At 41.8% G+C, this 72,089-nt stretch overlaps 1 long non-coding RNA gene across 1 annotated transcript; it reads right to left on the reverse strand.

Annotated features, from left to right (window-relative positions):
* Window positions 1–5,829: 5,829 nt before the first annotated feature.
* On the reverse strand, window positions 5,830–36,025 carry LOC141414084 (uncharacterized). The gene is made up of 3 exons (XR_012439178.1): window positions 35,892–36,025; window positions 6,140–6,225; window positions 5,830–5,968 (listed from the first exon to the last, which is right to left on the reverse strand). It is a non-coding gene; the product is annotated as an uncharacterized lncRNA (long non-coding RNA).
* Window positions 36,026–72,089: the final 36,064 nt, after the last annotated feature.

Raw genomic sequence — 72,089 nt, forward strand, 5'->3', positions numbered from 1 at the left:
TGAATCTGAACACCAGATTTTCTTTCTGTCTCATGGGGCTGTTATTTGGTCAGAAAGAGTCCAAGGTCCTCTTGGAACATCGTCAGAGATTATAAAATAGGGGAGGGAGTATATGTAGTATATGTCTCCAAGATCTGAGAATTCAAACCCATTCTTAAGAAATCCCATGAGTTGAGTAAAGGAGTAATAGTTTACTTACAAATGGAGAACAAACAGAAGAACAGAGTTAAACTAAATAAAAAACAAACCAACTAGTGACTGATTGTTTAGGAAGTAAACTTGTACCGTAGTGTGGTAAAGCCCCTTCTAAAGCCCTCAGTCATCTCTAATTAGACTAGACTTGGGCCTTTAACCTTGTAGGAAAAACAAACCTACAGTCACTCTTCCTGGTCAGGAGGGGATATCTGCTGTATCCTTAAACCAGGAATGACAGATACATTTTATTTACAGTGGTTTCCTGGAGAAGGATTTGAAACCCAGTCCAGGGCAATTGAAGAATACTGGGGTACACGGGTTGCTGCCCTGGGCACCCACCTTTAGGCCCGAAACTTATCATGGGGGAGAAGGCACATTTCTCAAGAAAACAAGTGAGTAATCTAGTCATGGTTGGCTTTTGGAACCTGGCTGGATTTTGTTACCCTCATCATTGTAGTTTCCACTTATTGAGGCCCAGTTATGTGTCACGTACTTAACACTGATCACCTCATTAATCCTTACAACTTTATAAGGTAGACATAATTTTCATCAGAGTGTGGAATCTCATAGCTGGTGGAAGGACCTAGTTTTCAAATATGGGCTTGCTTGATTCTAGAGTCCCGTAATACAATAATTTGGGGTTCAACATGGTCTCAGACCACCCTCCAAAGTGCTAATGCACTTATCCTGCATCCACATTCTTTGGATTCTTGCTAACATGGCATGAGATTCAACAAAGATCTACAGATGGGCTTTTTGTACACATTCATCTGTACACATTTCTCAGCATTTCAACATGATTTTCTGGTTTAGATCCTGTCCATGAGTTTAAATGGAAAAAAATATATACATTCTGATTTATAAAAATTTCAAGCTTTGTATTATTCATTATTGTAAATCTAAAATGTTCATTTTCCTGTCTCAATCCACTGTAGTAAAGGGAATTCAATTCTTTGCCATAATCTGACACCTAGAAGGGGGCTGGCACATAAAGTCCAGTAAAAATTTAGAATAATCAATGTAACTGACATTTTAATTTTGATGATGTCCAGTTGATTTTTTTTTCCTTTTATGATCCATCCTTTTCATGTTGAATCTGGGAAATCTTAGCCTAACTCGAGGTCACAAAGATTTTCTCCAGTATTTTCTTCTAGAATTTTGTAATATTAGCTCTTACATTTAGGTCTATGAGTTATTTAATTGACATTGTTTTTGATAAGAATCTTGTAGACTCAGGGCTGGCTTTCTAAAGATATGTTCATCTGTTCTGCAGACCCATGTCAAGCAGTTTAAGAGTATAAATATGATATTTCCTATCTTACAATATGGTCTAAGAGTTGTTTTTCTAATGGTTGGAGATGTGGCTTCAGTGGTAGAGTGCCTGTTTAGCAAGTGCAAGGCCCTGAACTCAAATCTCAGTACTGCCAAAAAACAAAAAAGAAAAAAAAAAAAGTTTTTCCAGGCAAAAATCCCTCATGCCATTGTCATCTTTACCATTCAACTTTTTCTCGTAAGAGGAAGTATGTCTCTCCTTTTGTTTCCCCTAAACCCCCCTTTCCCCTTCCAAAACCTCAAGAAACAGAAGGTTCTAGTCTGGCTAGTGGTGTCATCTGACATTTTCTGTTTCAGAATAACCCCATCCAAAAAAGGAGGTATTGCTCAATGCTTTCTACTCTGCACCCACTTAACCAGATAGCAGAGCCTGGTCACTACTCTGGAAAGTAATCCCTATATTGTCTGCAAAATAATCTTCAACCTGGGTCTCGAGGAACAGACCACCAGCAGGAAGGCAAGGCCTGCAGGTGGTTACAGAGGCCAAAGAGCATTCTGGTTAGAGTCTAGCTATTCCCACCTCATGCTGGGGCCACCCTCACAGGAAGACTTCCCTGAGGAAGACTTTGCTGTTTAATAACTTCTGCAGGGAGTTGGAGGAGGAACACAGGATGGGAAGAATTCAAAGATAACCTCTGAGAAGACTTGGCTTCAGAGGTGAAATTAAAACCAAAGTCTCTGTCTGCTCATAATTCTAATGACAAATTTATACCATATTCCTATCCCTTTGACATCGTGAGAAGGATGAAGAAACAGAAGGTGGACTTTGTGTGATCTTTATTAGATACTTAGAAGAATATCTAATTCTTCTTTTGTCTCTCACAGTTGAGGTCGTGTCATTTACTGTTTGTTTCACATATTCTTTTTATTGTTGTTGCTATTCCTTTTTTAATTTTTGTTGTGACATTTACAAACGTTCTTACGATATATCATAGTTGAATTCACCTCCTCCATCATTCTCCTTTATCCCCCCCCCCATTTGTTTCAGATACTCTTGCTGTCTTGGTGGCAAGGACCCCACCCCTGTCTCTCCAAGTCCTCCTTACTCACTGACTAAGACCCAACCCAGATCTTTTTCTATGACTCCAACTGCTTAGGCATTCTCTGTGATTTTCTTTTCCCTGGTCTTAAAAAACAGCACCAATATACTAAAAGGGCCAGGAGGTAGGAAAGATGCTGGGGTACACAGAAAAATAAGATACAACACATGTCCGTTTAAGAAACCTCCAGTCTAGTAAAGGGGTCAGGTGCTTAGCAGAGTGTTCTTACCAAGAACCTGCCCTCATGTTCACTCCCCATTCTGCTCATTTACTGAGCAATAACCCCCCAAAAGCATTTATACCTCCACCTTCTTTGCATGCTTTGTGATCATCATTTGGCTTCTTTGGGCATGTTGTTTTCAGGCTGTGAACTTTGGTCTGTTTGTATGGCCTGTTAAAAGTTTTCCTTCAGGACCCCATAAACTCAAATTATGTACAAAAAAAAAAAATCTTTTGTTTTGGTACTGGGATTTGAATTAGGGGCCTCATACTTCCCAGGCAGGCACTCTACCACTTGGGCCACACCCTCCTTTTTTTGTTGAGTTTTGAGATTAACTTGGTTTAGAATATTAGTGGGGTGACCTCAGGAACAGCACAGAGGTATGAGAGCACATAAGGATCCCACAGCCAGCCTTCTCTGGGCTGGCTCATAATTGGATGCTCCATTTAACAGCTTTTCTCTCGTTTTGGTTGTGGAGAAACTGGGTATTATGACTGTAGGTAAGGTGCTCTCCCCTTTTCCCAGCGTGCTACTACCTCCTTGGTTTAGTCAAGTGAGGCTATACAGTTAGTTGGATCCATTCTCCTTAGAAAGAATTTAGAAGTGTTGCTGTTTCTTAAGCATCTCCATGGGGATATTCCTCCTTGTCCTCTCCCTTAGGAGTTCTGACAGTTCTGTCCTCTCTGCCTTGCTATGTATCTAGTGATGTCTTAGAACGTCTTAAGAGCTTGGATCCTTGGAGGACCTGCCTTTAAGTCAAGTCTAGTCATGATTGAAACACAAAACGTCACAGAGGAACAGTAACAAATGTGGCTAGGCAGGTATGAATGGGAAACCAGGTTGAGCTTGCTTCTGTGGGCAGAAGATTCTGAAAAATTTCGCTTTGACATATTGACTGAGCCATACAAAGACTTGCTGGGCTTTAAGCTACAAACTGTTTTTTCCTGCTGAATTATACGTCATATTCTGAGAGCAAAACTCCTGCCTACTATTTCCTTAGCATCTTCTGTGATTCCAGATACATGTTTGAGCCCATAAGAAATTATCAGAAATATGTTGGCTGGTAGGTTTGAATGGTCTACCAAGGGAGGATTTATAGACCTTTCTAAAGAGATGTTGTGTGTGCCTTATATAGAGCCACTTCTCTAAAAAGCAGGAGAGCAAAGTTTGGATTTTCATCTAGGGTCAGAGGGCTTCTCCAGTTTCTAAATGGCTTGTCTCTTGTCTTTCCCACTAGGAGGCAGTATATTATTCCCTTTGTCCTCAGGGAAAGGAATCCTCTAAAGAAACAAATACACAAAACTTGCATAAGTATTCATCCCCACTATGAACAAACACCTTAAGCTTTGGCCTTGATTGATTGGGAAATTGTTGCCTGGTGTCTTAGCTGATCAGCCTGGAACATACGTTCCTCTGACCTCTAACCATCCCTGAAGGAGCTGTTCCACATACCAATAAAAACTTCTTTCTGTGAAGAATGTTCCTGGTTGATTGATTTCGCAAGCAGCAATTGGCAAGTTCAAAGATTTCAGAACCCTGTTGTGGGGAAAGAATGATTAGAAGGTGTTGGGCTGTCTTTTCCTGTTGGATTTTATGCAACCTTGGGTCCCTAGGGAGTTTCCACAGAAAGTTCAGGGTGTGCTGGCTCTGGTGTCATAGCTTGCTGTTTATTTCACAGTGGTTGCAGTGTGGTGGCCCTTGTGCTTATATTAGCGCTTAAAGCCTCTTAGAGCACTAGAAATGTAATATCCCAGAAAGCCACCAAAGATTGTTCCAGGCATATTTTTCTCAAGATCCAGGTTTCCCTATTGCCTTTACCAGTGGTGATAGGAAAACCTCAAAGGTATTACATTTGATCAACATTGTCAATATGTTTATCATACATTGTTTGGTCATCTCAGGCTGTCTCGGGGAAGATTTGTCAATCATTTCGGCATAACTTCCCAAAGCTTATTACGTCAGAGGAGTTCAGGTTATTTATGAGTCATTAGAGAGGACAATCAAGGCCAAGGACACGATCAGCCTCACTTAGACATACAGCTTCCGTCAGAATAAAGCCTTGAGCTGGCCTCCTGCTTAAGTCTCTTTAAGAGATTTGTTTTGACAGGTGACTGGTGCCAAGTTGAAGGTTAGAAACATCTACATGCATGCAGAGGGCAGAGACCATGCAATGGTTTAGGAGGAAATTCAGCTTTTCCTTCAGCTTTGCTGAAGTCTCTTCAAGGCTTTCAAAGAAGAAATCAGTCCTATTCCTTCAGAAAACATGCATTGAGCTTGAACTCTCTCCAGGCTGAGGACACAAGGGGGAGAAAGACTTGGAGGGTAGCTCTGACCATCACACCTGTGACTTACAAAGGGCTGTAGTCTTGCTAAGCAGCACAGGACCTGGATTGATTAGGAAAAGTCCCAGCTCTCTATGTGACATGGTCCTGAGACGAAAAAACAAGAAAGGAAATGCTGCTTTTAAAAAGGAAATAAACATTACAACAAAAAGCACTTACCCTGATTTCTAGGGAGTCCTATTAGAGTGGAGCCACTCATATATATAATAGATGATTATAACAGAGATACTTACCACTTTTATAATATAGGTATTTTTGTAAATTATTGTAAGAATGCAGAGGAGTTATTAAGAGGAAATTAACTTTTTTCTTATGAAGAATTTATAATACTAATGACAGAGAAAGCCTGGTGGGATTACCTACTAGGACGACTGTGGTTAAGCTTTGGAAAAACTTTATTTACTCAATAAATATGATGCATCTATTACGTGTTGCTCAGTTCTTGAGGTACATCAATGAATAAAAGGGAAGAAATCCCTGTGTTCTTGTATTCTAGTAAGAACAATAATAGGGGGAGGGAGGATAAAGGAGAATGATGGAGGACATGAATTCAACTAGGATATATTGTAAGGACTTTCGTAAGTGTCACAATGTACCCTTAGTACAACAATAATATGTTAATAAAAAAGGAGGAAAAACAAACAAACAAGAATAACAAACAGGCAATGACTAATAAAAGCACTTCTTTAATAGCAGGTAGAAATGAATAGGTTTTGTTGTCAGGACACTAAAAGCTGCAGGACATCACAGCTCCTGATCCTGAAGACTCTGTAAATAGTGGCATCAAGTAGTTTGTTAGAAGAACACTCCAATGCACAGGCATACCTCAGGCCAGACCACTGCAGTAAAACAAATGCAATGACAAGATGAACCATAGGATTTTCTTGGCTTTCAAGCGCATGTAAATGTTACATTTACATTATACTGTGTCTACCGAGTGTGTGATAGCATTACATATAGAGAAACTATGTACATATCTTAATTAAAATACTTTACTACAAAATGCTTACACTCATCTGAACCATTGGAAAACTGATGACACAGACTCACTCCACCCAGCCTTGCCACAATCTTCAATTTGAAGATAAAGCAGTATCTGTAAAACACAATAAAGCAAAGCATAACACATTATGCCTGTGTATACTGAAAATGGTTTTAATGTCAGCACAGGTCAGTGTTGTGCTGGTCAATGCTTAACAACTGGCTCTCAAAAAAAAAAGTGAAAACTGAAAAATAGAGCACCGGCTTGAAGCGTTTGTGTTTGCTAGTCTCTTTGATATACATACTCTTCCCATGGTCATCTCAAGCTACTACTGAAATATCACTGAAATCACTGAACACAAAGTAGTGAAGGCATGTTCACAGTGGCTCTGAAGACTAGCACAAGCAAGCTGCAGCACACCACTGGTAATGGGTCCACAGAATAGTGAAACATTGTAGGTAGAAGGGACCCCAGTAATCTGGGGGTCAAGTGTTCTTTCTGTGATGTGTTGAGGTCAACTTCTTTATGTCACCTTACTGATTGGACAAACATATGCAGAAAATTATTTTATTTACCATTAGAGAAAAATATGTGTTTCTTCACATTCAATACTCAAAGATTCTTAGCATTTGTTTGGGCCATGGACAGCTCTGTGGAGTACTATGGGGAGGCGCTGCTCTTCTAGGGAGCTTTAGTGTTTTGGCATGCTTAATATAAGGCATATAAATTCCTGGGCTTTGTCTGCATTTCCTATTTGATTAAACAGAGCTTTTTCTCATTAGTTAAATTATATATTGAGGATTGCTAAATAGTTTCTCTTGAAAAATCAGTCAGAGTTTGGCAGAGACTTGGGGTCTGAAACTCAATCCTTCATGATGTATGAGTCAGTAAATCCAGGTTTCCCTACCTGGAACTTTTCTGCCTCTAAGTTTGCTGTGTGTCTCTCAACAACAAATTAAAACCTTTGTTAGGCTCTGAAGGATGCTTAACTGTTGCTTCACAAAAAAAAAAAAAAAAAAAAAAAAGTAGAAAGCTGCTCCCTCCTCTCCTGACAGACTGATTTCTTCTGCTAGTTGTATTTGCCTGATCATTGTGTACAGGGAATTTTTCATTTCAATGCTGAGACATGAGCAATACTTTGGTGATGTTTTAAATGATATTTAAGGGCCAAACTTAATAAAATTCATTCCTGCTTGGTGCTACCAATGAAAATAATTCAATAAGGCATCAGTAAAATTAGAGAGAATCCCTCATTGCTAGCTCAGTCTGCCCAGCTGTGGGCAACCAGCTTTCAGCATGGCCTGGAAGCTAGTGGGTTTTCTTTTCCTATCAATTGTGGACATATTGCCTGATTTTTAAAATGTGAAATGTTTCACATAGTGAAACAACCACAGAAATTCAAAACCCTGATTCTTAGAATCAAAGCAATATCTGGTACGTAAGTTATTTATTTACATTTATGCAGGGGTAATTTTGCTGGCTGTATAGAAAGAGGAAGAGGTTGACAAACCAAGGAGTTTGAGGAGTTTCTAAAAGTTGGAAAACACACAGAAGCAGATTTCAGCAGCTTTTCTATATACCAATGACAAGCTGAGAAAGAAATCAGGAAAGCAATCCTAGTCACAGTAGCCTCACAAAAGGTGCCTATGAACAAACTAAGGAAGTGAAAGACCTCTGCAATGAAAATTATAAAGTGCTGAAGAAATAGAAGACCCTAGAAGATGGGAAGACCTCCCATGTTCATGGATCAGCAGAATTAATATTGTGAAACTGGCCATCCTCCAGAAGCAGTACTGTCCTGGTAACACCTTGATTTAATCAGTGAAATCCATGTTGCACTGTTCATCTGCAGAGCTATAAGAGGATGAACGTGTGCTGTGTAAGTTGCTGTGTTTGTGGTGACTTGTTACAGCAGCAATAAGAAACTAATACACATATTCTCCTCTGTGTTTCTCAGCCTCCCTATAGTATGGGGATGACAGTTAACATAACATGGGTGGGCATGAGGTATCCCCATCTAGGCTTAGTTTCTGAACTCTCTGTGCAATCTGCCATAATCTATGTGCTGTTTGCACAGGTAAATGCAGAGCTCAGTGAATGAGCCCATGAGGTTCTGGTAGATGGCAGAACCAATGGACACAAGGAGCCTAAAACCCTGTGTTGCCTTTTGGAGAGCTGCCCAGAAATGCTACCCCAACCAAACACGTGGATGTTAAACTACTGAGTGTGCAGAGTTCTTTTTTTTTCTCTCCTGCAGCAGACTTCTCCTTGTATAATTGCTCAAATCAGAAACTCTAAAATAAATTTTTTAAAAGCATTTAATGTTTGCATTTCTAAAAAAGATCAAGCTATATTGAATGCATGAAATGAAAAGTCTGTAATTTAGTACTTCACAATTTTCAAATGACATGAGTGGTACTGGGATAATTTCTACATTTATGGCTTACCAAGTTCTTTAAGTAGCCCTGCTTTTCTGACCACTGAGACACACACCGCTTCAGAGAGAAGACAGAAGGCTCACTGGTGTCTTTAAAGGGTCTTGGAGCCTTTAAAAACAAGTTCCTCCTCCCACAGCTTTCTACTTTTGCTCAGGGATTCCCTTTTCTTGAAAGCTTTGCCCTATTTTCTCCTTCAAGCTCAGCTCAATTCCGTTTCTTCCTCCCCCAAAGTCTTTTTACTATCTCCAAGAAATAATTTATTTTCTTCTTGTATGAATCCATGCATTCTTTCATACTACATATCGCATTTTCTGCTGACCCCTACCTACCTTTGCTACCCCAACATGCACATTAAGCTGTAGCTTCTAGAAAACAGGTGTTAGTCATCACTGACAATGTCCCCACCATAGCTTGTGCTCTGAATGCAATAAATGTCCACACATTTGGCTGGGCACCAGAGGCTCATGCCTGTAATCCTGGCTTCTTGGGAGGCTGAGATTAGGAGGATTTCCATTCAAGGTTAATGTGGGCAAATGATTCTTGAGATCCCATCTCCAAAATAACCAGAACAAAATGAACAAGAGGTGTGGCTTAAGCAGTAGAGCACCTGCTTTGTGAGCGCAAAGCTCTGAGTTAATCCCCAGTTCCACAAAAAAATAAAGAAAAAAGAAAAAAAAATCCACATATTTGCATATCTTAGTAAAATCCACCTTTTCCCCCCACACAGGACCATGTGGTGCCTTTTAAATGGTCACGCAGTGGAGCAAAGATTTCTACAACATATCTTTTTTCATTCATTAAGAACAAATTTGTAATGCCTGCCCTACACGAGGAATCATTCTGAATGCAGGGGCACAGTGTACCTGCATAATTATTGCTTACCATCAAGTAGGACCGTTGCAAAAGCCCAGAGTGTGCTACTGAGTGCGAGGCTCAGTGCAAACGACTCTCCATCAGCCCAAACCTGAGCCAAGGGTCTCCTTTCCAGGACAGCTTCCCTTTCAGGGAAATATAGCCTCTCAACACCTGGGGAGCCTGACACTCCTGTGTTCATATTCACTCACACACAGAATTTTCCAGAACAGGCTGTTCATGTTTCTTTGGCTCCATGTCTATGTCCTCATACCATTACTGATGATGCAACTTGAATGTATTTTATACAACCGAACTCAATTCTACTTTGAAATTGTGAAAGAAGTCTACTCCTCCCATTTTCTTTCCATTAAAAGTCAAGAGCAGTGCATAGGAACAATTTATTAAGGGTCCCTGGGGTGAATCAATCCCAGCCCATTATTTCACCATTTCCTTATAACTCACTGAGAATCATGGGGGAATAACAGGAAAGGGGAGACTTGTTACTTCCTGAATGGTTGTTTGGCCAACACACAGGGACCTCCTCACCCCATGTCAAAAGAACCATCTTCCTCCAACCCCCGCTCCCATCATGGAAGCAGTACTCAACTCAGAGTCATCCCAGGGCCAGGCTGGCTGTGTCAGGCTGTGATTAATGGTTCATATTGGGAGGTAGAATCTGGCCAAGGACAGGGGAAGGCATGATAGGAGGCGATAATTACTAGAACACAATACTTTGAGAATAGGATCTACTACATCCCCAGCACCAACACAATGACTTGGTTCAGTAACTGCTCTGTAATGTTGAAGTGAATGTTAAATGAGCAAGTGAAGAAATGGGTGAATGCATGTCATGTTCTTGCTTCCTCCTCCAAGAATTCTCTGCAAGAGCGTCTCATTAATGTTTCCACCATAAACCAGGAATCAGAAACTTTGTGAGGCATGCAGCCCATCATTCTTAAAACATGCTGCTAATCTCAAAGGCCCAGGTTTCTTGGATGGAAAAAGCACAGGTTAGAGAGAGAACGGTATATTGGGGTCTTTCTAGAGCCCTTTAAAATAGGTGTGAGCCCTGCTTCCCATATGGTTAGTGTCCCAGCATGTTGAACATAGGGATCAGCAGTATACAACAATGGTTTATGGGGCTCTGCAGTCACACAACTCTGGGTTCTATGGCAATGGGGAAACCACTTGACCAGCCTGACCTTCAATTCATCATCCATAGAATGGAGATATTGATATGATGACTAATTTATATGAAATGTGCCTAAAGTATTTGACCCAGCCTCTGGGATGCAGTAACGCTGAACAAATGAGAGCTATTAGTGTGATTAGCTCCAGGCGTGGACGTGCCCTTCATCATTGTGTGACTGATGCAGCAGGCTTGGAGAAAGTAGAAGGAATGAGAATGAGCCTGGCCATCGACTCCTTCCGGATCTGTGATCAGCAGCCCAAGCCTTTTCTTTGGCCCAAGCATCGCTTCAGGTGAAGGCAATACAGGATTTCACAGGAAGGAGAATGGGTGTGTTGGCAGGGATGGTTCACCGTTTGGGAAACCTCTATAGGATATTTTTAGGGACTAAATCCTGGCTAAGTGTCTTAAAGAGCTGTTCTTTTTCCCCCAGATTTATTGAGGAAAATTGACACAAATGTTATATTCTTATGGTATATAGCATGATGTCTTGGTACATGTATATTTAATGAAATGACTAAAGATAATTAATATCTTTATTGCCTCACATACTTTTCATTTTGTGTGGGGTGTGTGTGGGGTGTGTGTGTGTGTAGTGAGAACACTTGAGATCTCCCTTCTTAGTAATTTTCAAGTATTCAGCATATTATTGATAATTACGGTCACCGTCTTATACAATAGGTCGCCAGAGCTTATTCATTGTGTCTAACTGAAAGTTTGTAATCTGTGGTCACTATCTCCCTATTCCTCCCACTCCCAGCCCCTGGTAACCACCATTCTACTCTCTGCTTCTGTAAGTTTGATGTTTTTAGATCCCACATATGCCTTTCTATGCCTGGCTTATTCTACCTAACAGTGATTTCCCATTCCATCCATGTTGTTGTAAATAACAGAATCTCATTCTTTTTTGTGGCTAAGTAGTATTCCATCATGTATACACATCACACTTTCCTTGATGCTGCAATGAACATGAAGTACCTCTTTCAGATAAGATTTCATAGAGCTATTCATTATCTCAACTGAGGGAAAGATAAGAGGAAATAGTGTCCAATGGCTACTAGAGTACTTCTTGCTAGACAGGAAGAAATTCTGGAAGCAAATTAGCCTTCCTAAACAAGGTAGGTGATACACTTCACAGAAAAAGCTTAATGGACTTCATTGAGGAATAATTTATATGCAAGAGTACTCATTCATTCATGGAGTTCAGTGAATTCTGACAAATGAATATGCTCAAGTAACTATTGCCACAGTCAAGTTGTTATACATTTTAATCACCTCAAAAGTTTCCTGGCATCTTTTTATTGCAGTCAACCAACCTCTCCCCATCTCAGTTCCCAAACAATCACTAATCAGTTTTCTGTCATTATAGGCTAATTTTGTCTACTGTAGAATTTATATGAATGAAATTGCCTAATAGGAACTCTTCTGTTTGGCATTTTTGCCTTCCATGTTGTTGCATGTACCCACTGTTTGTTCTTTTTTTTTTTTTTTTGGCAGCACTGGGGTTTGAACTCAGGGCCTCATACTTGGTAGGCGGGTGCTGTACCACTTGAGCCACTCCATCCACCGGCTCTCATTTTTATTACTGAGTATATCTACTGTAGATGATAGTGTCTTCTATAAATTCACATGGACATTCGGGCTGTTTCTAGGTTGTGGTCATGATAAATAAACTGGAGTTTGTGTAAAATTCTTTATGTGGACATATGTTTTGACTTCTCTTGGGTAAATATCTAGGAGAGATATTGCTGGATGATTAGGTAAGCAACTTTTGACAAACTGCCAAATAATTCTTTTTCTTTAATGGCCATAATTTTACAACCCCACCAGCAATTTGAGTGAGTTCCAGGTGTTCCACCTGTGTATTAGAGTTCTCCACAGGAACAGCCAGTAGGAGATTTCAAACACACACACACACACACACACACACACACACAGTCATGTGGTGTGGCTTAATGTGAGGAAATTCTGAGAAATGCAGTCAAGGGCATGGTAAACAAGATGAATAATGAGGCTATTGCCGTATAACGCAGCGTACTGTGTGTGTGTGTGTGTGAGTGTGAGTGTGAGTGTGTGTGTGAGTGGTGCTAGGGATGGAACCCGGGACCTTGCACACATTAGGCACATGCTCTACCATTGAGCTATGTACCCCATCCTTAGCTTTATGTAGCTCAGGCTGACCTGGAACTCACACTCGTCCTGCCACAGTCGGGATCACAAGCACGTGGCCCAGTCAGCATGCTGTCTCAGCAAACTTAAAAAAGAAAAAAGTAGGAGTGCACTCTAAAGTAATGGCAAAAAGTATAGTATAATACATATACAGCCGGTGTGGTGACACATGGCTATAATCCCAGTACTTGGGAGGCTGAGGCAGGAGTTTAAGGCCAGCCAGGGCAACATAGTGTGTTTGAGGCCAGTCTGGGCTACAATAGTGACAGGCTGGCTCAAAAAGGCAAAAGTAAATAAATAAATAAATAAAAACCAGTAGTAGTCCTTCATTATCAAGTATTATGTACTGTACATAATTGTGAGGGACTTTTCTACACCTGGCAGCAGGGTGGTGGTGTTACACCCAGCATCACCACAAACATGGCGCCACTCTCACTAGGTGACAGGAACTTGTCAGCTCTATTGTGATCTATGGCATCTCCATCATACTTGCTATTCTTTGCCAACTAAAAACATCATTCTGTGTCATGTGAGCGTGGCTCTGTGTGTGAGTGTGTGTAGGTTATAGATTAATGGTGAGAATCGAGTGCGTGTGATCATAGATGCTGAGAAGTCACCTGGAGGCTGGAGGACAAGAAGCCGAATGGTGAGATTCAATTTCAAGCTGAAGTCTTGAGAATGGGATGGCGGGGAGGGGCCAGTGCAAGTCTCTGCCACACAAGTCAAGCCAGAAGGCTTAAGAACCAGAAGTGCTGGTGTCAAGGATAGAGGATGATAGCTACCCCTGCTCACACAAAAAGACAGAATTTTTTCTTCCTCTACCTTTTAGTTCTATTTGGGCCCTCAACAGATTGTGTGATGCCTGCCCACAGTGATGAAAGTGGTCTTCTGGTCTTCTTTTCTCAGTCTACCAACTCAAATGTGTTTTTTTGGTGGGGGTGTTGTATTGGGGCTTGAACTCAGGGTTTACACCTTGAGCCACTTCCCCAGCCCCTTTTTTGTGATTGTTTTTTCAAGATAGGTGCTCATGAACTATTTTGCCCAGACTGGCTTCAAACCATGAGGATTACAAGCGTGAGCCACTGGCGCATGGCTGCCAATTCAAATGTTAATTTCTTCTGGAAACACCCTCACAGGCATATCCAGAAATAATATTCTACCAGCTATCTGGGTATCCCTTAGCCCAGTCAAGTTCACATATAAAAGTAACCATCTCATTTTCACCAACAGCTGGTATTTGTGGTAAGCAGAATAGCAGCCCCCAAAGGTGTCCATGTCTTAATTCCCCAAACCTGTGAATGTGTTACCTTATAGATGAGGTTAAGGATCTCGGGATTGGGAAGGTTATCCTGCATTGTCCGGGTATGTGTGTGGAGGCGGGGCAATGCAATACTAAGAGTCCTTAAAAGATGGAAGAAAACAGAAGAGTCAGAGAAGATGACTTGAGGCTGGAAACAGAGGTTGGTGTGATGAAGTCACCAGCTAAGAAATGAAGGCAGCCTCTAAGGAACTGGAAAAGTCAAAGAATAGATCTTCCTTTAGATCTTCCAGAAGGAACACAGCTCCAGACACCTTGATTTGAGCCCTGCCAGACCTATTTCAGATTTCTGACCTCAAAGTCTGTAAGATGATACTTTTGTTTTTTCAAGACACTAAGTTTGTAGCAATTTGTTATAGTACTAACAAGAAACTAATAATGGATTTGAAAAGTTAGTCATCCAATGAATATCTATGTAACTCAGAATGGTTTTAATTCATGTTTGTTTGTCTAATAATATTAGATGTCTTTTAGGAGCTATTCTTCTGTCTTCATCTGTTCAATGTTTTTGTCCATTTTTAATTATATTCTCTTATTGTTTAGTTGTGGTTCTTTTTTAGTTTTTTGGCAGTACTGGAATTTGAACTGGTGTCCTTGTGTTTCTTAGGCTAGTGCAAATCCATTTTTAATTCGTGCACTGTGACTATTCTCTCCAAGTATTTGCTTGCCTCAGGGCCTTGTGATTGCTACAGGCAGGAGCTCTACCACTTGAGCTATGTCCCAGCCCTTTTTGCTTTGGTTTATTTTCCTGGTAGGTTCCCCCACTTTTGCCAAAGGCTAGCAATTAGACAGTGATTCTCCTACCTTTTCCTCCCATGCAGCTGGGATGACAGTCAAGCACTACTATACCTTTTATTGGTTGAAATGGCATCCTGTGAACTTTTTCCTGGACTGGCTTCAAGTCACAATCTTCCTGATCACCGCCATCTGAGAAGCTAGGATTACAGGTTGGCCCACCACACTTGGCCATTTTTATTTTCTTAATGGTGCCTTTTGAAGGGCAGAAGTTTTTATTTTGATAAAATCCAATTTATCGAGTTTTTTATTTTTATACTTTATGGGTTTCGAGTCTTATTGCCTATCCCCAAATAGCAGGAAATTGGGCATATGCTTTCTTCCAAAAGTTCTATAATTTCAGTATTTTTTTTTTTTTGAGGTGCAGGACCTCGTGTATGCTAGCCAAGCACTCTTCATCTGAAGAGCCTCCTTGAGCCTTGTGATATGTGTTAGTTAAGATGCTGTGTTTGAAGACCGAGGCTCTGCTGACTTTGGAAGAATCTTCCCAGGCAATCTTACAACTTCATTAATCTCCATCTCTGCTTGATAGTGGCTAGAACTACTGACTTTGTGAGAGAAAGAGACCACAAGAGAAAATATCTCCTCTTGCCCATTTGTCTCTCTGATTACATGATAGGAGTTAACAAGGTGAGACATAATAATTTTACTGCATTTTGATGCCCTGCTAGACAAACTTTCACAAAGTAGGCCCACTTCACAGATGAGGAAACTGAGAGTCATGGAGTTTAATTGCTCACTATAGTCACACAAGTATAATCAGTCCTGGAATTTAAGTTCCTATCTCATGGAGATATTTTCAGCTTTTACATCTGACAGTGTGACTTCTCACTCTTCTAATACTCTACGCTTTTCTCAGTGGGAAATATTATTTCTCTAAAGCCAAAAAACATTAGCTAAGTTCTGTGAAATGATGAAGGGAACAACCCAAGGCTTCCTTGCTCTTCCCTTAGGGAAAGAGATTTGGGGCATGACTTGTGTTTCCAGTATGCTGAACCACTTTAGGGGAAAACCAAGGCAATTAACTGGGCAAGGTGTGGAGCAAAATGCAGATGATGTGTGGAGACTTTTTTGGAATTTGGGAGCTTCGAGGTTGAAGGAATGAATGACCGCGGAGAATGGCCTCTAATGATGGTGACTCTGAAAGGCATGTGTGCACACAACCACTGGGGACCAGAGACCCTTGTGCAGAACCACAACAGCCATGGCTCTAGAGGAAGGATGGCTGAGGACCATGTCTGTGGCCTCTTGGGAGCTGCAGGAATTATAGAGTCAGGCCCCCCAAACTATGACCCCTCCTAGAGCTAGTATTCTGGCTGTCTCTGACTAGTTGTAGTTTTTACCCCAACTTCTTAATTCCCAGTGCCTCAGTTTTCTATCTTGTTGACATAGAAGTATTGTTAGGTGCTAAACTCCCGTTATCCAAATTCCAACTCTCATATTTACTTACTCTGTGATTCTGGACAAGTTGCTTGATTTGTTTAATTTTTTTTTCACCTGTAAACTGGGGCAATCCTTATATGGATGAATATTCTTCCTATTTTAACTCTAGAAAAGAATGTGAAAATATAGCAAAAAGTATTATCTTCCTCAAAAATGTATTTCTATGTCCGTGGATAATGCTAACACAATTCTATAGTGTTAAGATAAGGATCTCACAGATGACACAATGTCTTTTTATTTTTCTTTCCAGATTTGATGGTTTCAGTTAAGTGGGGAGAATGAGTCATAACCAACAGGGATGGGAAGTCTAGCATCTCCAGTTGCTGTCTTAAACTCATGGGTCAGCCCCTCGTCAGCAGCTGAACTAAGCCTTTAAGCTCAGGTTGCCTCACTTGTACTTGGACAAGACTCACTCTGCTGCCCAGACTTCTTAGTGCTACATGCTGTCAGGAACCCTTTCTCAACAGTGAGAGGATTGTGGGGTTTGCTGAGTGACACTAGAGGAAGGAGAAATGACAAAAGGAGCTAGGTGGGAGGAGAGAGTTCCCAAAGCAAATACAGATGCGTCCCAGCTTGGAATGGTCCAATTTGGGATTTTTTTTTTTTTTGACTTTACGATGGTATCTAAGTACTGATGTGTTCTTTAGAAACTGTACCTCACATTTTTTTTATCTTTTATTATTCATATGTGCATACAAGGCTTGAGTCATTTCTCCCCCCTGCCCCCACCCCCTCCCTTACCACCCACTCCGCCCCCTCCCTCTCCCCCCCACCTCCTCAATAACCAACAGAAACTATTTTGCCCTTATTTCTAATTTTGTTGTAGAGAGAGTATAAGCAATAATAGGAAGGAACAAGGGTTTTTGCTGGTTGAGATAAGGATAGCTATACAGGGCATTGACTCTCATTGATTTCCTGTGCGTGTGTGTTACCTTCTGGGTTGTTTTTGATCTAACCTTTTCTCTAGTTCCTGTTCCCCTTTTCCTATTGGCCTCAGTTGCATTTAAGGTATCTGATTTAGTTTCTCTGCATTAAGGGCAACAAATGCTAGCTAATTTTTTAGGTGTCTTACCTATCCTCACCCCTCCCTTGTGTGCTCTCGCTTTTATCATGTGCTCATAGTCCAATCCCATTGTTGTGTTTGCCCTTGATCTAATGTCCACATATGAGGGAGAACATAGGATTTTTGGTCTTTTGGGCCAGGCTAACCTCACTCAGAATGATGTTCTCCAATTCCATCCATTTACCAGCAAATGCTAACATTTCGTTCTTCATGGCTGCATAAAATTCCATTGGTACCTCACATTTTGAATTTTGCTCTATTCTCAGGCTAGTGACAGGTACTGTGATGCCAATGCAATGCTAGCACAGCATCCAGTGGTGCAAGTTTGAGGGGAAAACACTAATAACTCTACAGTGTGTTGTGCTTTGAAGCTATGATGTTCTATAGGCTTGGTGTCTTAAATGTGTTTCTGGTTTTGTTTTCCCTTTGGTGGTACTGGAGGTTGAACTCAGGTCTCATGTTTGCTAGGCAGGCACTCTACCATTTGAGCCCTTTTTGCTTTGGTTATCTTTGAGATAGAGTTGGGCTTTGTACCCCTGACTGGCCTGGACTGCCATCTTCCTATCTATGCTTTCTCATGTAAATGGGATGACAATGGAGTGACACCATGCCCTGCCATTGGTCGAAATGGGGTCTTGTGAACTTTTTGCCTATGCTGGCTTGAAGCAGTGACCATCCTGATTTCTGCCTCCTGAGTAGCTAGGATTATAGGTGTGAGCCACTGTGTTGGGCCCGAATGTGTTTTTATCTTATGATATTTCTAATTTACAATGGGTTGATTAGAATGACTACTTTTTTGTTTTTACAAGATTACCAACTCTCAGAAAAAAAGACCATGAGTCTGTGGACCACAGAACTTCTCCACCTCTTCATGTGTCATAGGTCTGTCTTGTCTCATTTATTGGATGCCCCTAGGCCCCAGCCCAGAGTTGGTAAGTGGTCAGTGTTTCATAACTACTTGTTGAACTGCATTAAATACATACCATCAGACTTGGACAGAACCCAAAGGGATCTGAGTTGGAAGACTTTGCCAAGTTTTAACTAGAATTCTACCTTTTTCTTTTAAGTTTAGAGATATAAAAGTTGGGTTGCCATGTATTTGCAAATTTTTTTTTCCTGGCTTGTCATTTGCTTTTAAAGCACAGTGTCAAAGGGGTATGATGAACTCTTCAATAATGGTGTGAAAAAGACAATTAGAAAGCTTGGAAGGACACGGAATTTTGCCAGGCATGTCTGGCAGAGGAACCACTTCCCTGGATGTGGTCAGTCAGTCAGTGGATGTCACTTGAGATGTCTGTTTATCTGCCACTACACGAATGCGGGAAGGGTGGCCAGGTGTTTGCCTCGGTGTCACTGAAATAATCCTCAGTCTTGGTCAGTCTTGGTTATCTCACACCAGGGCTGACGATAAACCCCAGTTTATCTGGGGTTGTTCCTCTGTGCACCTGTTGTGCCCATGGGATTGCTAACGGTGCTTCCTTTCCTTCTCACAAGTGCTCTGGCTGGGACGATAAGTGATAAGGCACTCCATTCATTCCTCTTCTTTCTAGTCTTAGTCAAAACTTCATGGAGACTTGAGTTATATGGGCAGATAATTATCAATAATCAGTATTAGTTTATATCAAATTTCTATTTTAATCAAAGTAACATTTTTAAGGTGTTTTAAAAGGCAAGTAGAACTATATGACTTAAGAGCAAAAAATATCAAGTTCCTGCCTCAGTTTCCTGCTCCTGGCAACCTCTTCTAATTCCTACCTATTTCTTCTGATATTTACCATAAGTAATATAACTTCCTATTGTGAAAGGATCTTAGCTTTTCTCTACAATCTACACACCTCCCATCTCCTTGTTCTCCCCTGACATTTCTCACCTAGTGATGTTGTCTTATCTCATTTTTGTCTTTACAAATTTATGTACAATGTCTTAAAAATCTTTTTCTTGGTTTATTAGCAGAATTCAGAACAATGATCACATGTTCCTACACACCATGCCTAGCAGAGCTCTAATCATGTCCTCCCCCAGCTCTGCTCATTTACTGAGCCATCGCCCTGAGGAAGCACTTTTGCCTCCACCTTCCTTGCATGCTTTGTAATCATCATTGGGTTCTTTGGCCATGTTGTTTTCAGGCTGTGAACTTTGGTCAGTTTGTGTGTCCTGATCAAGTTTTCCTTCAGGACCCCATAAGATCAATTTCTGTACATAAAATATCCTTTTTGTGGTGCTGGGGTTTGAACTCAGGGCCTCCTGCTTGCTAGGCAGGAGCTTTACTACTTGAGCCATTCCCCCAGCCCTTTTTGCTTTGTGTATTTTTCAAATAGGGTCTCAAGTTTATGACCAGCCAGCCTAGGACCATGATCCTACTATTTTCACTTCCCGTGTAGCTGGAATGAAAATCATGCACCACTATGCCCTCTTTTATTGCTTGAGATGGGACTTTGCTAATTTTTTTGCAAGGGCTGGTCTGGAACCTCGATCCTTCCAATCTCCACCTCCCCAGTAGCTTAGATTACAAGTATAAGCTATCAAATTTACATGTAAAGTATCTTTGTAAAATGTATTCAATTCCCCTTTAATCCAACAATATTTTCAGAGAGGCATATGAAAGTGATTTTTAAAAATTGCATGAGGTACTATTCAAACAGAAACATCATTATTGTCAACAGTAACAAAGTGGAAAAATGCATGTACTCTTAAATTATGACAATAAGACACTACTCTCTGACTGACCCATCAATTCATCAGACTTCAGACTGCATTTCCAACAGTACAACATTCAGCTAAGGAAAAGCTACCAGTCTTGGTTTCCAGAATATCCTGTAGGGTAGAACTGCTCAGTATCATGTTTCTTTAAATACATAAATCAGCCAGGTCATCTGAGGTCCCTGATTCCCAGTGCTCACCCTTCTCATTCCGTAGGCCACGTAAATTCTGAGCAGCATCAGGTCATAAGTGAGGATTTACATTCGAGGGGAATGCCAGGTTTCTCAAGTGAGAACATGAAATGCCCCACAAATCCATCATAATCCCAATTTCAGAACTTCTCAGCAGGATGGCATTTCGTTTTGCTGAACTGTCAATGTTATCTGGATCTGAAAGATTTTTCCATTGAATTCATTCAGAAAATTTTTTTGAATATCTCCTACCTTTCAGACACCAGGAGTAGCTGATGAAAATACTAGTTAGCATTTATGTACTTACTATATTCTATATGTTTACATAAATTAGCTCTTTTAGTTCTCATAGTGGTCACATGAGAGTGCTATTATGATTCCTATTGTACAGATGAGAAAACTGAGGCACAGATATAAGTAACTTAATTCATGTAATATCATCAATTTCTCAATCTGAAGTGATTTTGCCCCTCCCCCAGGGAACATTTGGCAAGGTCTAGAGGCATTTTTAATTCTTGTGACTGGTGGTGGTGATGTTTTAGAGACTGGAGAGGCTATTAAACATCCTATAATACAAAGACCAGCCACTACCACAAAGAATATCCCAGGCCAAATTATCAATAGTGCCGCCATTGAGCAGCTTTGATGTATACCAGCCAGCACCTAGAATTCTTCTGACAACTGTTATTGGGCCAGTCAGTGATAGACATCTGACTTAGTGTGACCCAATCAGACTAAAGAGGAGGGCTTTGGGAATGATCACTTCCATTTGCTCTAACCTCCTTGTGATGCACAAAAAGTGCATAGCCTGGTACCTGTGGCAGCCATCGTATTACACTGAGAAGAATCAGGGCTGCCATGAAGCAGATGCTGATTTCAGCAGAACGAAAGGACAGGAATAACCTATGCCCTGGAGAACATTACTGAGCAGCACTGAACTGTATCTTTCCTGGAACCCGAGCCATCTCTGGACTTCAAGTTTTGTAAGACAACACATTCACAGTACTTCAACTGTTTGAGGGGGGAGTTTTCTGTTTCAGGTAGCTACAAGTATCATACCCAACCTGCATTGCTAATCCCAGATTTATTGGAAAAGTCAACAAAGTCTTTCACATGATGACATTCCTCTTCAGAAATGTGTATTTCATCCTCTGGCAACACTTTTTTTTCCTGGGGAGATTAGGAGACACCTTCCCCAGCTGGTTCTCCTGCTGACTGACTGGATATACACACAGTAGAGATTTTGTTATCAGGCAGTTAGAGTTCAATGCCTGTGGTGAAGATGGAGGAGGGAAGACCAAAGACGGCAGGTGCAGTATAAGTAGAAACATGGAATATTATTCATATGGGAAAAACCCCCACAGATAAATGAACTGTTGAACTCCATGGTATGAACATTCTGCTTATGGGAATGTGTAAGATGGAAAGTGTGGGCTGTAGTGATTTGGAGGAGGTGGACTTGGGAGTGAAGACCATTGCCATGTGTCCCAGGTCATTTGGGTTAGTACAGTGAGGGAATTGAAAAAGATGACCTTTGATCCTTGCTCCAGCCTGACGTTCTATCATTTGAAACTATTCACAATAGCCAAGTTATGGAAACAGCCAAGATGCCCCACCACTGACGAATGGATTAAGAAAATGTAGTATCTATACACAACAGAATTTTATGCAGCCATGAAGAAGAACGAAATGTTATCATTCGCTGGTAAATGGATGGAATTGGAGAACATCATTCTGAGTGAGGTTAGCCTGGCCCAAAAGACCAAAAATCATATGTTCTCCCTCATATGTGGACATTAGATCAAGGGCAAACACAACAAGGGGATTGGACTTTGAACACATGATAAAAGTGAGAGCACACAAGGGAGGGGTGAGGATAGGTAAGACACCTAAAAAATTAGCTAGCATTTGTTGCCCTTAACGCAGAGAAACTAAAGCAGATTCCTTAAAAGCAACTGAGGCCAATAGGAAAAGGGGACCAGGAACTAGAGAAAAGGTTAGATTAAAAAGAATTAACCTAGAAGGTAACACACACGCACAGGAAATCAATGTGAGTTAACTCCCTGTATAGCTATCCTTATCTCAACCAGCAAAAACCCTTGTTCCTTCCTATTATTGCTTATACTCTCTCTACAACAAAATTAGAAATAAGGGCAAAATAGTTTCTGTTGGGTATTGAGGGGGGGAGAGGGAGGGGGCGGAGTGGGTGGTAAGGGAGGGGGTGGGGGCAGGGGGGAGAAATGACCCAAGCCTTGTATGCACATATGAATAATAAAAGAAAAAAAAATTAAAAAAAGAAAATGGTGGCCTGAACTATTTGGCATCCACATGGCATCCTATGGACGCCAGTGGTGATAATTTCCATTATTTACTTTGGAAGCAACAATCTTGTTATTGCCCATGTACCTGGGTGAGGTATAATCAAGGGACCCACCCCTTCATCCCATCAGGCATGGCTGTGAGAAGGGAGATAGAAGCCTGGCTTAGAGAGCTTGAGAATGCATCAGATGAAGTGTGTTGAATGACTTTCTTAAGCATCTCTCTCACAGTAGGGAGTGTCCTGGAGTCTATACAGACAGCATCTTTTTGTTTTGAAAATCAATTCTGAGTTTGGTTTCTGAGCCCTGAAAGATATAATTACTCCAACATGATCTGCCAGAAATAATAGGTGTTTTTATGGTACATGACATTATATGTGCTTTCCTACATAACCTCAGGGACTGCCGATCCTTCTCATCCTGGTTTTGACCATCAGAAGTCAAACATGTACTCCCCTGTGGTACTTTTCTTCAGGTCTCAGATGTGCACAGAAAAACAGCAGGGAAATCTGCCACCCAGGGAGGGTAAACTGCTGACATCCATGCTCACCGATCCTGCCAAGGGGCAGACATACCACCTAAGCCTTGCCTGCGCACCTTCCCTGGGACTCCAGAGTTTCTCATTCGGTCCCTGCGTTGCCATATCAGGCATTTGCCTGAGACTGAAGACTGAGACTGAGACTGCCTGGAGACTCTTCTGGCTTGCAGGAGTCTCACCTGAAGTTAGTGATCTGGTCTTAACCCAGGGGCTGGGCATCAGATACAGCATAGTGTTTTTCAAACTGCATGTGAAGACTATTAAGGGTCTTAGCACAAATTTAAAACAGAACAGAACAGAGGAGAAGAGGAGGAGGTAAAATATCACAGAGGCCTGGGTGTAATTGGGGCAACTATTGCTTGGTGAAGCTTCAGTTGTGTGAATTCATGAGTTTGAATGCACAACAGGATATCTCAATGGAAAATCCATTTCTGACAATGGATGACATGTACAATAATTTGAGCCAGATGTGGTGGTGCACACCTAGAATCCCAGGAGGTGAAGGTAATGTTGTCAAGGTTTATCCATATTATAGTAGGGATTAGAATTCCTTTTTTTTTTTTTTTTTGTGGTACTGGGGTTTGAACTCAGGGCCTCATGCTTGCTAGCTAGGCACTCTACCACTTGAGCCACTCCACCAGCCCATGAATTTCATTTGTTTTTAAGGCCAAATAGTCTTCATTTGTGTATAGTCAGGTATTATTTTTAAAATACCCTTTGCAGCCAGGCACTGGTGGCTCGCACCTGTAAGTAGCTAGGGCTAATTGGGAGGCTGAGATTGGGAGGATCACAGTTTGAAGCCAGCCTGGGCAAACAGTTCCTGAGACCCTATCTCAAAATCAATCAAAGAAAAATGAACTGGCAGAGTGACTAAAGTGGTAGAGCACCTGTTTGCAAGCATGAAGTCCCTGAGTTCAAACCTTAGTCAGTCCCACCAGAAAAAAAAAAAAAGAAAAAGAAAAAGATACCCTTTGCTTAGAAAATGTGTGATGCTCATTTTGGACCAGCAGAGAAGAATGTTAGGGAGTTTTTACTGTCTGCAAAAGAACAGAAGACAGTAGACCAAAAAGCCTACAGCACCCCCTCCTCAAAAAAATCTGGTGACTGACTTCTCTGGCTTTCTTTTGCTGACTCTGGAAATATTAAAAGATTAAAGCAAGAGATTTCTTTTCCCCAGGATGCCAAACTTCAAAACCTGTTGAGAATTTTGGTCCTCATGCCCAGAAGTGGGACCTAGCTTCCCTTGAAAGTAAGCTGACTTACTCAGGGTGACATGTTAGCATTGTTAGTGGAAACAGAAAACAAGCCTGTTTTGAGAGGTTTCTCTCATTTGAACCTCCTCTTTTTTCCTTAAAGCATGTTAGCTATGATTTCTAGGGCAGATAGTTCTCAATGTGTTTTTCCCCTCTCCCCCTCACTACCCAGGTTCTAGATGACTAAGGCTTGGAAAGAAAATAAAGTAGGTATTCATACAGAATGGTTGTTAGAAATGAGACTAAAAGTGAAATGGAGCAAAGAATCCTGTTGTTTAGATATCTGATGATGTCATCCCAATGATTTAGTGACAGATTCTGGTGAAAGCTGCCTGGGTAAGCAACATGGATATAGTTCATGTTTCCAGAAGTGGAATCCCACCTGAGTGTGTCTATGGGGCTATTAGACAATCCAGTTCTAGTCTCTACTACTCACATTTATTGGGCTGGGCTATTTCCTATATATTTTACACATATTTCTCTCATTTAGTTCTCACAGTAACCTGATGGCAGGTTCTATTATGATTCCCATTTGTAGTTGAAGACAGGGTGAATAATTTATGCAAAGTCACACAGCCAGTAGCTTCAGAGCTGAGTTTCCAGTTCAGGTGGTTGGGATCTAGCACCTGTACTCCTCAGCACCCTTCCACACTGTCCTCACTCAGTTATCTTAGAAGCCAAGAGGCCCTCCCAGTGATCCAGCTCAGCCTTAAAGAGGTTTCCGAAGGGTTTTATATGGTTAGTCTCTTGAGAGTTATTACACACCACAAACTCATGGGGATATTTCAAGGGAACACTGTAGATCCCATTCTCTGTCACCTCATCAAAGGACAATATCTAGTAAATCTAGCCTGAAAAAAGCTCATTTGAAGTATTAAAACCATCAAAATTCCTTCTGAAAGTCTACTAATTAACCAGAATGCATTCTAAGTGGCTAGCACCATGCTGGAAATGGTGATGGATACAAAGAAATAGGACACGATTCCTAGCCTTCAGTAAAACCAGACCTAGGAACCCATTCCAAGTCATGTAAAAGTAAGTGCTTTATTTCTGGACACACAGGCACAGCACAGTGGATGATGGTCTATTTGGGAAACTGTTAACATTAAATGTGATGACAACACACTTTTCCCTAGAAACCACCACTCATGCTTGTCTCTAGAGCAGACATCCAATCACTTTCCACTTCCTCCTCATTGTGTCCTCTTTCCCCACCTTTTCTACCCTTTTTTCTTTTGAGACAGGCTCTCACTATGTAGCCCAGGCTAGCCTTGAACTCATAATCCTCCTTCGTCTGATTTCCAAGTACTGGGATTACTGATGTAAGCCACCATGCAAAATATTCCTTCAAAATGTCCTTAAATTTTTTTTGCCATTAATTAGGTCAACCAAGATCAGATGAGGCTGAGAGAGAAAAATATTTATCGCACACAAAAATTAACGCCGATTCAACTAATCTACACCAGAGGGGGAAGCAAGGTCAGCACAAACATTTCCTTTCCAAGATGACAGACATTCCTCCTAGCTTTTTGGGTCATTTCTGTTCATTTTCTGGTTCATTTCATGTGACTTTCCCTTGGTCTTATTCAGGTCATTAGAATCAGAAATGACATCTTGTGAACCCACTGTAAGTCAAGCCTTCAGTGAACTCCATTGTTTGTAGAGCTCCTGTAGCTGCCCTGGAAGAGGAAATGGAGCACACATTTTCCCAGGAAGAGAGCTGGGACCTCCTTTTGGACAGCTGTCATGTCAGCTGAGAGATGCTGCAGGGTACTTGACAGCTCCGAGGCAACCTGAGGACTACACACCCTTAGGGTTAGAAAAGACCCTTCCTCACACAAAAGAACCTAGTTTCCAGTATATCTGCTGCCCAGGATTGAATCCCAGCCACATACTTGCTGCTTATCCCATGGAATTGGCTACATCCCTGTCTAGGTGACCCCTGAGAGCAGTGTTTCACTGGTGTGTACAGCATCTACCAAAACCTGCATAAGCTAGGGTGCTTGTGAAAACACAGATTTTAGAACTCCACTCAAGGCTTAATGGCTCTGAATCTTGGAGGTGAGGCCAAGGATCCAGGGATCGATGTTCTTTAACATTCCAAGGGTGTCTTTCCTTTTCTTTTAATCTGTCAGCCACTGAAAGGGCAGAGGAACTCCAGCCAGCTGGGATTTGGGGGAAGGGCCATTAAATGAATTGGGAACAGGATCTGGCAGCAAGAATGCCTTCCAGCAGGGGAGAATGATGACTAGGGAAGAGTCAGGAGGGAGAAGTGACCAGTGGCCATTGGCCAGAACTGGAAGGAAAGATAGGCTCAAAAAAAGAAAAAAAAAAAATCAAACGAACAAAAACAAACCCCACAGTCTGATTATTTATCTGGGGAGCCACTGGCTTTTAATTCCCAGACAATATGAAAACTAGTTTTCTTCTTCCCACTCCTGAGTATCCCTTCAATCTCCACTCCCTCCCAGCACCCTTTACCCAACCTGTACTTTATCCAGACTGTAGGTTGGGCCCAAATGGAAAGTTTATTAGAGGAAAAGAAGGGGATGTGGAGCTGCTGGGGAAACTGTTGGTTGCCATGGGAACCCTCCCGCTGCAGGGTCTGAATGGTTTTCTGTTTGCTGACGTCCATTCTTTGGAGAAGGCTCTGGCATCAGCAGGGACTGGGCACTGCATCCTCTGTGTCTCCCATTTCCAGCATCCGGCCCTGTGGCATGCACCCCAAAAGGTCTCCTGGCCGCAGGCAGGGCATCCGGGACTGAGTGCTTCCTCCTGACCGCTCCTCCTGCTGCTGCTACCCTGCCCAGCTGGGAAATGAAGGGAAGCAGAGGGTGTTCCCCAACCGTTTGAAGAGACAGTTCCTGTTTTCCTCTTGTTTTATTCTTTCTTCCCTCATCATCCAAACATGAACCATTGGCCATTTGCCTGTCTCCTGCTGGCCAGCCGTCCTTGCCGTTCTCGGTTTTGAATTTCTATTTATGTCGTAGGAACTGCAGGATTTGTTTTCACCCAGCTCAGTACACTGGGTGAGCTGCTGTCTCCAGGAAATTTTGCTTCCAGCAGCTGATGAGCATGGTTGAGGTGAACACCATCCAAATAATCCAGGGTCACATTATTTGAAAGATTTATCAGGACAGGCTTGGAAGGATCAAGGCCCCTGGGTGTACGAACTGTCTCACCACACTTCAGATCACTCATGAAGCTCTGGGACAGAAGAGAATCTTGGCTGAGAACCTCAGTTTTCTGCTTTTCCTTAAGTACAGTCACCTCCTTTCTCACATGAAGTAGATCTTGGCTCAAAAAAGAAAAAAGAATGTGGGACAATGTTCATGAAGAGAAGGCAGACTCACCAGACACGATAGTGACTCACAGGTCAGCAAGGAGTGATGTTGATGGAGCCAGAGGCAGACATGGGTGCTTCGGAGAGCACATAAGTGTGACTGAGAGGGGGAGAGAGGATTGGAGAATGGAGAACATGTGCACTGAAGTTAAAAAGAACTAAGAGGAAGAACTATTGAAACCCACGAAGGAAGAGGTAAGAATACTAGAGAGCCAGCATTCAGAAGCCTTTGTATCTACCTCAGGCTGACCACTAACTCACCGTGAACCTATGCGGTATGTGGACATCTCTGCTCCTGTTTCTGAATCTACAAAAACAGACACAATACCTTCTCACAAAACATCACTGCTCTTCAGACAGAAATAGATTTTTAGAGGTAAGAATGCTTTAAAAGAAATTTTAAAAATGAATTTATAAGATAAGTAAATAAGGGATTCATGGCAGAAAATCAACTAGGTATGCCATATAGAGAACACTGTACACCAACAATAGCATACAAATTCTCAGGTGAATGTGGACATTTTCCAGGAGACTCTCTTTTCAGCCATCGATTAAATCTCAATATATTTAAAAAGACAGATCTCATATGGAGTATCTTCCCTGACAATAGCAGGATGGAGGGAGACATTAATAGAAATAAAACTGGACAATTCAAATGTGTGGAAATTAAACAACACGATCTTCAACAACCAGTGGATCAAATAAGAATTCAAAAGGGAAATTAGAAAATGCTTTAGAGATGAATGAAAATGAAAATACAGCATACCAAAACTTATGGGATGCAATAAAAAGTTCTCAGGGGGGAATTTGTGTATAATCTATTGCTTTAAAAAGCAAGAAAGACCAGGTGTGGCAGTACATGCATGCAATCCCATCATTTGGGAGACTGAGGCAGAATGATCATGAGTTTGAGGCCAGCCTGGGATACATAATGAGGCCCTGACTAAGGAGGAGAAGAAAAAAGGAAGAAAAGAAAATCTCAAATCAGCAACCTAACTTTTCAATTTCAAAAGCTGGAATAAAGCAAAATAAACCAAATCCAAAGCTACTACAAGGAAGGAAATAATAAAGATTATTAATAAATCAATAAAAACAGAGAATGGAGAAACAATAGAGAAAAGCAAGGAGACCAAAAGTTACTTCTTTAAAAAGATCAATAAAATTTACAAACCTTTAATTATGGACACTAGGAAAAAGAGAAGACTCAAATTATTAAAGTCAGAAATGAAAATAGGAATATTAGTACCAATTCTATGGAAGTAAAAAGCATTATAAGATAGAACAATGAACAATTAAATTCTAACGAATTAAATTATAACTTAAATGAAATAGACAAATCAATAGAAGCCCCAAATCCATGAACGCTAAGTCATGAAGACATAGCTAAATAGAAAGGAAATTAAATCTGTATACAAAAATCCCTCAACAAAGAAAAGCTCTAACCTGGATGGTTTTATTAGTGAATTCTACCAACAAAGGAAAGAAAAAGTAACACCAATCCTTTTTAAGCTCTTCAAAGAATTGGAGGACTTATTCTAGGAGGCATTACCCTATGCCAAAACCAGATAAAGACACTACAAGGAAGAAAAACTACAAATGAACATCCCTTATCAACACGACAGAAAAGTCCTCAACAAAATGCTATCCAACTGAATTCAGCAGCATACTAACAGGATTTTTCACCATGACCAAATGAGATTTGTTTCTGGACTTCAAGGATGGCTCTGCGTACAAAACTGATCAAAGCAGTACATCACACTAACAGAACGAATACGTAAAAAGCCACATGCTTATCTTGTTGATTGAAAAAACGCATTTGACAAAGTTCAACACCCTTTCACGTTGAAGATGCTCAATGAACTAGGAATGGATGTAAACTATTCCAACATAATAAAAAGCCATACGTTTAAAAGCCCATGTGAACATACTCAGGGATGAAAGACTAAAAAATTTTCCTCTAAGATCTGGAACTGGGCAAGAATGCCTTCTTTCAACATGTCTGTTAAACATAGTACTAGAATTTCTAGCCAGAGCAATTAGGCGTTAGGATGTGATGCTTTCATCAAATGTCCAAAACACCTGGGGCCACCTGATCTTATACTAGGACTTCCAGAACTATGAGTCAAAGGAAACCTTTCTCTTTACAAGTTGATGGCCTTATGTATTTCATTATAGTAATGCAAAGTTGACTAATAAAGAAAATTTTAAAAAACAATTTCTTTTACTGTAAGATTGTTAGTGTATAGAAATGCAATTGATGTTTGTGTATTGACTATGTGTTGTTACTTTACTGAGCTCATTTATTAACTAATGGGTTATGGTGACAATTACACATCACGAATGTATTTCACAGCATTGAATTATATATTTAAAAATAGTTTAGATGGTGAATTTGTTATATGTATTTTATCCTAAAATAATTAAAAGTAATTTACAATACTCAGTAATTGCTCAATACATTTGCAAAAATTTAAGAAAATAAATACTTTTTAGGACCTATCAAGTTATGCAAAGGCATATGTAGGTTTTTGACAATGGACTCATTGATTGATTTACTAATAATGTTGGTCATTGTGCTAATTTAAAGTAATTGTTCTGACTGCAATGTGATGTCCTAGATTATATCCTGGGGTAGGAAACTGGCATCTGAATGAAGTGTCAAGTTTAACTAACAATATTCAAGCAATTCTGGCTTCTTAGTCTCAGCAAATGTGTCTGCTAAGGTAGGATGTTGACATTATGGGTGAAGAGTTTAAAAAAATGAACAAAAGCAGAAATGATCGGCTCCATAGGGTAAAGGGCAGAAAGATACATGGAATAATACAGCAAAGGTACTACCACATTAAAGATGTGCCATGAGGAATTTCTAACTCACAAGGAAATGGATCAAAGAGGTCAGGGGAAGTTTCTCTTCCCCAAAGACTTGGTCATATTTTTCCAATTGTTTGAAAGAGAGAAATTAATAAATGTTATCTTTATTTTGCCCAAAGGTAACTGACAGGAACTGGAAGGGTTGGGCCAGGACAATGAGTTGATGGATGAAAATATGCTTTTGATGAAACTAAATCCTGGGTAATTAAAGTCCTGGAACGATTTCCTGAACTCGAGGTGTGGGCTAGACTGCCCATCAACTAGCCACACACTCAGCCAGCCAACAGAAAAACCAACCAAACAAGCAAGCAACAAACCAAGAATACCAGAGTCCAGAGGTCGAGAGGATAGCCAGGGGGATGCAGCTTAACAAATGGACTTTGAAAGAACTTGAAAAAGCTTATCACCAGATGAGAACAGCTCACTAAAGACAAAACAGTGACAAATAAGAGCAGGTAGCTGCTGTTATCCATACTCATTTTAGTTAAGGCTAAAATCCAAACTCTGCACAGGTAATTCATCAAAATTTTAAAGGTGGCTAAGTCCATCTTCAGGGGCCCTTCTACTATGGGTGCCACCTCCAACCTGTACCTTTGTCTGCTTCCCTGCCACCTAGGATGTCCTGTGTTGCCCCTAGCCTTTATTTTAGGACTGCCTGCTTTTTCCTTTGCTGTGGCAGAGCACTACAGTGTCGTTCAGTCCCTGAACTCCACTCTCCAGACCCCCATCTCTTTCTGTGGTTGTTGTTAGCTATATCATTCAAACCACACATGAGAAAAGTCTTGCTTCTATGCACGTCACAGAGTGTCAGAGAAGCCAGCCCTCCAGAATCACCTCTTCCTCTCTGTGGACCTCTAGAGAAGGTATCTATAAGGTTTTTCTGTAATGGATCACATAATATTTGATACTTTGTGGCCATATATATATATGCACATCTCTCTTTATATATATGTGTGTGTATATATATATATATATATATATATATATATATGGTCTCTGTTATAACTACTCAACTCTGATGTTGTACAAAAACAGCCAGAAATGATATGTACCTGAACAGCATGGCTATATTCCAATGAAACTTTATGGACCTAAAATTTAAGTTTCATATAATTTTTACATACAAAATATTATTCTTTCAATCTTTTTCAATAGTTGAAACATGTAGAAAGTCTACTTAGCTAGTGGGTCATATGAAAGCAGACAACAGACCAGATTTGTCCATGAGCCTTACTTTCTAGATTCCCATTCCAGCACAGCTCTGTCTAGCTCATTGGTTACTAGTCACAGGTGACTACAAAGTACTGGAAATGTAGCTTGTCTGAAAGTGTAAAATAGACCCAAGATTTCTAAGCTGAGATATCTTCATGAATAATTTTGTATTGATTACATGTTGAAAGAAATGGTAGTATTTCAGATTGGTTGGGTTAAAATGTATTATTGATTTCATTCATTTCTTTTTTGGGTTTTAATATGTGGCCACTAGGAAGTTTCCACTTACACATGCAGCTAGTCTTCTGCTCTTGGACAGAGATGCTGAGTGAATTCATGGCAGTACAGAGCACACTTGGAGATTACCAGACCTGCCTCTGAGAGGTGAAGCTCTATCCCCAAATTGTACAGCTGTTTGGGTAAGACCCTGGTGTTCTTTTGCTACCAGCCAGCGGCATTTCTGTCCCAACACTTTGATCCAGGTGAGAGTATATGGTGGTGAGTAAGGAATAGCCAGGCTCCTGCTCTCTCAGAAACTAAGCACCTTTCTTCTCTGTCAGGCCTGGGCATTGGAATCACTCCATAATCTTTCTCCTTTATCACTTCCAATTCTTCCCTCAAAGTCTGATCCCAGAGCAACTAATCTGAATCCAAGATGGGTCTTTAAAAAGAGAAAATACATATTGCTAATGGGTGCAGTGGCTCATAGTGATCATAGCTACTCAGAAGGTGAAGGAGGATTGGGTTTATAAAGCCAGCCTAGACAAAAAAAAAAAAAAGCCTACAAGATTCCATCTCAATTGACAGGTGCGTGCCTGTCATCCTAGTTACAAGAGGAGTGGAAATAGGAAGATTTCCATCTAGGCTTGCCTGGAAGGAGGGAAAAAAAACTTATTTAAAAAACAAAATAATGAAAGCAAAAAAAGGGCTGGGGGCGTGGCTTAAGTGGTAGAGCAACTGCCTGCCTGGCAAGTAAAAAGCACCGAGTTCAAACCTCAGTACTGAAAAAAAAGAAAAAAAAAAAATATGGCCAGCCTCACCCTCAGAGATACTGAGGTGGTTGGTCTTTGAGTCTGCATTTTGAACAGAAGTCCTTCGGGTAATTCTTTTGCACATTCACCTTTATTTTCTGCTGCTCCTATGATGGCTTTGAAATCCTGATCTATATAACAGAGACAGCTTCCTTAATAGGGTAGGAAAATAGACTAAAGATTAAAATGAGCTGAAAGCCCTTATTTTGTAAGCAGTGTAAACTCCTTGAAGAAAGTAATCACATAGGTAACACGATATGACTGCAGCAGTGAGTATTGGATAATCACAATTTCTCTTTCTTCTTTGTATATACTCAGGTCTCTCAAAAAAGAACAATTTCAGGTGTGAAAGACAGCTTGGAGTTCCTTTCAGACTGTGCCCTTCAGGATTCTGTAAACGCCAGCAGCATGTGGGTGCATATACCTTTACTAATGTTAGTCATAGTATGTGGTGTGTGTGTAGGGAATGTAGGCTTAGCCAGCACTAATCACAACTGTTGCTATGGTTTGCAGTTCTGCATTGCAGCATGAGCCAGAAATTCAGGCCAATTCATGTATAAGCCTGAAATATTGGCCTACTTTTGTGATTTTGCTGGTAGTATTAGTACATGAAACATGTAACGACATTTCTATGATCTATAACGAGGTTTTTTTTTTTTTTTGGTCTTGGCAGTATTGGGGTTTGAACGCAGGGCCTTGTTCTTGCTAAGGCAGGTGCTCTACCACTTGAGCCACTCCGCCAGCCCTATATGATCTATAACTTGAAGGAGTGCCCAGTGCTCAATGTCATCTTTCCAGTGAATGTAAGGGAAGAATATTTTCAGATTAAAGTTAAGCAAAGTAATACAATTATGACTTTTATCTTGTCACACTCTTTCTTAAGATGACAAATACAATCCAGGAAAGGCTTCAATGTGCTACTGCAATTTGGGGTGGCCAATTAAATGTCAGAGGTTGTCAGAAAGATTGTCAGACATGAGACATAAAATTTTGTCCTAGCCAGTATAAACTCACATTGATCTATTACTTTGATTCTGAAAGCAATTAGAGTTATCTCATTCTGGCAAAGAAATGGAAATGCTGCAGGAAAGAAGTCAAGCATAACCACATGTGTATACCCAATCACCAATCTGTAAGGGCCTGAATGCAAATCACTAGGAAATATGCATTGACCCTGCCCTCACGTAGCTATAATCTAGGACAAATATGAAGGAGTCTGTGTAACAAAAATCCAACAGAGGAAGGGCAAGTACCATTTGAAGGCTACAGTGGCATAGAGTCTGGTATTATTTCATGAGTGTGAAATTACTTCCATCCAGGTGTTCAAGGAGGGGATGAACTTTGAGCCAGTCGTAAAGTATAATGTTTGGGTTATGAGGGATATTAGGGTCTGATGGAAGAAAGGGCAGGACATTTCTACCTGTGGGGAAACTGACACCTGGATCTGTTGGTGTCAGATTTGGGGATTTGGGGTCGTGAGGGAGGCATGAGACAACTGTCTTGCAAAAAATACCTCAAATGTGACTTTTTAATACTAGAAATATGAGGCCTCAGAGCATGACAAGATAAGTCTCAAGAAAATTGAAGATTTCTCGGAAGGGAAATTGGAATTCACTAATCTTATAGCATTGAAACTAAGGACTACTGTTTAATGATTGAAGACAACAGTAGCTCAGATAAGAAAATAGTAGGAACTAATTTAATGAAAACCATTTATTCAAGATATTGCACAAGTAATGTACATATTCAAGGGGAATTTAATTAACTTAGAGATAATCAGACTATCAGGTTGTTGAGAGAACTAAGTAGTGTTTTGAGGAGCCCATCCATAATCTTCTATGACCAGTGCCTTACAAAGAGTGTGATTCTCCCAGAAGATGCCCTCGTACTAGAGGATGATCGTCTCAGAATTTTGGACTTAGACTTTAGGCAGACAAGTTCTGTCCTATTGCATGTGGGATATGTGACCTCAGGCAAATTTCCTAAGTTCCAGGTCCATCTGTAAAATAGTGTTTATGACTTCTATTCCATAGGGCTATGAGAACCACCACAATAAATAAGAAAACACTTGAGAAGTGCTGAACAGAATGTCAGGACTGTCCAGTGGATGTTGGCTGTTGCTGTTACTGTCCAAGTTGAATGGACCCTGGGACTAATGTGGGGTGGCATTTCTTAGACTAATTCTCTTTTGTCCCCAGGGATAGGCTGAGATTTGGAGGGTTTTGAGGGTAAAAACAATATAAATCAGTTATGATCGTGTCAAAGCCAGTCTAAAAGAACATGGTCTGAGTGAATGCGGATTGAACTGGAGTTGAAGTAACAGGCAACCATGGCTGTTTTTGCAGAGGAAAAAACCCACTAAAATTCACCACTGTCGGGAGACAAGAAAAATAAGGAGAATAATGGCCCCGTAAGAGAAATGACTGGAGTCTGCAAGAATGCCATCTGGATAGACTGAATTCTATAATCATTTAATTAATGCTGGGCTAACCAGCCCTAAGAATCTATAAAGAATGTATTGGGCAGAGAGTGAGCAGGCTAACCAGGGTATATTAATTATTTTTCTTGTCACAGTGAACAAATATCTGGCAAAAACTCTTAGGGAGAAAAGGTTTAATTTGGCTTATGGTTTTCGAGGTTTCGGTCCATCATGGTAGGGCGGGCATGGTGGGGCAGGATAGGTAGTTCACATCTTGGTGAGCAGGAAGCAGAGAGAGAATGACTGCCCTAATGGGCTTTCTTCTCATTCCTCTTATTTTATGTGGGCCCTCAGCCTATGGGATGGTACTGCCAGCCCTCAAATTATGTCTTCCCCCTTTTAGTTAATTCTCTCTGGAAATGCCCTCACAGACACATCCAGAGTATGCTTTACTAATCTCTTTGGTAGTTCTTAATTCAATCAAGTTGACAATCAAAACTAACCATCACAAGTCCACTCCTCATGAACATAACACCCAAACACATCTCCTTAAACACAACTCCCATAAGCTTCATGTCTCTCTCATAATACAAAAAAAGCATTCAGTCTATCTCCAAGAGTCCCCAAACCTTACCAGTTCCAACATTGTTCAAAAGTCCAAGTTCAGAATCTTCTGAGACTCAAGGCAAACTCTTAGCTGTGAGCTCCTGTGAAATAAAAAACCAAGTTACCGATTTCCAACATTCAGTGGCACAGATTAATATTCCCATCCCAAAAGGAAGGAATGGGAACATGGACAGGAAGGGATGGGACCAAAGACAGATTCCAAACATTAAGTCCTGTAACTCTCTGTGGGATATCTGGGACAAATGTGTGATGTAAGCACCACACCCCAATGGTGCTTTCATTTACAGCCCAAATGGCTTCCTCCTTCGGCTGACTCTGCTTATTGACTAAGGGTTTCCTCAGCAGATGTTCTACAGTCAGATCCCAGCATCTTTTAACTTCCTGGGGTTTCCACTGCTTTTGGCTTTAGAACTTCAGGCATTTGGATCTCAGAGGTTGTTTGCAGGAATCCTGACCCTGCCATATATTGCTTGGCTCCCAGACCTTCCATTTGAAATCTCAGTGGAAGCCTCCATATCCCTGTAACTCTTGCACGCTACATGCCTTTAAAACCAGCATCATGTGGATGGCACCAAGGTTTGCTGCCAGCTCAAGCAGTAATCAGCTTCCTTGGACCATGGCTGCAGCAGCCTCTGAGCAACTTGGTGGCCAAATGCAGGGAAACACATCTCTACGTGGCTCTGTGCAAGCAGGGAACCCCAGAGTCCTTCTCTCAAGGCAAAGTCTTTCAAATGAGTTAAATAATTTATAGTCTTAGGCTTGCAATGGGTAGGATCTGGCCAATTTCTGAGATGTCCTCAAGGCATCTTTCCTATTTTCCTGATGTAAAGTATTTGGCTTCTCTTTAATAGTCTTGATCTCTTCAGCAGCCACTCTGTCCTTGGCTCCAACTTTACACGAGTTTCTTTTCGGGTCAAAGCGAAAACTTTTCAAACCTTTCTCTCTGCATTTTGTTTACAATTCTCCCTATAAACTTGGCCCTCCTCAGAGCCTTCCCCTGAGTTTATATCTTTTTAATTGTTTTGAAAAAACAAACAAAAACCAAAAACACCAGCACTCAAAAACAGTCAAGACTTAGAGTCAGAAAGAAGTTCGATCTTGGATAAGGACAACAATAACCACAACCTTCAATCTCCCTCAAACACGAAATCTCTGGTCTCCAGAGCCTCTCACCAAGGCCATAGGCCCATGGCATGTCTTACTGCCCATTCTAGCAACCTGGCGGTGCCTGGTAAGACATCCAAGTGCTTCCTTCCTCTTGTATTTCTTTACTGCATCCCTTATTTTTCTTGTCCCTGCACATGCCCCCAAAGCCAGCTCTTCACCTTCAGAATTTTTTTTTTAATTGTTGTGCTGGGGGTACATTGTAGCATTTACAAAAGTTCTTATAATATATCATAGTTGAATTTACTCCTTCCATCATTCTCCTTTACAGAGTTTTGTTTTTGTTTTTGATAATCGGAGAACTTGGAGAATGAGGTAGGAATCAGAAGGGGATGAGAAAAAGTAGGAAGATCATGAAAGAGCTGAGATGTCAATGAACTATTTTAAGTTTAAGAGGAACTTAAAAAAAAAAAAGCTTTGGAACATTGACATTAAAAATAAAACCCAAACTCATTTCTTCTTCTATAGCATTTTTTTCTGCTCCTCTGTGCTAAACATTCAATAACCGATTCTCACTGAGCAACAATTATATGCTGGGCACTATATTAAGTTTTAAAGAGAGATAAATCAAAGTCCTTGTTTAAGGAACTTAAACTTTCAATTATACTTATTCACGAATGTCTTAGAGATTTATGTGCTAATTCAGTTTTTCTCAAATACAGTATATAGGCCTAGGAGAGATGATTTTGCTGGTATGGGAAAGGAGGTAGGAGAGGTGACTGCAGATAAGGGGCAGTACCAGTAATAGGAGGAAGGGACAAAAGGAAGGAAGGAAAGAAGGAAGGGAGTGGGTCAGGAAGCAATTCCAGGCAGGAGGAAGCATTGCGGCTCCTCTCCAGGCACCAGGGCCATTGGTTACCCCTCTATATGCTTTTCCACACAACTGTGCCCAAGGCTCCTTTGCTTACCATCTGGGTTTCCAGGTGGGACTGGGACAGTAGGAATCTATTGGGGCCAACACATCCCACCCAATTTCCCTGCACCGAGGTCAAGGCTCTTGGCAAGGGTATGAAAGGGAAGTAGCCTCTGATTACATCATAGCTCCCATTGGCGCAGGGAAGCTCGGAAAGCAGAGCCCAGGCATTGATGACCATATCTGAATTTTGCTCTCCAACCCATAACTAGTGGTATAATCTCAAGTCACTTGACCCCCAAGCCTCAGTTTTTCTCAGCTAGATAACAAGAGCAGAGTGCCCAAGTCACTGTGTTATTAGGAGAAACAAGTTAATGGCGAACCCTGCTTAACATAGGAGCAGCTGGTGTCAGCCCCGGGGACCTGGAAATGTGTCTTCTAATCACCCAACCATTTAAGCAGACTCAAATATTAAAAAGTTGTCATTCTCGGAAACACGGTTATGAATTCATCCGTACAACTTCTCAACATTGAATATAGGGCTCTTCAGAAAATGAAGTTTTTTACAAGAATTTTTTCTATACCAAAGGCAGCAGTGAGTAGAGGAAGAACCCATTTCCTTCACTTTCTAAGCATTTCCAGGTAACTCAGCACATTCCTAGACTAGATTCTGAAGATGACTTATTAAAAAAGAAGTCTGCCAGCAAAAGCTACTTGCACTATTTGAGTTAGGAATTAACTCTTAGTAACCAATTTTCTACAGGGGAAAACGTTAATTAAAAAAAATGTAACTCAATACTCCAGTGAATAGGAATTTTAAATCCATGAATGCTATTAATTATACTACGGTGACAACTTATTACTGAAGGAACTAAAGCACACAAGTGTTGAGAAACAGCCACAGTGGTGCTATGCGAGGGGCAGAATGTAGTCACCCATGGGTAACTGCCCCAATAGATACAGCTTCTGGTAGTCCTCATACACTTAAGGACGTTGAATCGAAACCTTTTTTTCCATGGAGAAATTATAAAGCTTCACTTTTCTCATTGAAGAACTTCTCACTTTTGATTTATGCTACATGCATGGTATTAAAATTGACATGAACCCATAAAAATAAAACAATGTTACTATTTCTTATGCATTTTATTTACAGAAGTGATACCGATTTTGCACTAAAAGTGAAACTCTAAAGTTTTTTTTTTTTAAAGCATGCTGATTTAAATTTTTAAAAATAGGTTTAAAGGAGGACTGGAGGTGTGGCTCAAGTGGTACAGCGCCTGCCTAGCAAGTGCAAAACTCTGAGTTCAAACTCCAGTATGCCCTCCCCCCAAAATATATTTGCCTAAAGAAAAGTAGTGAGGTGTTAAGTAGTATTACCAAGAGTCTGTGGTTGATCAAACAGGGCAGGAGTCTAGAAGACTTGCTAAGCACCACATAGAGCTAAACTACTCTCTCTGGCCAGTTATTTGCTGGTGTTTGCTGGAATAGTCTAAGCAACAGACAATGCAAAGACTATTGGCCAAACTGGCAGAAAGTCTAAATGACATGAAATGGAAGACTGGAGGGTCAGGAAGGGAACAGTGAGGGGTGGGGGGGTCTGTATAAAAGAGAGGTCTAGGTACATTCTACCATCTCATAAGCGGCTGTGTTCTCACAGACTCTTTGACCTCAAACCCAAGTCAGTCCCCCTTCAAAATGGTAACAGTGCCTCTGCTTCTGTCATTCTGAGAAGCTCAAATTTCACACTTGACATTGCAAAATTCCTGTGTCTGACAACTGACATGTATGCTTAACACTGAAGTGTTTCTTCCCCCACCCTGCCAGCTTTTTTAGAGGTGATTAGAGGATCAAGGCCAGTCCTGGGGAAAAAGTTAGCAAGACCCCATCTCAATGAAGAAGTCAGGCACAGTAGCATGTATCTTTGATCCTAGTATGAGGGAAGAGTAGGTAGGTGGGTTGTGGTTCAATGCCAGGACCAGGCAAAAAGTATAAGACTATCTGAAAAATAACCAAAGCACAAAAGGGCTGGGGAAGTGGCTCAAGTAGTAGAGTGGCTGCCTAGCAAGTTCAAGGCTCTGAGTTCAAAGCCCATACCACCCCCCCAAAAAAGAAAAAGAAAAGCATTTCTTCTGTTTCTCCTCAAAAGCTGTTATTAACTTTGTGGCGTTAGTCAGTGTGTTATTAGAATCTTGAAAACCCAGCTTTACATGTCAGAGTGGCTGTGTAGAACAAATGCCTTTGAATGAGGTTCTAAAACACACAAATCTTTGATTTAGTCTTTGCCTTGAAACCCTGCATTTGAAAAAATTCAGGATTTCAACTTTGATTTGTCTTTGGTTAGACACTAGTAAAGTGGCGGATCAGAACAGAGACCCAGCTCTTCTAATTCCAGGTTCAGAATTCTTTGCCTCATACTATGTTTTCCCCAATTTTATCTCAGAGGATTACAGAGTAACATTGGCTTACCCTGGGGTAGCTGGACAAAGAGGACTAAGAGCAAAACTTCAGGTGAAACAAAGCAAGTACTGAATCCCAATGAGTTTAGTACATGGCAGATGTTTGTGTCTGCTGTTGGAACAAGGGGCCTGCATAGGGGCAGCCACTGTGGCCCTAAGATACAGATGATTTGGCCCATCTGGAAGGACAGCAGGCATCCCAGAAATCCCTGTGGTTCTTCTGTCCTTCCTCTTCTCATCTCTTACTCCTCAATTCTTAGGACAGTGCCCATGGCACCCCTACTGCAGGATCCCTTGCCTTGCAGAGGTACCTCCAGGGTTACCCAGAGTAACGGCTGGGGACATGGTACAAGGCCTTCCCTCCATTCATTAGAGTGGGGCAATGGGACTTTCTCTTAGGACCAAAGAAAAGGATCCTTGCCTGGCTCTGCTGTGGAATCTCAGGTGAGATGTCACCTCTCAGGCCTTGGTTTCCTCATCCACCATATGAAGCTTTAGTTAGGACATTTTTAAGGACAACCCCCCCCCCTTATGACTTCCACTGTGATTTCTTTTTACTTTAGTTGCTGTTTTGAGGTTTTTCTTAAGGGCAAGTTTTAGTTCTGGTGAAGATGAAAGGGACACTGGCCCTGGGATGCAGAGGTGATCTCACCATTGAGATGTGAGGAGAGAGCAGGTTGGGCTGGGGGTACCAGAGGCAAGTCCACCATCAGCTGCCCTCACCATCCTTTGGAAGCCATTCTCGCATTCTACACTCCCAAGTCACCTTCATACCAATTCTGGAAAATGTGATGTGGACAAAGTGACTCCAGCTCCTTCTAAGGACAAATATGCCTGTGGTTTAATTATTAACTTCTAATATTATTGGAAATATTTATTTTTCTCATATTCCTCTATAGCTCATTTCTTATCTGCTGCTGCCAAGAACAAGAAAGGAAAGGAGAAAGTTGAAGGTACCAGGCTCAATAAACATAACACTTATCCCTCATTTTACAACTTTTCTGTTTTCATTCTTTTTTTTTTTTTGGTAGTCCTGGGGTTTGAAATCAGGGCCTCATGGTTGCTAAGTAGGCACTCTACCATTTGAGCCACTCCACCAGCCCTTTTTTGTGTTTGGATTTTTTCAAGATAGGGTCTCTCAAACTATTTGCCTGGGGCTGGCTTCAAACCTTGATCCTCCTGATCTCTGCCTCTTGAGTAGCTAGGATTACAGGCATGAGCCACTGGCGCCTGGCTACTTTTCTAGTTTTTAAATTGCATTTTTAAAGAAAATGAGAAATGAAGTTTATAGGGGCCTGGCTAGACAAAAGACAGCACAGCAGAGGGTGAGGGCAGGACTGACAGCAGCAGCAGCAAAGCAAGAGCAAAATGTTTTAGGAGATCTGGCCCAAACTGGGCTGTACAAATTCTCCATCTGGCCTTCCTCCTTCACCCCGCTGCTTCCAGCCCTGTGCTCCAGAGCAGCAGCAAGCTCTTTTCCTGCAGCACTCCCCTGCCCGCTCCTCTGCTCTTGCACCGAAGTCAGGCCATGTGCATGGAGGGCGAGAGGGGCAAGAGGAAGACAACTCGGCTGGCTGGCTGGCCTTGGGGCTCTGGGGAAAACAAGCTGAGGCAGGGTGGAAAACATACTGTTCCCTGCAATCTGATCACCTCCGTGCAAGCCTCTGGCTTGCACACTCCAGGACACCAAGGCCCAGAGGCAAAGCTGATTAGACCAGGCAGGAAAGAGGAGCTGGTGACTGTTCCCCGCCAGATGAGAAACACATTGTAGGGAAGGGGGCACAGGAGGGTGTAAGGCAGCTTGGCTGGAGCCTGGGTGTGGGGCAGAAGGACTGTGCATAATGCCGTTTGTATGCTAGGGTTCCAGCTCCTAGGGTGGCCCCTGGCAGCTGCTGAGGCCTCACAGTGAGAAATCTGGAAGCAACAAAGGTGCTAGCACAAAAGGGGCTCTGGCTAGAGGGACTGGTGGCTTTGCAGGGCCAAGAACTTCACTTGGATGGGCACATGGAGCAACCAGGGATGCAGCTGGTGCCGAGAAGTGAATGGCGTTTTCTGAGGAAAGGAGCTAATGCCAGATGGGCCCTTGCGGAGTCCCAGGCCCGACACTAGGCTCTTCTTAGGCATTTCATCAAGTTTTGAGTCACAGTAAGGATTTTTCACCGAATTGGAAAACCAGAAGCAAAGATCATTCCCTGTCCCTCAGGTGAGTGACACCTAGAGTTGACCAGTGTCACACCAGTCCCATCTGCTTGAAAAGCTGCTGAGAATGTCACTGGAAAACAGAGCATGCAGTTCAGTTTTCTGCCCAGACAAGGACATTCAGGGGTGTGTTCAGACCAAAGTACCCGTCATGATTTTGCCTCTCAGCCACAACCCATGGACACGCATGCCTACAAAACCCCTTTTCTGGTGGGCTCCTGTTACATTTGCAGCTCCTCTACTCTAGCGCCACCTGGCGTCCATGCTAATCCACGGCCGGCATGACTGGGAATTTCCTGTTTACAGCAGTTCATGAGGGCCCATCTGTGCCCATCTGATCTCCGCAGGATCAGTGCTGCTTCATCTCACCAACTCACCTCCAGTGTTAATTTCAGGGAACCACCAGATCAGAGAGATCTTATCTTTGCGTCTTACAATGTTTCTAGTACACCGGCTTATTTCAATTTAATCTATTTTTCAACTTTGTATGGGATCTTTCTCCCTTCCGAGATTTGGAATGTGTTTCTGAGAACTTTGTTTGATCTGGTGTGAGAGGCACAACGTTGAATCCCCATAGAATTTATGCCCACATCCAAGGATTGAGCCTGGGCATGTCAGCACTGGCCGGTCATAGGGCAAGTTCCTCGCCTACCTAAGAGCCCCCCCACCCCAATGTAGGTGAATCCCTTTGCTCTGGTTTTGACCCAGTCCTAGTGTCCGTTTCCCATCCACGGAACCTTACCAAGCACAGTGGGAAAGCCCTAGCGCCAGTGGACATGGAGGCTGAGATTGAATGAGAAAAGAGTTTGCTGAAAATGGTGGCTGCAAGTGCATTCTGAAAGGTTCATTTCAAGGCAGGAGATGAGCCAAGGTAGGAACTAGATAGGTAAGATCAGGCCAAGGACATAGAAGAAAGTCAGAGGCCAGAGAGAAGACTAAAGTCCTATCTAGAGATAGACAACTAGTTAGTTAAATGCTTTCAATCACTTTCTACTTTTCCACTGTTGAGTTGATATCAAAACCTGGATTTAGGAGATAGTGAGGCAGATGGAAGTGGATTCAGCAGATACTGGTCACAGCAATGACTCCACTCTATGTATGCAAGGTTGGCCTCAGAATGCCGATTCTTTCTATGCACCAAAATTGCATCTGTGTCAGAAATCTCTTAAGATATTTATTGCATGAAAGGTGGCTGTAAATTCAACATTTTCTCTATGTAGGCTAATTAAATCAGATGTCGATTTGAACGAGAATCATGTCAGTTGGAGGCATAAACTCTCGAACATCTTATTCAATAAAACCATTTGTGGGCCCAGAAATCTGTTTTTTATATGGGGACCATCTGAATATAAAACATGTCTAGGAGTGAAAAGCAACCAAACCAGGGAGGGGAGAGAGCAGCAAGAAGTTAAGAACTCAGAGAAGTGACCTGAATTCTGGCCCTGGGAAGAGCGTTGACCATTTGCAGCCCAGTTTCAGAGTCCTCTTTGGCCAGCTCCCAGCTGCTGGCAAAAGACCAGTTCTCATGGGAAAATGAGGAAAGGCTGGTGTCTATTTGGCTTCTATGTTCTCATCTCAGTATAGATAGGATTGATCTAGGTGAGTCTCATTAATAATTCAGCAAATTCAACTATATTAGGCAAGAAAGACAACATTGAACAACAAGAAATCTCCATGGCTTTCAAATGCCAAACCTTTTGTTTGAAAGTGAGGCAGCACAAAGATATTCCTTGGGCTCAGGTAGGTAAATAGCTGGGTCCAGGCCAGGCCACATGGTGACCACACCCTGCTCCAGGTCATAGGGGATGATAAACAGCCATTGCAGGTAGCATCTCCACCTGGGAAGATTTTTTTTTCCAGGTCTTACTTCCTGACATCTCTACCAACCCATCTTCCCTTTGAGCTGTTTACCTTGGATCTCATTCCTGCCATTTCCTTTCCTTTGCGTTAATCATGACTCTCTGGAATGTTCTCCCTGAATTTAACTCCTCTTTTTCCCTGGAGCCCCTCTGTTACCTCCATGTACTGCATTCCAGAGTGAGATTCCTGGAACCCCAGGACTGCTGAACCCCAGCCCAAGTCTAGTTCCAAGGCCTACTGCTTGTCCTGGGTGGTGACAGCCAATACTAGTGGGGTATTCCAGCTTCTCTCCCTGAACCAGAAAGCCCAAAAATGTTAGACTGACTTAAAGGGTGGAAATAGGACTGGCAGAATGGCTTAAGCAGTAAGAGAGCCTGCCTAGCAAGCATGAAACCCTGAGTTCAAACCTTTCTCCAATAAAGGGGTGCGGGGGGAGGGGAGGAAACAAGGAAGATGAATGGTTTTCAGCCCTGGCTGGATTTTAGAATCACCTGAACTTGTAAAGGAAAACACCAATACTGAGGCTCCAACACAGAGAAATTAGTCCAGAATCTCTGGTGGAGGTCCCAATATTCTTAGCATGTTGTAGTATGTATAGACAGTTGAATCCGCCGAGAGGATAAAGAACTGAGATTCCTTTGTTGGATCTCCAGGGTCTCTAACCTCTTTCTCAGCTTCACCTGGCCAGATCTTTTCAGAAGCAGCTCAATGAGTAGCGATCCAAGGTTTTGGAATCACAGGTAAGTTTGGGGTCTTGACCTCATCACTTTGTAGTTTTGATCTTGGTCTGTTTTTAATGTTTCCAAAGGCACCTGGAAAATTAGATGAGATGGGGGTATTTTTAAGCACTTGGGTTGTCAGGTTTAGAATACACATCTGTTCCCTTCATTGTCACCACCCAAATAGTTTCCTCTTACAGCCTTCCCTAAGTGCTAGGGGAGTCCTGGAAGAGATAAGTGTGCCTCAGAGCCATAACCCACATTCTGTGCATGACGTCCCACAGCCTGTCCTGAGAGGGAGAACAACGGTTGCTGCTGTGTATCCGCACTGTCCCATGGGCTGTTTCACTGTCAGTCCTCCCTAGGTGCCAGGTTCCTAGGATCTGGATACCTAGGGAATTTCTAAATTGCTTAAGTTTCTCCTTGCCGTCCTATATGCACATATATTGTCCTGGTCCGCAATATTTGGGCTTTTGACCTGACCTCACTGTGCTGGAGTCTCTCTAGTCATCATTCTCTCTAGGGGAAGCTATCTTGAATATCTAGCCTACTACTCTTTCCTGGGACAGCACCTGGCCCTCACGTTTTAGCCCCAAGTATCTTTCTAGCCTAGGTCAACACAGCTTCTAGAACTAACTTCTGCCCATCTGAACCTCAGACTCCTGGACTTTGACTTCCCCTTCCACACATACACTGCTCCAACAGAGCTCTGTTGCTGAAGCGCACTGCTTCCCTTTTAGGATCAGCCTCAAATCTGGATGGCTCGTTCAGGTTTCTCCTTCTATTCAAGGGGAGCAAGTCCCTGCCTGGCCCAGCTGGATCCCTACCCTCCTGGCCTGAACTTATCATTTTCCTCTCGAGAACCATCTCAAACCCTCGCAGCATTAGTGCACTGTAAATACTCCGTGACAAATTCTGATCTTTGAGGAGTTTGGATACAAGAGGAATGACAATTGCAGCAAGGTCGAGCAGTCTGCCGGGAGGGCTCTTTAAAAATGCTTTGTGTAGGATGATGAAATGCCTTTAAGGTGCTATAGAAAGTAGTATGATATGGAAATCTTTTCCAAAGTCCAAATCAACTCTGAGTCTTCAACCATGCTTTTAGCTTCTGCATTAATTCAAACATTCCTGATGTGTGGCACCATGTGGTTGCTTTATGGAATTTTCTCCTCAAAGTTATTCCTTATAGACACTAAACACACATTGACAGCTTGTGCATGCCTTGACTAGCTTATAGAATTTCTCCACATCCGCAAAGTGTTGGATATGGTGCAGCCTGGGAAAGCAGGCTAAAGAGGTCTTCTGGCGTACAAACTCCAAGTAAAAATGCTTGAGTACAACCTGTGGCGGTAGGTCAGCACTGGAAGTTGCTTATGCAGGCTTGCAGTGCTGAATCAGAATCCAAGGCTGCATCAGAGATGCCATCACTTGGGACAGATGATAAGGACAGCAGTTAGTCCCATCTCATGTGCCAATCAGTCTGCAGTGGCCTCCTAGAACACTGTACTGGAAGAAGCTGGGAGACCCAGTCTGGGCTGCAGGAAAGAGAACACAATTGTCAATTAGTGATGTCTGCCATGGACAGGACAGCATGAGTGCTGTAGTCAGAGGGATAGAAATTCAAGTCCTGTCTCCGCTACTTCATAGCTGAGTGATATTGACGAAATTACCTAACCACTTTCTCAGCAGTGAAACTCAGGTAGATTATAGCACCTTGCAGTAACAGAGTTACTGTGAGGATTAATTGAGGTGATTTGTGTCAAGTGCTAACACAGAAGCTGGCAGAGTGCTCAATAAACTTTAGTTATCATCGTAAATAATGACACCTGGGCTCAGGCGTGAGGCAAGGCAGCTTGGTTCAGCACACCTACTATCCCAGGTGCAGGTTTATGAGTCCTTGTAGGAACCTGTGATTAAGACAACTTTAAAGGCCCTTGTAGAGGTAAGTGAAGCTTCTTAGTGTCCAGAATATTAGCAAAGGCTCCCAGTTAATGCTATAGCATTAAGTTATTTTTTAGGTATATTTTTCTTTATGATTATCAAGTGTTTTCTTATCCAGAAACACAGACCCTCATTGCAGGTCTCATCCAATCTTATAGATACTACTTGTTTACAAGAAAAATAAAATCCTTTGGCTTCCTCTGCCTGACTTTTCAGCCTTACCTTTTTATTATTATTGTGCTGGGGGTATGATGTGACATTTACAAAAGTCCTTACAATATATCATAGTTGAATTCACTCCCTCCATCATTCTCCTTTATCCCTCCTCCCCCATTCTTAAAAGTTTCAACAAATACAATTTTTCCATTATCACACGAGTACATAATATTTCCACGATATTCACCCTCCTACATCTTTCCTCATATCCTCCCCACTCCCACTGGTAAAAAGCTCCAGACACGACGTATTTCACCTTCCTGTCCTCCGCTTTCGAAAAAAGACATTTTTGTTTCAGATAGCTATACAGGGAGTTTCCTTGTGATCTTTCCATGAATGTATGTATGGTAACCTGAATTGATTCATCCCCTCTATTTTTCTCCTTTCTACCTTAATCCCCCTTCTTAGGGCGATTTCAACAGGTTTAAGGATTCTATATTCATTTTTGTATGGAAATTACATCAACCATATTCGCCTTCTTTTACCCTCCCTTTCCTGTTAGTAATAGCCACTTAGCATGACCTGTTTTTCATTCTTGTGCTTCCTTGTTTAGGCGTCTGTTGTTCTGTGGGATTTTTGCCTTGGTATTATACCTGTACATGCACTATGCTTAAGTCAATATAGCCCCTCCCCATGCACTGTACTTCCTTGTCCTTTTCCCCCATCCTGTGTTTAACAGATTTCAACATGTTTCCTGGTGCCTTATTCCTACACAGATGTGATGTATTTCATTGTTTGCTATCTTCTTTCCTTCTTTTTCTCATCCCTTGGTCTCTACCAGCCCAATTTTGGATACATTCTGTATGTATTTCTATATGTATATAATATTTCTTCCTATGAGAGAAAACGTGGTGTTTGGCTTTCTGAGCCTGACTAACTTCACTTAAGATGATGTTCTTCAGTTCTGCCCATTTAACTGCAAACAACAAAGTTTCATTCTTCCTGGCTGAATAAGATTCCATACTATATAAATACATTTTCTTGATCCATTTATCAGTAGTGGGCATCTTAACTCTTTCCATCACTTAGCTATTGTGAATAATGCTACAATAAACACGGGTGTGCAGGTGCCTTTGTTGTAACCTGACTTACATTCCTTCGGTATATCCCTAGGACTGGTATTGCTGGATCACATGGCAGTTCTATTTTTAGTTTTTTGAGGCACCTCCATACTGTTTTCTAACTTACATTCCCACCAACAGTGTACGATACAGCATCATCTTCTGATTCTCCCCAATAAATTCCCCGAGCCCAAGCTGAACTAAACTACTCCCGAAAGTCATTGTACCTTCTCTACCTTTGTGTTTCTTCAACACTCTTTCTGCTTATCTTCCCTTCCCCACAATGCCTGTCTGATTGTTTTGTGGAACAGTTTGCATAAGATTGGAATTATTTATCCTTTGGATCTTGGACTAGGGTTTTCTTTGTAGGAAGATTTTTTAAATTAGATTTATTGCTAAAGATTACTCAGATTTTGCATATATTGTTGGATCAGTTTTTGTAAATACAGCTTTTCTTTCTTTTTCCTCAGCCTACCTGCAGGCTAAAAAAGTTTTTTAAATGATGGTGTGCCATTTGGGTTTGTTTCTTTTGGCCAGATTTTAAAGCTTTCCTTTATAATTTTATGAGTATTGTTTTCCAACCCTCTATCTACATTTAAACATAAGGAAATGAGTCAATATTGTCACTTCCAGTTTTCTTTTTATGTACTTTTCAAATAGGGATATGTTCCCTTTGGGCCATACTGGGATTTGAACTCGGGGCCTCATGTTTGCTAGGCAGGCGCTCTACCACCTAGAGCCACTCTGCGAGACCTTTTTTTGTGGTAGGTACTTTTAAGATAGAGTCTCAAACTATTTGCCCAGGCTGGCCCTGAACCAAGAGCCTCTAGGTTTCTGTCTCCCTCCTTCACAGGAGTGAGCCACACACCCCAGCTCTATAAATTCTTGATATGAATGTCGATTCTCTTTTGACAAGAAAGCACTTACCCTTTTTTCTTCTTCTTATACAACTCTCTCCCACAGCATGAATGCTATTTCTTGGAAACTAGTGTCTAGTTTCCAAGCTGGCTTTATCAAGCTGACTTAGCCAGATAGTGGGTAGAAAAGCCACAATCCAGTTTTTCAAATTCCCAGTGCAGAGTTTTTCACTAAACTATACAGCTTCAGTAGAACTGCAGTAGTCTTATGACTAAGCAACTACAAACAGATTATTCCAGGTGTGCAGTGCAAGTTTCTTTTAAATGCCACTACTGGAGGTCATCTTATCATTGCTAATAAAGTTATTCTCTTCATTATTTTGCATCAGCATTGATAGTACTCATTAAGAAATCAGTTTCACTGGGTACAGTGGTACATGTCTATAATTCCAGTACTCAGGAAATGGAGGCAAGAGGATCAAGGGTTGAGACTAGCCTGACAACATCACATTTTTGAGGCCAGTCTAGGCTATGTAGCAAGACCCTGTTTAAAAAACAAAACAAGCAAACAAAACCCCTCAAGCCTGGTGTGGTGGTTCATATCTGTAATCCCAGCTACTTGGGAGGATCTAGGCAGGAGGATTGCAAGTTCAAGGCCAGGAGGATTGCAAGTTTTTACCTTATCAAAAACAAAATAAAAACAAGAGTTGAGGGTGTAGCTCAAACATTAGAGTGCTTGCATAGCATGCACAAGACCCTGGGTTCAATTCCCAGCGCCACAAATACAAACAACTCCCCCCTCCATCTCTAAATTAGACTGGCTAGGTTCAAATAATAGCTCTGTCACTAACTAGTTGTCTAATTTTGGCTAGAATACTTACACTGTGAGCTTCAGTCCTCCACCTGTATAAAACAGGGCTAATCATAGTTCCCAAGTCATGCAGTTATTGTGAGATTTAAAGGAAATTAAAATAATGCTGAGCACATGGTAGGATCTCAATAATTTAACTTCTATTATTTAGAAGAAGTCTGGACTCTAATGCAGCTGTTAGAGATAAAGAAGTTAGTGGCATCTGTAATGAAGAAAGTTTTTTTTTTTTGGTGGTACTAGAGTTTGAACTCAGGGCTCCACACTTGAGCCACTCTGCCAGCCCTTTCTGTGTTGAGTAAAATTCTTTAAGAATTTTCACAATATACCCCAGTACAACAATTTCAAAAGTTCTTACAATATATCTTAAATTCACTTCCTCCACTCTTTTATCCCCCTTTAAAAAGGAATCAATCTTGCTTGCTATTTGTCATATGATCACAATACTAAAATATTTGAGAAAATTATAAAAACTTGTGCTTGAGAAAACTAGTAAATGATTATTTTACTTTATAACTAAAAAATGAGTGATCAAGTCTTGACTAGTTCAGGAAAGCTCAAAATTTGTAAAACATTTTCAATTAAAATTCTGTAGCATGGCAGACAACTTATTTGTTTTTCCCATCAGTAATAGGAATGGGATTCTTATTAAACTGTTTTTCATCTAGCTAAAGACTACTTGTCCTTAAAGAAATTGAGTTTCTTGGTACCTTTTCCTTTTCATTGACTATTCAATGACAAATAATAGCTGATATTTTTAATTTGAAACATAGAAAAAGCCAACAAAGTAAAAAAAAAAAAAACATGTCTATCTATTGCTTGGACTGTAACCAAAAAGCAGATACAGCCTAAAAGTTTCTGAACATTTAGTTATAAGCAGTCAACAAACAGTTCAGGGACAGGAACCAATGCTTAAGCAGAAGAGGCCCAGAGTAAGGAGGCATTGTTGAGCTTTGGGTTCATGGAGAGGAACTTACCTTAAAAGTCAGGGTGTAGTGAGAGATAGTCATCTTTTTTTTTTTCTCTGCTAGTACTAGGACTTGAACTCAGGGCCTTGTGCTTTGCCACTTAAGCCATGCCCTCAACCTTGTTTTAGTTTTTCTTTTGTTGTTTTTCTTGTTTTAGGTAGGGTCTTGAGGTTTTTTGGCCTAGGGCTGCTCTCAGATGGGAATCCTTCTACCTTAGTTCCTGCGAGCTGGGTTATAAGCAATGCACCACCGTGGCCTGCCCTGCTTATTCGTTGAGATGGGTCTTGCTAACTTTTGGCCTCAAACAATGATCTTCACATCTCCTCCTCCCATGTAGTTGGTATTACAGACAGGTATGTGCCACCATGCCTGTCCCAGGTAAAGAGTTTTCTAAATGCTGAAAATTTCCTTTCAAATACAAAGAGCAAAGTTTAGGGATCCACTGACAGGGTGTTATTTTACCACATAGAATTAAAATAAGCAGGGAGTCCCATCCCCAGAGAAGGAAAACTTCTCCTAGTCACTGAGGAGTAGGATACAAAGAAGGTACCAAAGTTCTGAAATGAGAGTCCTTATTCTGTCCCAGAGGTTAAGCCCTCTTGGGTTCAAGGAAATATGTTATTTTGTGAACCCAAGGACTGCCTGCTTCTGTCTAGCTTGGAAAACTTTGCTCTCTGAGAGGATTGCCCACCATGGCATAGAAGCGGAAGCCCCCCCATGCTGGTGGGAGGTGTCCTGAGAGACGATTGCTCCCGATAGAGCAAGCCCAGGTTCCAGGCCTATATGTGCTTTGAGCAGGTCCACGACTCTGACTCATCCCTGTAGAGAACACGGAAGTGCAGAGAATTTTGTTGGATGGAAAGCAGTCCAGGGTTCAAGGGAGCAGAGGGGTGGCTCCAGTGGTGCAATCGGTTAGCACACGGCACTTATACAAGTGAGCAGAGGGTCTCTGTGTCACAGGTTTTGATTTTTAGCAGAACTTATTCCATTTGCAGAGAGAGGTTATTTTTATTATAATATTAATCGGCATTATCTGACCACAGACTTTTGCTTGTGAAAGTAGTTTCATTCATTTTTCATTTTGTTATAGTTTAGTCAAGAGCATCTTTTTCAATGAAAATTTCTTACTGAGTCAGAGGAATCAGGAGTCATTCACTGATATCGTCTTTTTTTTAATTAAAGAAATACAATTTTATTCATGAATGTTGATTGTCTGTGTAGAAAATCCCAGAGAAGTGACAAAAAAAAAAAAAAAAGAAATCCCCTGGAACTAATAAGTGATTATAACGAAGTCTCATGATGCAAAGTTAAGATACAAAAGTCAATTGAGATAACGCCTTCCTGAGGTCCCAACACTCATCTGGGCGCCTTTCTACAAGCCCAAATTTACCATCCCCAAGTTCATTATTATAGGAACCCCTGGTCCACAGCACCCACTTTCAGCCCAGACTTGGATTTAAGTACTTTGTTCACTGAATCCATGTCAACACTTAGCCCAATCCTTGAAATTAAGAGGCTTTCTAAAGTCAGTCCTCATCCAGGTATTGTCATGCACATCTTTCAAGTGGTCCACAATCCTACACAGGAAGCTGACTTGGTGAGGGCTTCTGAGGCAGACTTCATAAGCTTGAGAGGTAGGCATGTCATTCAAGGTACTGCAGTGGGAATAGCTTGGCGGTCTGCTAAACAGAAGAGAAAAAAATGCCCCAAGTTTCGCAAAATCTTCACTAAGTTACAGTAAAGTCATTCAGTTTCTCCTTTCTCTGATATTCTTCTTGAGGAACTTAAACTCCATAAAACAAGATGTGTATCATGGTTCAACGAGGGGCTTTGCAGCATCACTACAAGGAGGAGGATGGGTTGTAGCCCAAATTAACAGGAGCACCAAGGAAGTGGGGAAGAGTGCACTTCCCAGAACAATACAGATTCAGCTAAATGAAAGCCTCCAAGCGTCTTAAGCCGATCAACAGTCAGCTAGGAATGAAAGTAGCAAAACAAAGTCAGGTTCAACTTCAAGGTTAACCAAATGAAAAGAAACAAGCACATAAATAAGGAAATCCTGTAAGCAGACTGGTTTTACGGGAAGTAGGCAGCAGTTTGGAACCATTACACCAAGACTAAGCGTGCGGTTAAAGTCAGGCCTCCACCTGGTCACCAGGGAAGCAGCTTCTCCAATGGGTTGGGAGACCAATAGCTGAGCACTAAATTTCTAACATAGTGTGACAATCCCCCCAGCACAGCAAGGAACACCAGAATTTCTGTGCTAGAAAAAATTCCAGAAGTTCCGAGTCTGATATACTCAATTTCCCTAAGCCTCAATTACCCCATCTGGAAATAAAGAGACTTGACCAGAGTCGATGCAGCCCTTGAGGGGCAGGTTTAGGAAAGCCCAACCACCTGACCCTTTTTTCTAATGCTTAGTCTGATGCCTAATATGTAGCCTCTGGGAATTCTTATTTCCTAATGGCACCATGTCTCATGTGTACTTTCCTAATAAATCCTATTTACATTTAACAGCAGCAGTATCAACAGCTCTTCTACTGGTAAGAACTGTCTTGCCAGTTTTTATTTGTCAGGTTGGACACCAACTGTAGGTGATTAAGATATACATGTTTTTTCATTTCTTTTGGTAAGAAAAAAAGTTCCCAACGCAGTCTTTCTTTTTAAAGCTACCTCTGGGGAGTTATTCAGGGTATTAACTCAATTGCAAGAAAGGCAAATAGTTTTCTCATATTCAAAACCGTGGAGATCATCATCTAGCCCTTACACAGTTAGAACTGGCTCATACAGAGAAGCAGTGATTCCATAAGACAGTAGACTTGTAAGCTAAAATAATAACTCTGAAGTTCCTGGTGGGGAGATCAGTAAGAACTGGAGGTGATCAGGAGAGATTTCATGTGGGAGAGGGAACATGTATTAGTCTTTAGATATGATGATTGGGATCCCATGCGGAGGAGTGATGGTACAGATGTGGGAGTGAGCAGAACATCTTCATGAAGCGATAACTAAGTTGCAAAGTGGGAAGGAATGGAAGGAAGGGCCTAAGCTTGGGTGCATTAGACAGGAGCCACCACAGAAAACAGGGCCACAGAGATTTTAGGCAAGGAAGAGATGTGAGTGGAGTTGCAAAGGATAATTGGCTTGTCCTGACATGCAAGACAAGTCATAGGACATATAGACTAAAATAATAGGATCCAGGGGTCACTTCTGAATTGCAAGATAAAAGTGTAAGGAATCAAAGGCTGAACAAGGTGTTCCATTATAAATGGAAAGGGAATTACAGATATAGTAGACATTTCAAAGAAAATATTAAATATATGCCATATGCTAAGGTTGCCATAAAGTACCTTTTTTCTTTCCTCCAGGTAATAAACACTAGTTTTACTTACTGAATGTTTTATAAGTGCCTATATTAATATTTGAGTTTCTCCCAATTTATTTCTTTCCAAATATTTATTGTCAACGAGATTTAATTTTTTGGATGTATTTTGTGGAATGGAATTTTTTTGTGTGATCCTAGGGATTGAACCCAGGTCCTTGCTAGGCAAGAACTCTACCATCTAAGCTATACCCCCCTCCAATCCCTTTTGATTTTTAATTTTGTTTTTGAGCTAGGACCTAACTTTGTCTGGACTGGCCTCAAACTCATGATCATCCTTTCTCTGCCTCTGAAGTAGCTGGGATTACGGGCACCACCATGCCCGGCTCTTGTAGGATGGAATTCTTAGTTTTCAAATGACATCTCAAATATTTCTGAAATCTGGATTACTCTAAGTTACTCAATTTGTGTTGTTACAAGTTACAAGACAGGGACATACCCACGTTATGGTAAGTAATGGATGGTTGTTGCTGGAATAATTTCACAGCCACTTTAGGCTCCCATAGACTGACCTAAGACTTTCAGAGTAGGACAGCTTGAACCCAGGAGTGGTGGATGGTGTGATGTGATTCAGAGGTTCCTGTGACCCTCTGAGAGAAGGAGTTCTCTGAAAGCACCTTTCCTGCTCCCCAAGAGTATGGTGAATGCCTTGTCCCAATCCTACCACTAGATAGAGTTTCTCCCCATGACACCACGCAGGGGAGCACTCTGCATTATGGTCATTCCATACTTAAGTGGTTTGACCAGGGCCTAATTTATGTTGTAATTATCTGTGCCAGGATTGATACCTCCTCAGAGATGGCATAAACCATAACAGTTCAGGCAGAAAGAAAAGCCTGCAGCCACTTTCCTCAGCAGGGAAGTCTATGGTGGACACTGAGAGCTTCCTGTCTTGTTTAGATGGGTTAGATGATGGTAGAGATGTGTGGAAGGGGTGCATTGTGGGAGAAATGATCTCTATAAGATAGAGGTGTATTATAACAGTTTTTGGCTTACAAAGACAACCAGATTGCAAATAGGCCAAGATTCCTATATAATGTGAGTTTATCACTAGTTTCTGTTTACATCAAAATTAAATTTTCCCTCTCCTCCTCTGCTGATGAGACAGGAAATATAGTAAACAACTGGGGAATTTCATAACTGAATTCTCTTATAGTTATTGGAAGTTAGGTACCAGAGACTGCTCTTTCTAGGGATTTGTCTAACTGACTTGCCTGAGCTTATAAACAACCAACTCCATCATGACCTCTCATGAGCACATCTTGTATACTAGCTTAGACTTTTCAGAGTGCTTTCTGTAATGTTTTTGGTTGAGAAGGATTCTAAGGTATTGACCCTTCTGAGAAGAAAAACTTGCTAGCATTTTGTAGGGACAGCTCTGTTAGTATAGGAGGGGAAGTACCATGTATATTTCATGTCAACCTTACCCCAAGTACACTGCTCACATTGTTAATAGCAATGCTCTCTTCCTTACTGTCAAACCCATCTCAGTAGACCTAGACTTGGGGATTTCATTGATGCCTCACTGATTGCTTCTTTACCCTCCCCCTCTCCAACATAATATCCACTGACAAGGCCTATTTGAAACCTCTCTCCCTTTCCATTCCTCCACCCTTGAAACTGGTCCCTGTCAGCTTTTCACACTATCAAAGCTATTGTCATTTAGTAGGAGTAAGAGTCCAGGGGATGCTGATTGGATACTCAGAAAAAGTCTCATGAATTAAGACTGTATTGAGTTTTGGTCCTTGCTTAGTCTTCCAGGTCTAAAAACTCAACTGAAATCAGCATCCCAAGGTGGACTCAAAGGGAAATGATTTATGTGAATCAAAGTCATTGGAGACTGATTAAACATTACAGTAAAAAAAAAAATACCACTTTTGAAGGAAACTATAAAGTCCTCTGATCATCCCTCAATTTCTCCCTAGTAAAGAATCTCCATGCAAACCAGGACATGATCAGAAGAAAGTTTGGGGAACACGAAACAGAAGTCAGAGCTAGCTGTGTAATGTAAAGGGAAACAAGTCATGAGTCATCTTCACAGACTGTGGTTAAGCACTGTCAACGCTCAGCCTCCGAAGGCTTTTGTGCTGCTGCTGATGGTGATGGTGAGGATGGCAATGGTGGAGCTCCATTTGAGACATGCCGTTTAACTAGCATTGATAGCACCTTGGCTACCATGGAGTTACTCCATTCAGTTTGGTACAAGTAACTGCCTTTAACTATTAGGTGTTGATTTCATTATCAACTTGGCAGATTTGGGGGTTCCTTGTTCTCTTGCCTACTTGGCCCGTTGACTAGCTACTTAGCTACTCACCATCTCCTGATTTCACAGATTTCTTTGCCCAAAAATACCTTTAATCATCTCACAATGCTTCACATTTTGATAAAGCATTTCCCAGACTTTGTGTTATAAAGTTCCCCCCAAAGGCTTGGGAAGTACATAAAGCATGTATCAGTCACCCCTCTTTTACACCCAAGGGAGCAGAGGCTCAGAAAAATGTTAGCTAAGCAGGGTCAGGCCTTGTACGTGTCTCCTGACTTGGGTCCATACTTTCTCTGCTATCTGCACCCCCCCATTCTTTTCCCACTAAGATGCTGGTAAAAGTTCCCAGTCTGCTCAGAGTAGAGTGAGCTTCCTAATGACATGGCTTCAGGCCACCACCCAGATTTTTCATTCTACTGGGTCAGGTGAACCCTGTTCTCATTCCCACTTACTTTGCCTTGGCACAGGCTGAGCGGAGAGGAAGCGAATTCAGAGTGTGCTTCTGGATACCATCGGCGTGCCCTTCCCTGAGCTATGTGGGGTATCAGTTTGGCAGGTCACCGTCTGTTGGCACAGGGCTCAGGGAGCCTTGAAATGCAAGGGGCAGGGGAGGGACGAATGACTGAGAACTGAGTATTTTCAATGCAGGTTTGATTCTCATTTCCATTCAGGGCTCCTCATTAGGCCACAGAAGCCTCACAGACCTGTTCTTCCTTTGGAGTTGGCAGGGACCAAAGCCCTATTAGTTCACCAGGAGGACTCCAGCAAGAGGAAGAAGGCTGAAAGGACTGGAGTTTCTGGCCCAATTTTTAAAGAAAAGGAGAAAATGAAAAGCCCGTAAAACTCAAACACTTCTTCCCTTGGCTCATTCACATGGAAATGCAAATCTGATGATCATGGACCAGGAGGTGATGGCCCGGGGTGCAGGGGTCAGGGTGACCTCCCGCCCCTCAGCTCCAGCCTCATGTGCCAGCAGGGCTCACCCCCTGAGCCACCAGCACCAAATGAGAAGGCTTTAAAATGTCATGTCTTTGGACATTTGGCAGCTCCAGTTGCTGAGCTAATACGCACTCAAGGCCCAGAACAGCTTTCTGGAGCACGTACTCCCAGGGGTTGGGTGCTGGGAAATTCCCCATCAAGCACAAGAAGCCCCTTTGCTTGATTTATTTACCATATAGAGAACAAGGACAGCAGTGACATTGGCAGTGGCCTTTGACGATTCTTCCAGGGGCTCTGAATGGTGGGTAGGATGAGCACAGGCCTGGTAGGTACCGGGGTTAATGCTGAGAAAGGAAGCTGGGGACCCTGCTTATTGAAACTTACATCTCCTTCTTTGGCAACCTGGTCTCTTAGTGGAAGAGAAAGTAGCCCTGTCTTTAAGACCACTCTGCTTGTGGCTGAACTTTGAGCCACTGCCCTGAGCACAGCACTGGAGACTATACATAGGGAAGTCCCACCTGGTTCCAGTGGTACAACCTTCACCTTCATTCATAGATTCTCTACCCGCATAGTCACCCAGGCAGGAAAGCTGTATGAGTAACCTTCTCATCTTACAAATGAGAAACGTAGTCTCTGTATAAAAAAAGATATTCCTATGGTTTGCAGAGTTGGCACTCAAACCCAGGACTTCTGACCAGCTAATTTTTTTTTTTTAAACAAAAGCTTACCTACTAGCCAGGTGCAGTGGTGTACACCTGTAATCACAGCCATATAGGAGGTGGAGTTGAGAGAATAAGTTCAAAGTCAGCCCAGGCAAAAAGTTAGCAAGACCCTATCTTAAAAACAAACCAGGCATGGTAGGGTAATCCCAGTTTACTGGGAGGTAGAAGTAGCAGGATCACTGAGGTCCACCCTGGGAAAAAAAGTGAGACCTACGTTAAAAATAAACTAAAGCAGAAAAGGACTACAGGCATGGCTCAACTGGGAGAGCACTTGACTAGAAAGCAAAAGGCCCTGAGTGCAAACTCCAGTACTGCCAAAAAGAAAAGAATTTATCTTTTAGAAAGATCTAAAACTAACTCTTGTGGTTTGGGACTCTGAATAACTGAGTTTGAAGACAAGTTTCATGGCATTTGGGCTTCCCAAAGAACCACTAATTACCAGGATTTCTTTGAGAACTAAGCTGAGGCTCTCTTTTCAGACAGGGCCTTGCTATGTAGCCCAGGTCAGCCTCATATCCATGATCTCCTGCTGGAGCCTTCCAAGTGCTGTGATCATAGGCATGTCCACAATGCCCAGCTGAGGCTCTCATGAGGCCTGACATGAATATTAAAACAGACGCTGTCCTCCAGATTACAAAGTTGACTTCCCACACATGGTTTCATGTTCTCCTTTTTAGTTGGTCTCTGGGTTTCACATTGCCCATTGCTGCTGCCTTCTACAGCTTCTTAACTTGTTCTTTTCTTTCCCTAGGTTACTTGGCCTTCTTACGTTGCTATTAGAGGACATTGGTTGATGGAAACCAGAAAACTTAATACCTTGTGTCTGGAGGAAAAAATGGAAAAGGCCATTCAAGGAAGCTAGAAATATGGGATATCCTACAGGCACCAGTGCCCCCATTTCTTACCTAAATGGGGTGCCCTTACCCACTAAATGGCACTGGTGCTGTAGCAGCTTCTGTGTGATCCAAGCCTCCTAGAATCCTACCTGGGGACTAGTAGGGTCAGAAGTCAGGTTCTCTCATTTTACAAGGGAGAGGTGATTTCCACAAGGTTGTAGACTAACCCAGTGGCAAAATAATGGCTCATTTCTACTCATGCAGGTCTCAGTTTTCCAATAGTTGGTATGTTTGAAAGATTGAGAAAAATAGGCAGGTTTTTTTAGGTGGGAAAATAAGTCATCTAGGTTTTCATTTCTAAGGGGGGAGAATGAGGAGTGGCAAGAAGGAAATGCCTTCTAGGATTGCTGTGAGCAGACAACAGCTCACAGAGCAGAAATCAGCACCACTGCCCTCCTTTAATACCCCAAGGTGCCCTTCTTTCATTTATTTTCCCCCTTCAATGTTGACCTTCACCAAAGATTAAAATTAGAGAGGAGTCAAGAATTGCATGAGATTCCATCCATGCCCCCACCCCCCAACTCCTCAGAGCTGGCTCCAATGTGGTGACAAGGAACAGAGGGAGGATCAAGAGGACATGAAAGAAAAAACTTGACCAGAGTCCTTGGGATCCCTGTGGGCTGGCCTGGGTACAAGTGATCAGGGGCACATTCCCTTCAGTGCTTAAGATTAGATTAATACCATCGGTTTCTGCACCATTCCTCAGCTGTCAAAATTAGAGTAATAACTTCCTTAGGAGAGTGGTAGCCCAAGTTCCTTAAAGTTCTCCCCCCCCCCAAAGCATGTTCTGTGATGGTAATTTGTTGCTAATATATGTAAAACTCTGAGTTTCTTGTTTGCTAGGTAGGTACTCTACCACTTGAGTCACCCCCTCTAGCCCTGGTTCCCCCCCCCAATATTCCCAGGTTTCCTTTACTAAGCATCTGACTAAACAATAAATTAAATTAGCAAGCAAAACAAAACACCAATCTTGTTATCCTAATCTAAATGACTTAAGTCTGTGAAAAGTGGCCATTTTTATGTTAGCTTATTTGGGCTGCTTTACAGCAATTTCAGTTTCCACAACGCAGCAGTGTAGAGGACCTCTGCTTGACATTAGCATTGGCTACTAGGGATGTGTCAAGCCTTCTGTCTGTTACCTGTGGGTTAGGACAGCAGCTTCTCCACCAGCCTTCTCCCACCTGGAGTCTGCATAGGGCTGCCCCAAGAAAAGGACCTACTTCCAGAGCATTCTTTCCTAGTCCTTGATGTTTGCATCCTGAGATAAAGCCAGCCCAAGCTTCATCCTTCTAGCCAAGCATTTGCTTATCACTCAGCTAGGCAAATATTGTTGGAAGGTTTCAAAGTACCGCCAACCAAATGCCAATGCAACCCAAATCACTTGGTTAAGTGTTTCAAGCACTCATCCAGCCCCAGCACCAACAAGCCCTTGAAGGAGGTCAACTTCAATGAGTATTTGACTTTTTAAGAGATCATATACATAAGTGAGATTATGTGGTATTTTTCTTTCTGTGTCTGGTTTATTTCATGTAACAGTGTCCTCTAGGTTTATCTATATTGTTGCAGATGACAGATCTTTTTAAGACTGAATAATATTCTTGTGTATGGTTTTGTGTGTGTGATTTCTTCATCCGTTTCTCCATTGATGAACACTTTATATGTTAACTACTGTGAATAATACTGCAATGAATACAGAAGTGCAGATTGTGTTGAATCTATATATTGCTTTGGGAAACATGGACACCGTATCAGTATTAATTATTCCCATCCATGAATGTGGGGTATCAGCCCACGTGTGTGTTCGGTACTAAAGACTGAACTCAGGGTCTCATGCTTGCTAAGCAAGTACTCTGAGCTACACCCCCAGTTTTTTCTTTTAGTTTGTTTTACAGATAGGGTTTTGTATGCTTCAGGCTGGCCTCAAACCATGATCCTCCTACCTCTACTTCCTGAGTATCTGGATTGCTGACATGTACCACCATACCTGGATTGTTTGTGAGATAGGGTCTTACTCTTTGCCAAGGCTGGCCTTAAACTACAATTTTCCCATCTCTGTCTTCCAAACAGAGGCAGCGGCTTGTGTCTCCTTCAATTTCTTTCACCAATGCTTCCTTGTTTTCTGGACACAGGTCTTTCACATCCCCGATTAAATTTATTCCTAAGTATTTTCATTGTGTGATCATAAGTTGGATTTTCTTGATTTCTCAGACAGGATATTATTTGTGTATGGAAATTTAGCTGGTTTTTCTATGTTGACTTTGTCCTGTAACTTTACTGAATTCATTTATTAGTTTCTAACAGTTTTTGGTCAAGTCTGAAGTTTCCAACATAGTAGGATCATGAAGGGATAGTTTTACTTGTTCTTTTCCGATTTGTCTTTTCTTTTTTCTGCCCGATTGTTCTTGTTAGTACTTCCAGTACCGTGTTGAATAGAAGTGGCAAGAGTGGGCATTCTGGTTGTATGCTAGATCTCAGAGGGAAAGATTTCAGCCTTTCCTGCTGAGTCTGATGTTGGCTGTGGGTTTTTCATGGCCTTAAACTTGGTACCAGAACAGTATTCATGAGTTTCAAAGACATGGTAAATTATTTTCTTAAGTTGCATTATTTCCTTCCAGTGAAATACACAGATCATAAGTCTACTTTTAAAGTTTTGAATAAGTTTCTTCGTCTAACACTGTGATCATGATAGAGAACATTTCCATCATCCACAAAGTTCCCTCACTCCCCGTTCCATCCAATAAGCAACTGAGATTTTGATTGCTATCCACAATATATCAAGTTCACATGCTCTTGAACTTGATCTAAAAGATTTAGCATGTACCCTTTTGTGTCTAGTATTTTTAACTTGACATTTTGGGAAACTTATCCATGTTACTGCATTTATTAGTTTTTTCCTTTCTATAGAAAGTACTTTATGATTAAATACTCCAATTCTTATCTGTTATTCTGTTGATTGACCAGTTGGTTGTTTCTAGTTTGGCCTATGATGAATAAAGCTTACAAGAACATCCTGGTAGAAGTGGTTTCGTGAGCACAGGTTTTTATTTCTCTTGGGTAAATATTTAGGAGTGAAATTGTTGGATCATAGGATAAGGGGTAACATTAGAATTGGTCAAACTATTAATAAATATTTATTGATCCATTTGAAGTAAGTCCAGATGCATTATTATTTCGACTTGAGTTGTCTTTTGTCTTTATCAAGTATTTTAAAATTATTTTTTCAGGGTTTTCTCCACAACCTACACAAAGACTTCCCTGACCACCACAGTATTTGCTCAACAACTTTGATGTTTAACGGTATTAATTGACTATTTACTATAGTCCCTGTATTTTACTCTTTTCTAAGTTTAGAGAGGAAAAACAGTCCTTATCTGCAGGAAACTCAGTCTAGTGGAGAAGGTAGGCAACAGTAGAGAGGTGTGAGTTGTGCCCAGGATGTTAAGGGACTACAGAGCAGCAACACCTAACTCAGCCTGGGAGGTCTCTCCAAGACTGGACATTCTAGGCAAAGAAATCTGCAGATGCAAGAGAAGTGATAGAGCACTTACTCTGGGGAAAGACGGTCCCGATGGCTGCAGCATAAGCATGGCTTAGAGGAGACACCACGGAGCTAAGGCTCACACAATGCCTTGAATGCCTTGGAAACAATACAGAACCTCTGAACTGTCTTAGATGTGAGGGTGACGTTGTAGAATTAACTGCCCACATTTCTATAAGGATTAACTTGACCTTTATCACATTATTCATCTCAATTTTCTTCTTGTTGCTCAGAAGGCAAACCTTGTTTCATATTGATTTCCACAACTGTCAGAGTGCTTGTTGGCAGGTGTGTATCCAACAGGTTCAAATGCTTTGTGGACATTTGATTCATAGGACTGAACCTTGAATTCTTAAAGTTTGTCATCACCCTCCTTGGGAGCTCCTAAGTTGAAGGGCATTTGTTTCTATGGGGGACAAAGACCCAATTGAAATAAATCTCAGAAAAATTCTGAAGTCTTAAAAAAAAAAAATCAAAGGAGAAAAAAAAATCACCAAAACTAAGTAAACTAAGTTGTCCTAGTCCTAATATTATCTGCGTCCCACCCAGAATCCCACAAAGGTAAATGCAGTAGACCTGGCTGCTATTCTAAAGTTTTCCAGAATTTCCATTTAGTGAGCAGATGGAATTGTTTTCATTTGGGGAGAAGAATTTCATATATTCCAACACTGCAAGCTTGAGAAAATGCACAGAGTAGTAATTGTAGTGGGGAAAGAGCATGTGTTAACAGATGGCTAGACTCTGTACAAAGCAAGGATCCATGGGAGCCTTGGCCAGAGTCTGGATTCAGCAGGGGTGTGTCAAAAGTTGGGAGGAACTGCACTTATGTTGTACTGAGACAGGTGCTGGGCCCAGCTAGGGTTTCAGTTACAAGTATGACAGTTATTCTCTCTAGATGTATGAGGCACCTGTTATGAGCATGGTCTGAAGAACGCAGAAGTGAAAAGCATATCCCCTGCCTCAGGCATCTGCAGCATGGTGGTAGAGACAGACTCAAAAACTTTGCACAGGAAATGATGAGAGAGTGGGGGCACCTGAGCAGCCTGGAAGGATCAGGGAGGCTCTTAGGCAGGTAGCATTTGCACTGAGTCTTAAGAGGAGCTAGAAGCTGGCCAGGAGAAAGGTAGGAATGAGGCAAGATAAAGGGACAGCACTAAGGGCTTTCCAGACTGAGGAGACAGGGAGAGCAGTCACAGAGGTCCCAAGAGTGAGGTTAAATACAGGGACATCATTTAAGCAGTTTGGAGTGGCTGGGTAGGGCAAGGAGCAGCAAAAAGATGGGGCCAGAGATGCAGGCTGGGGGTTAGAGAGAATTTGAGCATAGGAAAATATCTGAGCTCAGACTTACACAAGGTCACGCAAATCAGTTACACAACAAGGTGTATCTGCTGGTAAACCTGTTTATGAGGTTGAGAGCGTGGCCATATTCGGTTATAGAACCACATCGCCAAGATCAACAGTTCACATGCAGGAAGAAGTAGTCATTTTAGCTAAACACATACGTAAAGCATGTGCTGAGAGTGAGGCACTGGAAGCGCTGGGATGAGTAGTGCGTTCCCGACAAAATGACCAGTGCTAGGTGCCCTCCATAGATAATTGTTGAACAAATGCTCAATTTGAGCCCCTGGCTAGTGGGAGACTCAGAGTTAAGCAGATTATAATACCAAATGGTTATAAGTAGCATGGAGCAGGGAATTCATCCTAAAAATCTTTACAAGAGTCACACAAATAGACTAAGCAAATGAAGATATCTCCAGGCATAGAGACAATAGGCGAAGGGGGCGCCATTTCTCGCGCTCCCTGCCTTGCTGGAGCAAGGTTTTCTCTCTCGATCCTTGGTTATAACTGGGCTTAACTGGGGAGGCAATTGGACATTTTAGAAAAGACACAGGATAGACAAAGAAATTTGGGGTCAAGTGTGTTGTACGCTCGGCTGGAGACGCACAGCACAACCCTCATTGCCTCTTTTCTCTATTTTGATTAAGGCCTTGCTCCTTGCAGTTCTTTAAAACATTGCTTAAAACCCCTTTCCTTAGGCTCGCACTGTCCCATGTTTGCTCTCAGTTTATTTTTAGCTTAATTGGTTTTTAAAGATTTTTTTAAATTCATTTATTCACATGTGCACACGTTGTTTGGGCCAATTCTTCACACCCCCACCCCGTCCCCCACCCTCTCCCCTGCTTCCAGGCAGAACCTGTTCTGCCTTTATCTCTAGTTTCGTTGAAGAGAAGACATACAGCATAATAAAAAAGACAAAGTGGGTTTGCTAGTTAAGGATAGCTATACAAAGAGATTCCTAGCATTGCTTCCATGCACAAGTGTGTTACAACCCGAATTGATTCATCTCTACCTGACCTTTTCACTAGTTCCTGATCACCTTCCCATATTGACCTCTGTTGCTTTAGGGTTTCTGTATTAGCTCCTCTGCAGTGAAGACATCAGACACTTTCATGTTTTGGGTTTCCTACCTATCCCTATACCTCCCATATGTGCTCTCCACTTAGCCTGTGACCCAAGGCCAACCACATTGCTGCATTTGCCCTAGATCTAAAGTCCACATATGAGGGAGAACATACGATTTTTGGTCTCCTGAGCCTGGCTAACCTCGCTCAGAATGACGTTCTCCATTTCCATCCATTGATTTAATTACTCTTAAAGACTTTTGCCCCCAGGCTTGCACTATCTCATCTCTCTTCAGCTCTCTTAAAGTCTTGGTGCTCAAACTTGCAAACAGCCATGCCTTCAACCTGCATAAACGTAACTCTTAAGGTCTCCATCCTTAGACTTGCACTGTCCCGTGTTTTCCTTGGCTTTTCTGTAGCTTTAGCCTTCCTAGGGCCTATGTATGAAGTTCTTTCTCAGCTCTGCTTTCTGAGGCCTATGTTAAAGTTCTCAGTGCAGGCTTTCTATCAACCCCTCTTTAGCATTTTCCCTTCGATAATTCTTTTCCCTTCCAAAAGCTTCCCACACCAAAAGGCCCAAAGTAAAAGTTTCTTCCCAATAGTCAAAAGCAAAAAGCCCAAAGTAAAGCCCCCAAAGGCAAAAGCCCCTCTTCCTCCTCCAGGGGTCTTTTATAGCAGCAAACAGGGTGGTGTGACATTGCAACAGGAGAAACCTGCATTCCTGGTTCTCTGAACACAGCTTAGGAGACACAGCTGTTCTGCTTTTCCCTGTTTCGTGGCCAGGGGCTGTGCCTATCTCTACAGGTAAAAGCAATTAATTGCATCTCTCCTTGCTTGTGTCCAGTTCTCATAGGCTTTAATCTGCTCCCCACAAATAGGGAATAGTGGCGACTCCAGCAAGTGGGGAGTATGTTCCAAGTTAAGATGCTAGTCAACTCTAGGCAGATTAGAGGCCAGAAAAGCAGCTGGAAACTTGTATTTTTAGTCAAGTGAAATGTCACTGCCTAAATTCCTTGTTCCCACATGCCCAGGACTCTGATGGGATGGGACTGTAGTACTACCTGGAGGTGATGGCATTGGTAAGACACAAGGCCTTGGAAGACTGCATTTCAGGATGAACATGACATGGGACTCTGTGACCTCTGCAATCAAAGGGGGCCACCACCACCCTCAAGACACAAGAGGTGCTGCCGGTGGCCAGGACTGCCCACCTCCCTGAGGCCCACCAGGCTCCTGTACACCTTGAGGTTAATCTCAAGGCTTCTTAGGTCTGGAGCAGGCTCTGGGACAGCTCCTCCCCCAGACTGCCACAACCCTTGTGGCACTTGCTAATTCCCTGGCCACAGGGATCAGTTTGGGGCTGTTTGTTCTGCAGAAGGAAACAGAAGACTGCAGTGTGCTGGAATCCCGCCCCACCCCCTGCACCGCCAGCCTCCCCCACCACATGAAAGCTGCTGAGCCAACAGAGAAATCAAAGATGATTATGCCCTGCTGGAAACCCGCGTGCTTCCGCCTGGCCGCCTCTCCCTGCCAAACTGTTATGTAAGCCACAGCCCTGCTGAGGCCTGGAACCAAACAGAGATGCCATTGACAGCCCTTCCATGACCTGCTGGTCACCTACGACTTTCCTGAAACCCTCCCTCACCTGGAGTCCACCTACCCCAGGGAGAGCCACACACACTCTATGGCTGACAGCTGCTCTTCATTTTGGGATTTCCCTCTCTCCCTTCCCCTGCCACACAGAGATATGGGTGGGTCAAGACTAGGAGTTTACTTTGGTTAGATTCCAAATGACTAAGACATTTTATGCTGGAAAACTCAATTTGACAATCCGGGGGAGATGGTTGTTTTTCACCCTCCTAAGTGAATAATTCACTTTGGCTGTTTAGACACTAAAGCTGAACTCCCAAAGCCCCAGATGACCTTCTGGCCAGAAACGGCCTGGCCACACTGTGTGTGTGATAACCAATACTTATTTCTATTTAGAGATTCTGGGCATGTCTGCAGCCCTAAACCACAAAAATGGACTTATAAGAGCTTTTGCTTTGGTGTGTTGGTAACTTGGGTAAATGAGCTGAATTTTTAGGCCTTTGTTTTTTCTTCCTGCATTACAGTGCTGGGGATATCCATGGCTCACACAGCAGGTGCACTGGAGGTTTTGAACTATAATATCATCTTTTTGGCATGGTTATAATCATATTTGAGATGAGGTCCTAGGTTTTTAAGGTTTTTAGTATTGACAATGCTCAAGAATTTATCCATTTGCCTCTAATCAACATTGGGCTTCTGTTTCTTTCCCCTCTGCAGCCTTAACTGGCCATATCCCAAGTGAGGGGCACAGATTTCAGGGGCTCTAACTTTGGAGTCCTATGAAACCTGCATTGGAGCTGTGTTTCAAAGGCTAAGTGACTTCATGCTGTAGCCTAAACCTTGCTGAGTCCTTGAAACCTCCTGATTTCCTATAATCTTCCTACTTTCCAAAGGATCTATTTGGGCTTTGGAGAAGGAATGAGTATCTTCACCTCTCACTTATTCCATCATGAAAGGGTAGGTGGTAAACCCTTCGTTGGTTGGTGAGAATGCCCTGGGAGTGAGGAGTTGGGTTTGAACCTCAAGACTCAGTTCCTACTCCCGGCCCTCACCTCTTTTTCCATTAACACTGGATGGAGAGCCTCACAAGCCAAGACACCTGGGTAGCTGTTTGATTTTTGTTGTTGTTGGTGGTGGTCCTGGTGTTTGAACTCGGGGTCTTGTGCTTGCTAACGAAGAGTTATACCAGTTGAGCCCTCAGCCATTTTTGCTTTGGGTTATTTTTCAGATAGGGTCTTGCATCGTTTTTTGTTTTTGTTTTTGTTTTTCCTGGGACCAGCCTTAGACAGTGAATCTCCTACCTACCACCTTCTGCATAACTGGGATGACCGGTAATGTGCCACCATGCCGGTCTTGTTTTCTTGAGATGGTATCTCACTAATATTTTTGTCTAGGCTGACCTAGAACCTTGATCCTTCCAACCTTTGCTTCCAGAGTAGCTGGGATTACAGGCATGAGCCACTATGCTTGATGATAAAAGATGATGCAGATGCCTCCTTTCAGGAAGATGGACAGCAAGATCATATTGAAAAAACTCAAACCAAAAAAAGGAATTTCCTTCTCTAAATCCCAATCACTGGCAGGAGTAGTCAATTGGCCCCCAAATCCAATGTGCAAGGCCCTTCTTTCAGTCCCCAGCAAGAAAACAAAACAAGCTGGGCATGGTGGCTCAATCCTACAATCCTAGCTACTTGGGAGAAGATTGGGAGAATCATGGTTGGAGGCCACCCCCAGCAAAAGTTAATGAGACTCTATTTCAACCAAGGACTGGGTATGGTGGTACACACCTGTCATCCTAGCTACATGAGAAGAATACATAGGAGAATGGTGATCCATGCTGGCCTGGGGAATAAGGTGAGAACTTGTTTCAAAAATAACCCACACAAAAAGGGCTGGAGGAGTGGTTCAAGTGGTAGAGCATCTGGTTCAAACTCCAGTACTCAGCACTGCCAAATTAAATAAATATATAAATAACAAAATAAGTCCCTAAATCCAGATAGGAGAAGGGATTTATAGGGATATCCTATGATCACCATGGCAAGGAAAGAACAAACTCTGTATCCTAATGAGAACTAATTTTACAGAGCCCTGTAACCAAGCTGAGAAGGAAGAAGCTGCCCTCCCATTGTCTGCATCTAAATTGGGAAACTGATCTCAGATCCTACTCCCATCTTTAAGGAAACAGTGCTTCCCATTCTGCTTCAAGATAACCTTAGACTGGGAGAAAATGTGGGTCTGGATTCAGCAAAGCTTGAGTTCTTTTATTCTGCCTGACTCCTTTTGTCCAGAAGAGTATAAATCCCTGCTCCTGGAACTCAGTGGATCTGAGCTGAGCTCATCCAGCTTCTGCTGAATTCTGGTTAATAATTCCATTCCTGTTGACCAGACTTCTACACTGGTATTTAAAAGACAGTACTGATGTTGTTGAGATGAGACCCTGGGGACCAAGCCTTTTTGAATGAATATCTCTCCCTCTTGCTGAGGGTTGCTGGCCTCCTGCCTGGCTATTTTACCTCAGACCCTCAGATCTGCTCCTGGAAAAAAGGGATGAGAGTAAAATGAAGTCATGTAATTTTGACTAAGGCAAAGGAAGACTTCCTGAAGCATGCTCCCCTTAATCTGGGTGGTAGTGGAGAATCTGGAGCAAGCAGATGTCAAGGGAAAGTAGCCCAGTTAATATACAGAGGCTGTACCAACCATGCTCCCCTCCTCCATCTAATGGAGAACAAGCAAATTGGGAGGTTTAGCACCAGAGAACACTTGTGTATACCTGAGAATGGATGGAGTAAGAAGACTGGCTAATGAGCAGCCTAATTTCTTGACATCAGATTTTTGGAAGTACTTTCTTCATCTCCAGGCATTATGACTAATTCAACAACTCTTGAAGATGTACAGAGGAGCCTGAGTCAGAGCTTGTAGCTCAAATAGCTGCAATTCACAAAGATATAGATAACAGTTGAAAAATAAAGGACACATGACTTTTGCCAATCATGCAATGCCTATAAGAAAAATAAGCATGAGGAATAACTATATGTATGTATATATCGATCTTAAGATTTAAAGATATGTAAACATGTCAGTATACAATTTTGGAACTTCTGTGCTAAATTTTAATCATTAATAATAATTGCTGCTCAGCTTAATCTAGATCTTATCTTATGTATCTTAAATCAATCATTTTTGAATGGTTCTAAAAATAAATTCTGGAATATGTATATGGCTTTGGAGAATTTTTTAAATACAACTTTATTAAGATTATTTTTTATTAGCATATAATAGTTGTACAGGGGGATACATTGTGATATTTACATATGTAAATATTACATATTTACATAGTTAGATTTATAATAATTACATAGTTAGATTACCCCCTCCATTTATCTCCCTCCTAACCCTTTCCCTCTTCTTAGAACAATTTCATCAGGGTTCATTGTTCTATTTTCATATATGAATACAATATACATCCACCATATTCATCCTCATTCACTCTTATCTTATGCCCCCCACTAGTATCCACCCTCAGAAAAGACCTGTTTTGCCTCCCTGTCCCTCATTTTTAAAAAAGTGTGTATTTATAGCCCAAGGGGATTTTGCCCCAGCATTTCAGGGGACTATGGGAGGAGGGAAAGGGAAGAAAATGTTAGAGAATGAAAAATATTCAAAACATTACACTACACATGAATGTAATATAATATAATGCAGTGTACGCTGTTGAATGGTGTGGGAGCAGGGTGATAGAGAAAGAGTAAGTGGTGGGAAGGTTGATCTGATTGAATAAAACTTTTTTATTAACAGCTTTAGATTTACACAAGAATAGTAAAGATGATACACAATTGGTTTTCACTTGGTTTTTTCTCCTATGAATAACATCTTATATGAATACGGTACATTTGTTACAATTAACAAATCAGTTACGATTAACTATAACATATACTTTAGAGAACAGGGATTTTACAGAAAAATAGCATCAAAATTCCTAAGCGATATCTCTTCTTTTAGTGGTACTGGGGCTTGAACTCAGAGCCTCATGCTTTCAAAGTAGATGCTTTACCACTTGAGCCACTCCACCAGCCCTTCTGTTGTTGTTTTTTGAGATAGGATCTTGCTGTGTAGCCCAGGCTGGCCTTGAACTCATGATCCTCCTGTCTCAGACCCTCAAGTGCTGGGGTTACAAGTGTGTTTCTCAGAGGTATCTTAACTAAAACCTCCAAAATAGCAGGAAAACCACTTTTGCTGACTTCAGCTCTTCCCCTTTGGAAAACTCACTGGCTGCCTGATGCTTTCATGGGTTCCTTCTGCAAGGGGGAAAAAGTTTTCTCTTATAAAACCATGGTTGTACATTGTAAAGCAGCTCCTATACATCCTAACTCAAAAGCATTTTATAATAGTGGTGGAGTGAAATGGCTAGGAGAGATTTTAGAATCAAATACATTGAATCCCAGTTCTTTCATTTGTAAGCTGTTACTTTATCAAGCCTTTTTAATGTGTAAAATGTGAATAATATTATCTTCCTCATTGACTTTCTGTGAGGGCCAAAAAATATTTTCTAGAAGAGCTTAGCACAGTTGCAGGTATCTACAAAATGGTAGCTATGGTTAAGCAGAGAGGCTTAGTCCCTTTCAGAAGCAGCCATGCTCAACAGGCTAGTCAATGAGTATCTAGATCAATTTGGTGAGAATTAGCTTTTTTAACAAATATCAGTTTCAAAGGTCAGAAGGGAGAGAGAAATAGTTGTACAAGCATAAACTTAATTGTCTGAAGAATTCTCTTTAAATTGGACAAACAAGGCAATCATAGAGACTACTCATGTAAAAACCTGTGAGGAATTACTCACAGGCCTTTTCTGCTTGAAGGATTAAAATATAAGTAAATGTTTAGAGCAGCAGATATCTCTACTGTTGAGGAAGAAATGATGTGTCAGGGCTAATTAGGTCCGTTATGGAGATTTGCCCTGCTGCTGGCCTATTCCCCACCTCCCATCTTGTCACAGCTTCTAACACTGCAGGTGTGACCTACTGCAATGTTATCAGGCATGCAGGTTTTCTTGACCTGCCATGCCTACGTGCTCCACTCCTTTTGCTTGGGTGTCCCCTGCCCTTCACCTGGCTGGCATATTCATCAAGACTGAACTCAGACATCACCTGCTCTGGAAAGCCCTACCTGGTCATTGCCATCTGGTTTGCACATGAGCCCAAACAATCCCAGCCTTCCATTTCAGATCTTCTAATCCACACATCACCTCTTTCCTCCATTCTCTTGTGAATACCAGTGCTACCCAAGTTTAACATGGTCCCCACAATATGACAAGTGCTCA

The sequence above is a fragment of the Castor canadensis genome, chromosome 11 (assembly GCF_047511655.1).
Source record: "Castor canadensis chromosome 11, mCasCan1.hap1v2, whole genome shotgun sequence".
NCBI lineage: Eukaryota > Metazoa > Chordata > Mammalia > Rodentia > Castoridae > Castor > Castor canadensis.